Source organism: Beta vulgaris, chromosome 1, assembly GCF_026745355.1.
Source record: "Beta vulgaris subsp. vulgaris cultivar EL10 chromosome 1, EL10.2, whole genome shotgun sequence".
Lineage (NCBI taxonomy): Eukaryota > Viridiplantae > Streptophyta > Magnoliopsida > Caryophyllales > Amaranthaceae > Beta > Beta vulgaris.
In genome coordinates, this window is record NC_079202.1 from 56,896,396 (window position 1) to 56,968,484 (window position 72,089).

The window sequence follows — 72,089 nt, forward strand, 5'->3', positions numbered from 1 at the left end:
TCTTATATGCAACCCTAAAGGTTGCATGTAGCATAACCCTTAAACTAAATAAGCATTAACAAAGTAACTTGACACAATGAGAAAAATGGTTATTTAATTTTAAAAAATTACAAATTTAATTTGACTATAAGACATTGCATCCAAATGTTCATTACAATTTCTAAGCACTTTACATTAGTTTGTACTTTGTACAACAATAATTATAAATCATTGTTGGTGCAAAATCAGTTGGATGACTTTGCAAACAAGTCAACACACACCCAATAGTTAGATACTGAGCGCCACGGGATAGTCCTGACCGATTTTAATTAGATAAAACCTTGCTAACATACTTTGTTATAGCTTAATGTAATTAAACCACAACGCCTAATAAATTCAGGCAATAGGTATTAAATAAGACAATCAATGCAATAATTAATCTATTAATTAAAGCTGAATATTCCCACTTATATCACAAACTTCTAGAAATATTCTTTTATAACACACATGAAGATAAACAAGGCTGGACAATTAGAAGGAAAGCACGAAGATGGATACCTCCATGAGTTCCGGCCATAACTGGAGTTTGAACGAACGTATCACTTAGTACATGCTCTAGACCTAGGCTAAGAACTAACTATAACCCTAGAAAGTGGTTGGCTAATCTAGGTTAAAGCTATGCTAAAAAGAAAGTAAATTTGCACGTTGTTGTGTGTTGTGTTTGTTGTCTTGTTATGATCTTCCTCCTTGTATTTATACTGCGTAACTTCCTTGCCTCTTTGGAGGGAAATGATTTGAATCAATTATGATTCAAATCACAACTCCTATCTTCTGGCGCAATAGTGGTCATGTCCCATTACCCATGTTCTTGCATGCTCCATAATCACATTAACTACCACCCACATTCTTGTCTATGATTTTGGCGTCGTTTGACTTCCATCTCTTGACCACTCTTGACTATTGAGCTTTTTTTCATGGGTTACTAGTTGTTGACTATTTATCATGGGCTTCTTAATATGATTGGGCCTTCACATTTACATAAACATCAAACATTAAATCCTTTGGGGCTTGATGCAATGTATCATAATAAATGTTAGCTAAACATAAAAATGGTGGTAACAAATTGCCCCCCTGATTTGTGAGATGATGTGCCCATAACCCACAAATTATAAGCATAGGAATATGCTCAATAGTTATACCCAATTTGTTTTAATAGCATCCTAAAAGTAGCTTCTTCCATTATTCTAAGGTGATCGACAAATCTCTTTTTAGGATGGCTAAATTTGGTTGAGAAGAATACTATATCATGTATTCCTTCTTTTTTTATTCTAACCAATGTGAAATCCATTAAGAAAGTTTGTCTAGCACATAATTCCATGGGATAATTTTGTAACATCCAATAGGAATCTACACCAAGGACCATAAAACTATGCCATATTTGGCATGTACATATATACTGTATTACATCTCTTGAAGATGATCCATTCACCATTCGAAAGACCTTTATACTACTCTTCGTGTTTCCTTTAGCAAAAAGTTTTCTTAGATATCTCTAAGGCATATCTGGTTGTCAAATCTCTTCCATTATGGCTTTGCCCCATGATTTGCACACCGATAAGGAAATAACTTGATCATTTGTATCAAGTTTTGGAAATATTCATTCTTGCATTAAATCTAAATCTGATCCTATTTGAAAGGCCTTAGATTTGTTTACATGTTTTGGATCCTTTTGTATAATAGGATTTTCGCTAAAACATTTACTAATTGTAGCATTCCACTTAATGGATCTTGCTTTATGAATTCATTCTTATCTCCAGAAAAAGTACATGAGTCGGGTTCCTTATGCTAGTGTAGTAGGGAGCTTGATGTATGCTATGGTTTGCATTAGGCCCGATCTTGCACATGCAGTTAATGTCGTTAGTAGGTTCATGGGTAACACTGTTAAGGAGCACCGGCAAGCAATCAAGATGATTTTTTGTTACCTTAGAGGTACGTCTGATATTGGTCTTATTTATGGGAATAATAGTCAGTGTTTAGTCATTGGTTATTCTGATTCTGATTATGCTGGAGATGTTGACGGTAGGAGGTCCATGATTAGTTATGTATTTACTCTTGGTGGTTCTGTTGTTAATTGGAAGGCAACTTCGCAGGCTACAATTACTTTGTCTTAGAGGTGATCATTTTGGGCCGGCCCGGCCCGGCCCGTTTTTGGGCAGAATTTTTCGGCCCGCCCATATTTTTTTTTGGCTTTGGGCGGGCTTTGGGCAAGCTAAAAACGACTTTTTAGTCTATTTTTTGGCCCGACCCGTTTTGGCCCGCAAAAGCCCGCTAATTTAGGCCCGGCCCGACCCATGATCACCTCTACTTTGTCTACTACTCAAGTAGAGTACATGGCGCTGACATAAGCTGTTAAAGAGAGGATACGGTGAAAAGGGCTAGTTAGTGATCTTGGTTTACATCACGATCAGGCTATTGTGTATTGTGATAGTTTGAGTGTAATATGTTTAGCCAAGGATCAAGTCCATTATGAGAGGACTAAGCATATTGATGTGAGATATCATTTTTTGAGGAGTAAGACAAGAATTAAGGTGAATAAGGTAGGAACTACTGACAATCCTATTGATATGTTCGCCAAGCCGGTTCCGCAGAGTAAGTTTCAACCTCATTTGAAGTTACTCAATATTCGTGATTGTTAGTTGCCCCTGTGGGCAATTCTGACGTCGTTAGGGACTAATCTGGTCTGGTTGTCTTTTGGGACAAATTTGTTTGTAGGGAGATTCTGGGCATTGTGATCAATGCATCTGTGTTATGGTTTATTATGAGAGGATTCAAGTTAAGGTGGAGATTCGTAAGATTAATTCTTTGAATGTGTTTGACAAAATGCGTCAAAAGCTTTAGGAGTAGCGCCCGATCGGACCCGAGACGTTTTTTTTTTGCAAGCAAACTGTTTTGGGAAGCCGCCCGATGGCATCGGACATGTTCACCCGATCGGGTGTAGTCAGTGAACTACGACAGGGCGAGTTCGCCTGATCGGGCCCGTAACAATCTGGACTAGGAAATGTTTCGCCCGATCGGGCGGATGTCGTCCGACCCGACAACGCGTTTTTGACGCGGAGTATAAATAGGTTATTTTACCCAGTGATTTTGGACTACGAATTTAGTCTAATTCTCTCTGTAATATGGTTTTCCACATATAATAAAATATTCTCTCTCTCTACTTGTGAATATAGCCAAATTGGTGAACCACGTAAATCTATTGTCTGTTTTATTGTTTCATTCGATTATTTGTTTTTTTTCCACGTTCTTTGTAACACCTACACTTGTGAATGTGAATGTGAATGTGAATGTGAATGTGAATGTGAATATGAATAAATTGAAAAAGGCTTTGCTAAACACCGCCCTGATTTTTCCTATTTACGCCCTGTATTTTAGTACAAAAATACATGGTATTTTTTTTTAATACATGACATCCTTTCCTCTTTCCCTTTCTCCTTTCCTCTTTCCCTTTCTTTATTTAAACCCCCACATTTCCCATGTTTTCCACACATTTCACTTTCACTTTCCAAACTTTGTTTATTGGCTTTCTTTTTCAAGAAATTTCCGGCATTGACCAAGGTGTTTGGCGGCGTTGACCAACATTGACCGGCGTTGACCAACATTGAGCAGCGTTGACCAATCAAGAAGAATTTCCTCCGGCGTCATGGCAAACAATGTGAGTTTTTTAGACCACGAAACTGGTCAGGCGCCTAATTTAGGCGTCTTACCATATGGTCAGGCGTCTTACCATATGGTCAGGCGCCTAATTTAAGCGTCCCACCATATGGTCAGGCGTCTAACTTAGGCGTCCAACCATGTGGCAAGGCGCCTAAGTTAGGCGTCCAACGGTATGGTGAGGCGCCTAATTTAGACGCCCAACCATATGGTGAGGCGCCAAATTTAGACGCCTGACCTTATGGTTAGACGCCTAAATTAGGCGCTTCACCAGTCCATATGGGTTGACAATTTTAGGCGCCTGACTTGTTTTAGAGTTAAGTCAAAGCATGATGTAGAATTTACATATGCTTAAAATATCCGTTTAGAATATGTAAAACAATAATATCTTTACATGGTAGAATATTTGTAAAAATTTACTATGTTTTTGAGCTTAAATGTAGAATTTACATGAATATATGTAGATTTTTAGCATATTATAATACTTATACTTATATTTTCACATGTATCACATGTAGATGTCTTATATGTAGATTTTTAGCATATATTAGAGTAGTTATATTTAAATTTTTAACATAATAAATGTTCAATTACATTTAGATTTATACCTATAATAATAGTTATATATAATTTTTAACATATTAGATGTAGAATTTACATAAAGTGATATATGTAGAATTAAATAATATTATAATAGTTATATTTTATTTTTAACATGTTAGAGTAGTTATAATATAGTAGACATAAATTATTTAAATTATAATATTTTGCATATTATACTAGGTTATAAGTTCATCCTAAATTATAAAAAACATGAAATATGAAGCAGTATTTTTTTTGGCTATGAATTGCTTACAGGCGTCCTAATTAGGCGCCTGTACCAAAGGTGAGGCGTCTAAGCAAGGCGCCTGCACCATTGGTCAAGCGTCTACACTAGGCGCCTGCACCAATGGTGAGACGTCTAATCGAGGCGCCTGCACCAATGGTCAGACGCCTCGTTTAGACGCCTGACGTATGGTGCAGGCGCCTTGATTAGACGACTCACCTTTGGTACAGGCGCCTTGATGAGACGCCTCACCTTTGGTGCAGACGCCTTTATTGGACGCCTCTCATCTGGTTCAGGCGCCTAATCACCACTGCTGACTTGTATTTAGATATGTAATTTAACTATGTGATTTAGATATATAATTTATTAAATAGTTTCTATTACTTCTATGGTATTTACTAGGTTCCATATTCGAGCAATGATGGGGACGGGGTTAATTATCACGGTAGATTTCAGATAACTGATGCATTCTCAACGGTTAATGATGCGGTTAACCATCTTAATGAAATTGCAATTTCCATAGGGTTCGAATTGGTTATTGATTCGTATAAGCAGAATCCGACTGGTCCACTGCGTTGCTATTTGAAATGTTTTAGGGGGTCGAGATACTCGGGAAATAAGGTAGATCCGAATATTATGGTGCGACCTAATACATCGACAAAGTTTTGTGGATGTAATTTTATGATTAGGTTGGTTTTGGGGGACAAATGGCATGTGTCTATTCCGAATAGTGATTATGCTTTCCACAACCACGCATTCATAGTATATGCGGAGGGTCACAGACGGACTAGTGGGCTCAATGATGATGCTAGGCGGATGGTTAGACAGATGACTGATGCCGAGACCGCACCCAGAAACATTCAAGCTGCTGTAAATGAGGCATTCCCCCATCTTCACCAAACGATAAAGCATATATACAACGAGAGGTATTTTTACAAGATGGAAGGGCGTGAAGAACGGACTTCAGCTGAAAATTTTCTGTACCTTGCTCGTTCGAAAAACTATGTGTATTGGTCATTACGGGATGATGATGGAGTGATCACTCATGCATTCATGTCTCATCCTGGTGGTACGAACGCATTTCGTACCTATCCATGGGTAGTTGGCATCGATTCAACATATAAAACGAATCGCTATGGTATGCCTTGCATTGAGATGATAGGGGTGGCACCGACAAATATGAACTTCCTTATCGCCTATGCCATAGTGAGGGATGAGAGTGCATACAGTTACCAGTGGGTGTTGCAGTGTCTGCGTATTCTAATTGGCGATGATGTGAGCCCGAGTGTCATATTTACAGATCGAGAATTGGGTTTGATTAGACCTATTAGGGAAGTTTTTCCAGCTGCTACTCATCTTCTTTGTACATGGCATATTAACAAAGATGTGGAGGCACGAGTTAGTAGATTATGTGGGGGGGCGGAATTTGGAGAGCGATTTCGTGTTGGTCATTGGTGGAGTGTAGTAAATGCAAACACAGAACATAATTATGAGGTTGCATTGGGAAATTTGAAGTCTGCTTGGGCATGGAAGCCCTCCGTTATTAATTATGTTGAGACAACGTGGTTGAATCCACATAAGACCAAGTTTGCTAAAGCATGGACCAACAACGTGCTTCATTTTGGGAACACAACCACATGTAGGGTGGAGAGTGCACATGCAGCTCTGAAAGCGTGGCTACAAACTTCCACTTGTGCCTTGGATACGCTCTTCGCACGTGTTAATTTGTTCATAGATAGCCAGATGATCAAGATCAGGGATAGCTTAGAGAAATCTAGGTGCAGAATTGGAAGACAACATATGATAGATCCTTTTCGTCATTTGGTTGGTCATGTCTCCCATTACTGTCTCAATATGCTGAAAATGGAAAACACTAAACGCCTAACCATGGGTAGGGAAGTGTTTGATTATTGTGGTTGTGTGCTTGTGTCTTCTTTTGGTATCCCATGTGCATGTGCCATACAACTTGCTATTAACGAAAACGGGGGATTGTATCTTGATGATATTCATCTTTTCTTCAAGAGTTTGGTGATCGGAGATGGTGTAAATGCATCGGATTACGCTTGTGATCAGGATGTTGAATATCTTCAGGGATTACTTGATGAACTTTCTGAGGTTGATCCTGCGATTAGGAGGGGTATAGCAGCCCTTATTCGTCGGCAGTTACACCCAGAGGACGAGGGAGTTCAAGAGCCTCATGTAGTTACTTCTACGAGAGGTAGGCCTCCTGGTTCAACATCTACTAGACGTGACCCGAGTGGTTTCGAACATGCCCAGCACGAATTCCGGGATAGATCAAGGTCTCGTAGTCGTACTCGTACAACTACGACGACCCGATCTACTAGAGATGGAGGTACACATATTTACTGCAATTAACTTCTTTGATGACTTATTTAATACGTTTTAATCAATCATATTTACTGTGTTAATTGTCTAACTCGTATTTATATAACAGATTCAAGTGCAGCAAATCCATCGACTCGTACTAGTGGAGATAGAGGTACACATATATGAACTGATTTGTTATGTTATTTATCAATTTGATATACAAAAATACTCGTAACTCTTATTTATGTAACAGATTCAAATGCGACAAGAACATTTGAACCGGAGAGATTTGAAAGAAGAGCAGATCCATTTCCTTACGCAGATAACGTACCCGATATCATCATCCCTTTTATAGTTGGGTGGAATGACGTCTTAGGTTGATGGGAACTGCGGATTCAGGTGTGTTGCTGATGCTTTCAATGGTGGAGAAGATCGTTGGCCACACGCTCGTCAACACCTTTACAACGAAATTTCAATGAAAAAAATTTACGAGGATGTTTATGGAGGACGAGAGTACGTCGATAGAGCGAGAATTCGTATCATGCACACCAGAGGTCCTGCTCGTCGGGCACATTGGATGGAGTCTATTGCTGATTTGTATGCTGTTGCTACCTTGTACAATTGCTGTGATGTACTTTACAGTGGGGGAATCAGGTACTTTGTGGGGTTGCTGCACTATTCTACCATTGACTGCACCAGTCGAGGTCACACGACCATGTTATGAGTTTGTTATGGTACACCTTGGAGCACGTAATCAACACTACATCCGCTTATTCATGGCTCCTAATTTCCCGATGCCTCCAATTGCAGTACAATGGTTTGATTTGAGAGATGAAACTGTAGTTGGATGGGAGACTTATTATGCTAGCCGGATTAATTTATGGAATGTTCATCATAGCAATTAAAGTCGTTATTATTGTAATTGAATATTAGAGTTAGTTCTAATGTAATTGTTATTGAATATATATTAGAGTTAGTTGTAATCATATTATTGTAATTAACATTGTACATACCTACTATTAAATGAAAGGACAGTTCATTAAAATTAACATTGTACATACCTAATTTAAGCGCCTGTTCCACTGGTGGATCGACTAATCAAGGCGCCTGCACCATTAGATGGGGCGCCTAAATTAGGCGCCTCTACCATTTACCAGGCGCCCAAATCAGGCGCTTGCTCCATTGGTTAGGCGCCTCTACCAAAGATCAGGCGCCCAAATAAGGCGCTTGCTCCATTGGTTAGGCGCCTAAATTAGGCGCCTAACCTATGGTGCAAGCGCCTTAATTAGGCGCTCCTCTAGTGGTGCAAGCGCCTTAATTAGGCGCTCCAATAGTTGTGCAGGCGATTTAAATTGACATTGATATATTATACACATTCTAAATGAAAAGGATTGCATTTTTAATTAATTAAAGTTATCTGTTGATATAGCTAGAACTAAGCATTTTGTCAGTTACACTTTGAATTTCTTTGATATATCATGATATACATGCTTTTTTGGTATAACATGTTTATCATTAGCTGCATTATTCTTCATTATTCATGACCTTTAATTTTAAAAAATCATGTTTGAGATTATTTTGCGTAGAAGTAAATAGATTTTAATCATAAACAAATTATACACAGTTATAATTAAACAATATTATTTTAAAAGTCATGTTAGTATATAAAAATTGTACAAATAATAGATAATTATATTGATATAAGATGCAAATGAAGCACTAAGTAGTTACATGAAATATCATAAAGTCATGAAATTACATTCAAATGGATAGAAACAATATATATAAAAAAAATATACACTAGAGGTCAAAATAGATTTAGAATAAAAGACGTCAACCTCATACAATAAGATTACTAATCATTGTTAAAATACATATAAAAAAATAATCACTTAAAATTTATAGTTAGTATTAGATAGAAATATAAATAAATATTCATACATGGTAATCATATTGATATAAAATCCAATAAGGTTACTAATGATTGTTAATAGTTCAATTGATTAGAATAAAGTTATTAAGCTTTAAAAACTGTAGTTAGAACTAGGTATAGTTATATATTTTATGTGATTTCGCACACACATAGCGTGCATATAAAGCTAGTACTATTAAATGAAAGGACAGTTCATTATAACAAAAAATACTCAAATATGTTTTCAATTAACTCGCAGAAAAACAATAAACACTCATATAAAATCGTTACACTATAGCCGAAAAACAATAAGTTCAAATAAAAATACAAATCTCATTAAATCGATAATTAGTTCAAATAAAAATACAAAATATGACTACGTTCTCCGACGTCGATCCACACCACGGGTAAGGTTCCATGCCTCATACCATCCAAACAGTCCATCAAATAATGCTCGAAAATCATCGGGCAGATCACTGGTGTCCCGTTCAATAAACGGGTCCATCATACCGAACATCGAAGCTAATACCTGCATATAGTAGTATATAACAAAGTTAGTATTCAAAATATAATTTTATTAACACTTAATTTTAATAAGTAATACATTAAAAGATACCTGATCTGGAACCAAACCCTCAACATAATTTGATCCGGCTCCACCATCTGGCAACTCAGTCGGGTTAATGATGAAACGATGGGAGTACGCATCATACCACTGCATGTAAGCATCTGTCGCCATCGAAGGAAGTGGGGCCTTATGCAGACCACCCAACATAAGCTGTGAAGCACGTGGAAATAAATCCCATGTCTGTCGCTGTGCTATAAATGAGAAGTCTACCCTGTACCTATCCCAGCAGAAGGCCTATAGCAAGACTCCGGCTCCAAAATATGATGGGGAACCTCCTGAATGAATCCAAGCTGGCGTAAAGTACGATCTGGCATATACGGCTCAACGATATCCAAGTATCGCAGCCACCCGTAGTACGTGCTACGAGGATAAGCAGATACCGGACATATACCATAAGGTAACCAATCAGGCTGCATGTCGTTCGTCTGATCCAATGCCTGTCGAATACTCAGTAGTCGGTCAATCCCCCTGTTCTCATGCCGAACCTCCCAACTCAGTGCCGAAGCAGATCCTATAGGTCTCATCCTCCTAGTGCGGTTAGGCCGAAACATGGGAAAATACTCGTAAATCCATGCCTGCAATAGCGTGAGGCAACCACAAATCTGGGCTGAATCAGCACGACTAGCTATGCCAAGCTGCCTGTATAAATAGGCTAGTGTAGCCGCACCCAAGAATACCGGCTCACATCCTGTGGGCTACAAGACAAAAACGACAGTGGCCAAGGACGGACTCGGTTACCACTCTTATCAACGAATAGAGTGGCACCAAGGAGGGTAACATATATCCTCGAAACTGGTGGGTCGGACTCCGATCCGGAGCAGAACATCTCTCTATCAAAGAATCAATGAATACACCACCACCGGACCAATGCGCCTTCAAAAAGGCGCTTCTCTCCATCCCAAATAGCTCTGCACATGAACTCTTCACGTCATCCCATGAACCAAAGTCACCTGTAATCCATCCATCTGATGGGATATGGAGGATAGAACTGACATCGTGTAGCAAGATACTAATCTCTCCAAAAGGGAGGTGGAAAGAGTTCGTATCGGGCTGCCACCTCTCGACAAACGCACAGATCAACGGCTGATCCAAATGCCAAACATGATCTCAGGCAAGTGCCTCAATCCAGTAGCATCTACCATCCCCTGAACCTCGGGTGTCATGCTAGCGTACCACGCCTGAAGCTTACTGCACGTCCTCTCCCGGTTATGACACTTCAACATAGTCCTCTCATCCTCCCCAGCCCAAACGCGTGCCGCTATGTGGCCTCCAAAACTAGGTATGACACTACCGTCCAACGGCCCACCTGGCCTAGCGTCACGTACTAGCCATGAAGTGTCCTCCTCCGCCCCTTCCTCTTGCCCGGCCTACTACTCCCGGATCCCGGAGCATTGCACGATGCTCCATCTGAAGAACGTGCAAAACGACCACGAGAGGTACGTGGTTTGCATCCCCGAGACGGACGACCTTCCTCTGCGTCCGTTGATGGATGCTCCGGCTGACTATCGTAATAAGCACCCGCCTCCTGATCGCCCCCCGCCATCGGGTTGCCTCTCCATGGTGAGTGAGGTCTCCACGGCTCAATGTCCATAATATAGTAGGCAATGCAACAGACAAAGGAAGAATCTCTGGTACTTCCTCCGTTTCTGCACCTGATGAAGACTGAGTGCTCCTGAAAAGCAACTCTCTAGCCTTCCTCGATGAGATTGTCACCCCTCTATCATGAGGATGACGATGACCCGAATCTGTAGGCAAACACTTTGCTTTGCCTTTGTCTCGCCCACTCATCTTTGATTAAACGTATAAATTTAATTAAAATATGAATAATCAATTACATTCAATAATTAAAATTGTTCTCATATAAATATATTTCTACGCTTCATTAACTATATTTTCTATTATTTAATTCATTTTTCGCAATAATACATTTTTCGCAATAATACATTTTCCAATTTTAATACACCATAATTAATATAATTTTGTAATTATTTTCTATAAAAAAAATTAAAATTAACAGCAATTCGGGCCCCTAAATTAAACTCCCAACCAGTGGTACAGGCGCCTAAATTAGGCGCCTGCGCCATTGGTGGGGCGCCTAAATTAGGCGCCTGTACCAATGGTGGGGCGCCTAATTGAGGCGCCTACACCAATGGTGGGGCGCCTAAATAAGGCGCCTGTACCACTAATCAGGCGCCCAACAAAGGCGCTTCCTCCATTGGTTAGACGCCTAAATTAGGCGCCCACCAAAGGTGCAAGCGCCTTAATTAGGCGCCTTTCCAGTGGTTCAGGCGCCTATTCAAGGCGCCAGCCTCAATTTTACCAGATTTCATACATTTTCGATGATTTCAAGCCTCTAAATACTCTAAACTACCAAGAAATTATCAAATACTGGAAGATTTTAATCAAACACCAAGAAATTTTAATCCTCTAAACTACCATACTTTCAATTTTAAAGGGTTTCAAACACATGCGATATATCAAATTCTACAAATACGATTTTTTTAAAAAAATTAAAATTTCAAATTAACTAACCTTTATGTCGCCGGAAATTCGAAGTTTTGTTGCCGGAGGATCTTGTCGCCGCCGCAACCTCGCCGGAAGTCTGCTCGCCTAGCCGGAAATTTGCTCGCCTAGCCGGAAATCTGCTCGCCGCCCCGCAATAGTCCTCGCCGGAAATTTCTCTTCTCGCCGGAAAAACTCGCCGGATATACTGCCCGGATGTTTTCTTCTTGGTGTTGATGAGAGAGATGGAGTAAGAGAGTGGAGAGAGAGTGAGAAGTGAGGGAGGGTCAAGAGAGTGAGAAGGTGAGAGTGGGAGAGTGGGAGAGTGGGAGAGAAGTTACTCAAATACATACATTTTTTTTTTATACAGGGCGTAAATATGAAAATTTAGGGCGGTGTTTAGCAAATGAGATTGAAAATCATTCAACGCTACTTAAATTATTTAGTGGCAGCCTAGGACATCATTTGTTTTTCTTTTTCTTTTTCTTTTTCTTTTTTTATTTTGTAAAAGAGGGGTAAGCCCGTACAAATCAAACAATGAAAAGAAAACTAGAAAAGCCTAGGACATAATTTGTCCCACTTCTTAGTTTTTTTTGTTGAAAACGTGATAGAGAATTGGCATCATAATGTCAATGACAGTAACCAATCAAAATTCAAATATATAATGGGCTGAGCCGCCTAGAAAACTTCTCTCATTTGATCACATGATCATTCCATGGCGACGGCTAGGCGGCTGCAGTGCGATAAGACAAATTCCAATATCTATGTTGCTCATGATTTGTTTGGTAGTTGTTAATAAATGATGGTAATGAGAATGAATTTTAACAGTAATGTGATAAAAAAAAGGACTAACAGCTCGTTTGGTAAGAGACCGTAAATGGTGGAAATGGTAATGCATTATAGTATAAGTTTGTACTAAAAATCCAATGTTATTACCTATGATAATGCTATTTCATCCAAAGATGTTCAGTTTATTCCTAAAATCTCATTACTATCCATTACCACTTGAAAATGTGATATTGGGTGCCGTGGTAATGAAAATTTATAAATGGAAACTCATATTCTGTGATAAAGTTTCATTCCCATGGTCATTGACATGAGAAATTCTCTACAAATTTACACTAGATTCCATTACTATTACCACTATATATAACCACTAACAAAACGGGTCGTAAGCTCCATGTTTGTATTTTTCTCCATTGGGATACAATCTCACTTCTAAGCTTGTGTTTTTTTCTCCAAGAAAAACAATTTTATTACTACTCATTACCTTCTACAAAGTGGTATTGCATAAGATTTGAAATTCAACAAAAAAAAAAATACACTTTAGGATAAATTAGTATTACTATGGGAATGAACAATTATTTTCTTGACAAATTTACATACAAATTCATTTTCATTACCATTATTTATAACCAATTATCAGACCGACAGTAAATTACAATGTAACAAAAATCTTAAAACATACACAGTTGCACTCCTCAGTTTAGCAAGATTTTTCTTTGGACTTCGGTTTATACCGTTGCTTTTGCCCAGCCACAAGCTCGTTGATGCTTACTTTATAGAGATGGCCAACAGTGCAGGCCAATCCAGCCCATTCAGCCCAGCCCACCTCGTGGGCCGTGTGGGTCGGGCTAGCAAAAAGTTGGGTCCAACCCAGCTCGAACCGTGAAATTGGTGGGTGTGTCGTGGGCCAGATTTTTTGAACCCAGCCCACTAAAGCCCACTACTAAATCGCCCAGCCCGGACCATGAAACCGATCCAACCCGACCCATGAACCACACCAGCCCAATTCAAGTAAATATTGAACCAAATTGTGAATACTTTAATCAAATTGTATATATTCTAATCAAATTGCATATATTATAATTCAATCAAATTTAAAAATAATGAAATTATTCATTAATATTAATATTTGTATATGTTTTTAATTCATTTTAAAGATTTTATGTAACAATAATGAATAATTTTAATGATTAAATAATTTTGAAAAAAAAATTCTCATGCCGGCCCGTCAGCCCGATCCAGCCCACCAAACACACGAACCGTGAAAACCACTACAAGAAAATAGGTTTTGGGCAACAAAAATATTCGTCGCCCAATGGGACAAGTTCGTTGCACAACCCATGAATTTCACGGTCCAGTCTTGGGCCGTGAAATCTCAGCTCAGCCCACTATGGCCCACGGTCCGGCCCGCCCAGCCCGCACCAGTGGCCATCACTACTACTTTATATTGCAGAACCGCATTGTCCTCAATCTCTATTTATGTACAATTTTTTTGTTGTTGGATGTAATCTAGTTCCGTTAACAAAATGTTCAACAAGTCTTGGATGGATCAGACTCAAAATAATGTATTGTGAACCCAAACTTACTGTATATGACACAAAATAAGAATTGTTCGTGGGTTAGATTGTTCCGGTTTGAGATATAACACAATTTGACATTTTTCCAAACCAAATCTCATCTGTGATATGAGTTTTGCAATCTAAAAATTAAGATATTTGTATAATGTTTGTGGACTATTGTAAAGTTACTATAAACTTGTTGTTAGAAAATAGCTAATTAGCTACAAATAGTTGGAAAGGTAACTCATAAATGACTTATAAAACATTTAGGAAAAAGTTCTTGAAAATCCAATGCATAGTTCATCTAAATAGTTTTGCGATTTATGTGCGAGTTGAATTTACAATGATTCAAACCAAACCCAAACCGCTAACCACGATTTGCTTGAAATGACAAACCAAACCCAAAATTTTGAAACAGCAAACCAAACCAAAACACGGAAAAACGGGTTGGGTTGGGTTGCGGTTTGGTGCAATCCAGGCCATACTTTGAACAACCCTACAGTCCTACACTAACTTACTATATTATCATCAAAACTAACCATTGCTCCATCTTCTTCAACTTATTTTTTGTCGAACTTAACTTATTTTTTCTGACTTTAAGTTATTGTTATTGAGCTTAACTTATTTTTGTTTAATTTAACTCATATTTTTTTGTGAATTTAAACTAGTTTTGCTGAAGTAAACTCATTACTAAAACTTATTTTAATAAATTGAGGAGAATAAAGCCTATATATAAAATTAACTATACTATACAAAAAGTAATTAACTATATCAAATAAAAACTGACTATAATATATGGTTCGCATTAAGTTAATGTGCTCTAGGTGTACCAAGTAAGTGTTGGCCCAGTGGTGATGGGGATTGACTTTGGTAGGACGGACCCGTGTTCGAATCCCCGCAACACCCTTGGGAGAGGAATGGAACCTAACCACCCCGAACTTGGCCTCAATCCGGATGTCACCCGAAGGGTGAACCGGGTGCAAACACCAAAAAAAAAAGTGCTCTAGGTGTATTCAAGATTCTTTTTTACAAAGTCTTATAAAAGTGATGCCTAAAATTTTAGATCAAATTCAATCTACAACATTGTACTTTAAATTTAGTCACTTTCGTTCTATCATTGGATGAAATCTTCTCGCATGAATCACTAAACAAACTGAATCAAGCTATTGTCTTTTGCCATATTATTAGAAGGCTTATCCTCCACCTTGGGGATTAGTGGATGTCGGATTAATTGATCGGAATATACTTTAATTTGCTTACCAATAATGCATATGTCTGAAACTCTGAACCATCAATAAAGTCATGTCAATAAACCTAGAGAAAAAAAAAACCCTTTTATCAAATCGCTCTAAAATACAATGCTCTCTTGCTTTCCCCAAAAAAGAAAAAGAAATGTCTATTCGCCTATGTTTCTACTATTTTCACTATATTCATCCGCACATTTGAAATTTCATGCTTCATTCTAAAAGTGTAGGCAGAAAAATATTTCCCTCGTGGGATTTCCTTCCAAAGAAAAAGAAAAGAAAAGAAAAGAAAAAACTATGCATGTAACTCTATTCAGATAATATCAGTTAGATACTCTATTACGGAAATCATGAATTTGAAAAGTACTTCACGTCGAAAATTAGAAAAACTCAGTCGTGCGGTTTTGAATTTCCTATTCTTGAAGTGCCAAACGGCCAACACAATTCTATGGAAATTCCTACTTCAGTTTTTTCTAAATTTTACTCACTTCTATTTTCCACGATCTTTAATGCATAACTTTGATACTTACTACTCACTTTCAGTGGCGGATTTTAACTAACTACTAGTTATTAGGCCCGGGCTATGCTTCGGGTAAGAAAAAATTTCATTTATTAATATAATACTTTATGATAATAATACTAAATACAACTTAGCCTAGTGGTTGGAACTTTAGTATATGTAATTGAGGTCTTGGGATCAAATCCTATACTATGCAATTTCTTAATTTTTTTATTGTACATGGATTACATGAACTAAAACTCCCTAGGGAGAGCGACACGTGGCATATTTTCTTGTTTTCGCACGCCTTTTAATATATTAGTATAGATTTAACAGGGATCGAGTTGATAATAAAAATTTTAGGGTAAGATTTTAGATGATGAGTAAAAACATTAATACACACCAAAATATTAATATACTATTATTAATGGCTACAAAGAGCTTGTAGCTAATGTAACTAGCCTTCATATGCACGCGATGCGTGCGTTAATTTCAAAATTTGTTATTCTATTAGATACTCCATTCGTACTTTATTTATGATTAAACTTAAATATGAAAAATTCAACAGTTAGATGAATTTAGATATATTAATTCGCTAATGTAAAAAAATAAAAAAGGTTGTGAGTGATTGTTAACATTAATTTTTTGTGAATGAATATTGAACATAAAGAACAAAAATAACAAGTTGGTTTAACTGAATTAAAGAGTATCAAAAGTAGTGAATGTTCAGACTTTTCATATGCACGTTATGTATGCCATCATTTTTTATAAAGTATAAATATTTTGTCCATTTAATTTTTGATTGAAGTATTTGATGCATATACCATTTTAAACTTGTTTTAAATGGCAAGTTGGAATGAGAATTCTTAAATGATTTGCTTTTGTAATTTTTTTCATTCCATTAATTAGATCATTAAGGGTATTTTAGTCACTTCAAAAGAGGACACCACACCTCCTCCCTTGGCTTATATAATAGAGATAAATCAAAATCTCAAAGGTGCAAATTTTACGAAATTGTTTAAATTTATTTGCTTGACCATTATGAACTGTTCAAGAAATTGAGTAATTTTTTAAGAAATTGAAGGTATAGTTCATTAGCAACTAAATAAATTACTCCAGTAAAAAAAAACTAAATAAATTACCAAATTGCTTTCTTAAGTCACAAAGAAAGAGATAAACTTATATTTTATGATTGTTAGGAATGAGTTTGAGGAAATAAGAAGTATTATTATAGCTAAATAAAAAAAGTTTTTAGAGAAGAAGAATAAAAGATAGTAAAATCAATGGAAAATATTTTTTTTTAAAATTAGGCAAATTGATATAAACCAAAGATAAAGGGGAAGAAGAAAGAAAGAAGTAAAAAGGAAAGAAGGAAAAGAAAAAAAAAAGGAAAAAAAAAGAAAAAAAGAGAAGCATTTTAAAATGAAGAAAAACAAAAAAAGTCCAAATGTGTTGATGCAAGGTTTGAACTTGCAACCTCTAGGGCTCAAATTTCCTTTTACACCTTGCTTCAAGGCCATTATGCCACATTTTATTTTGTAACATAAATTACAATTTACTTAATTTATCTTATACAGTTATGGGGGCAAGCCCCCACCGCCCCCAACAATAATCTGCCCCTGCTCTCTCTGTATTTTTTTTTATTATCTTTCTCACTTAGAATCTTGATACTATTCATAGTTAGAGGGAATCTTTTAGATTTTTTTCAATACATAAAAAAAATATAATCATGGGAGGTCTTGTTTGATTCGTCTCAATGAGTACTTTATTATTATTCAATTATTATATTTTTTACTGATATGTAATGAAAGATATTTAATGTAGAATAAGTGCATTGGCAAACATGGAAAGCCAAAGTAGGAAAGATAAAATAATATAGAGGGAGTATCTTTTATTCCATCTTTTCTGAAATTAGTAAAATACTTCTCTATTTTATGTGAAATCTTTTTAAAAGAATTGTTTTTACTGATATAATATTATAAAAATTTAATTTTATGAAAAAACACATTAAACTGAACCTAACAAGCTAGTCAGATATTGATGTTTTTTTTATATAAACTACTTCCTTCGTAATCGTATCCAATTAAACGCAACAATTCAATGGACACGGATTTCTAGGCAAAATTTCTTAGGGTGAGATTAGGAAAAGGTGAGGGTATGTAATTAAGTTTAACTGTTTAATTAGAGAGAGGAGGTGGGACCAAGCACCACCTAGTGTCGCCACTACCAGTACCTAGTGCCACCACTACCGTCGGGTACCACCAGTACCACTACTTACTGCCACCACCACTGCTGGAGCACCATTGAAACGCCACCACCATCAAAACACCTTCCTGCTGCCTAAATCAATCAAAAAACCCAAATCAAAACACACACCCAAAATTCGAAGCCCAAAACTACCTTCCTATTGACCCCACCACCCAAAACCCATTCCACCTCCACAACACCACCGAAACAAGAGAAAGTGATCGAAGAGAGAGAGAAAGATGCAGGAGAGAGAACGAAGGAGGATGGAGGTAAGAGAACGATGAGATCGAAGGTGGTAGGGTGGTTGTGTGGTTAGAGAAAGAGATCGAATCTGGAGGATGTCGGTGATTTTGGACTGGTGGGGGAGGAGATCGAAGGTGGAGTATGAAAGTCACCGGCGAGAATGGTGATGATGGTGGTGGTGGGTGGGGGACAGAAATTGGTGATGGAGGATGGTGGTGGTGGAGGATGGTGATGATTATGGTGGTGGTGGAGGACAAAAAATGGTGATGGAGGATGGTGGTGGTAGATAATGATGGAGGATGGTGATAATGATGGTGGTGGTGAAGCAAAAAAAGTTCGGGTGGTGCTGTGGTGGTGTAAGCAGGGATGGAGAAAATGATGATGGAAGGATGGAGGAGAGAGAAATGGTGGTGAGTTGTGGGTGGTGGGTAGATTAATTTTGATTAGGTTTGTAATTAATTTGATTTGGGTAGTATAATATGTGTTCTAGTTTTTTGATAAGCACATTTTGGTAATTTCGGAGGTAAAAATCATACCAAAAATAGAAAGAAGGAAAGTGTTGCATTTAATTTGAAACATCCATTTTTAGAAACCGTTGCATTTAATTTGATATGGAGGAAGCAAATATAAAAGATGGTCAAAGTTAATATTTAGTTCGATCACTATGGATAGATTTTAGGAAAACGGAGGGTGTACATCTTTATTATGAAAAAATATATTATATACCACGACTTAAAGTGCTTTCTTTTCACCTTTAAAAAGGGTTTTTCTTTAAGTATGAGCAGGTTCAGTCAAATGTAAATATAAGATAAAATTAGGACTAATCAGGTCTAACTATACAAATTAAATATTGTTTAGATAAATTCAGTTGAAGAAAACATATCCCTAATTAATTGCTAAAGCTATTAAAAGGTCAATCTCTCTACATCTGCGACGAAATATCGTTTAAATTATAATCTTTTATAGCGTTCTGTATATATTAAAAGGAGTTAATCAATTTAACAATAAATTACTTCTATATTGCTAAATTATACTACACAGATAAACTTCCGCATCAATCACATAACATCAACACAGGATTAGAATTGCATCCTCCTTTAAATGTTTCAATTTTTGGTTTGTTCAATATTTCTTTAATTAGAAATTTTAATGAGTATTAGGTACCATTATCATTAGGGTTAAAGTTCAGTATACGGTTTGGACGTAGGCCTTGTCCAATCTAATCGGAATTAAAATATGAATTATAATTTTCCAATCCAAATCCAGACCAATCAGAGTTTGAATCGAAATCAATCTAATCCGAATTTTTAGATTGGATCAAATTCGAAATCTCCAAATTTTAAACTCGTTTTTTTGTTGAAATAATTTTGGCACGAGTGTTAGATAATAAAAGTACTTCATATAATCCCATAAAAATCCATTTTTAAAAGCTGATAATGCATACAAACCCATAAATCTAATTTATAAAAAAATTTATGCTCAATCCCAAATATACAAACACACAACACATGGATTATAAATATTCAATTATTTTGGATTATTGAATCCAATCATGAACAATCCAAACCAATTCGAAAATTCAATTTTTCAAAAAACTCGATTCGAGTTCAATTTGAACATAGTTCGAGTTCAACTCGTATTATTAATTTGGTCTGCATTGGATTGAGTCTCGATTTTTATCCAAATAACTTTTACTCGTAATTATAATTTATTATTAAATTTTTTGATTCTACTACAAGTTAAATGGAGAATGTAAAAGAGTAACATTGCCTTGTCACCAAGTGGTTTTAATGCCAACCAGGCCCGGCCATAAGGGTGTGCAACCAGCCCGATGGCACAGGGCCTCGAAATTTTGGGGGCCCCAAAGTTTGGAGCTCAACTGTTTTTTTTTTTTTTGAAATCAACTAATAAGGGCCTGTTCTCCCCAGCTTATTTTCAGTTCAGTTCAGTTCAGTTCAGTTCAGTTCAGCTCTAATAAGTTCAGTTCAGTTCAGTTCAGCTCCAATAAGTTCAGTTCAGTTCAGTTCAGCTCCAATAAGTTCAGTTCAGTTCAGTTCAGTTCAGTTCAGATCAGTTCAGTTCAGTTCAGTTCAGCTCTATTCTTTTATAACCATTTTGTTAAATTATTATTATTATGTTGATATAATTTATTTTACTAATTACTATTATTATTATTATTTAAATAATATCATTACTATTAAGTATTATATTATTATTATTGTTTCTATATATTTTTTTTATTGTAGCTTTACTAATTATTATTACTATTATTATTAGGAGGAACATGGTTTAGGTCAAAGCACAAATAAACCCACTTTTTTAGCCCATAAACCAATCAAATCGCGTCAAGACGGTTTATTGTATAATTTTCGCGGTCCAACGCAATCATTATTTTATTACTAAATATTTTTAAGTTATTAAATATAATTATTAAAATAGTAATATTAATTTACTTCTTAGATATTATTGTTATTATATATCATCGTCAAGTATTAATATATTAATACAAATAATATAAAATAATTATTATTAATTATCATTACTATCATTAATTATTATTATTATTAATTTATGATTATTAATATTATTTATTTATAACTATCATTTAAAATATTCAAAATACAACTATTATTATTATTCATTATTATTACTTATCATTATAATTATTATTTAATATTCATATTATTATTGTTTAAAATATTATTTATATATTTATTACATTCAATTTATTTCAATGTAATATAATTCAATTCAATTCAATTCAATTCAATTCAGTTCAGTTCAGTTCAGTTCAGTTCAGTTCAGTTCAGTTCAGTTCAGTTCAGCTCTGATAAGTTCAGTTCAGTTCAGTTCAGCTCCGATAAGTTCAGTTCAGTTCAGTTCAGCTTTGATAAGTTCAGTTCAGTTCAGTTCAGTTCAGCTGTTTTATGCCGAAGAGAACAGGCCCTAAGTTTCTTAGCAAAACTTTCCGTAAGATTGCAAATCTTCATTACTTCCATGTTTAATTCTTTCTCAGATTCTCTCTCTCTCAACTTTCCTTAATTATTCTATAACCTTTCATTTTCCATTCCTCTAATCTCTCATCAACTTTCTTGTTTCTATCAAAACTTCATTAAACATCCATTTTCCACGCTTAGACCGAAATGAATGAACATTTTCACCATTTTTTCCTCAACCATACTACTTAATTTTTTGTGTGTCAAATGGCCGAAAAATGTTCACAAAATTAATACTATCTCATCTCAACAATTTCTTCAACCATCTTAATTTTCCAATCTTTTTTATAGAGGAAAAAAAATTAGATCTTCACGTTGGAGCTTTCAGTTGAGTATAACTACAATCTTTGGCCATTAGTTTACAATTCAATTTTGTTGTTAGTTGTGGATGTCTTGTTTTACTTGAGTTTCTTTTATTTTAGTTGGTTTCTTGTGCTTTTTATTTTTATTGTAGTTGTTGGATTTTCCCGTCCTTTGCATTAACAGATAAACTGGACTTCGAGGATTGGATTCATTTAGCTGTTTGTAAATTTATTCTTATAAATTTCTTTCTGTTTCGTTTCTTTCATTCTATGAATTTATTTGAGATAGAAAGACATCATTTTATTTGAATACTAATATTATTTGGAGTTGTAATGTATTTTTTTTTTTAGAAAAAGTTGTAAGGATTGTTGGTAAACAAGATGAACTAGAGTAGTTCAGTAGTTTTCAATTTTATTTCCTTTAATTTTTTATCGAACAATCTATATATGATTATTAATACTACCTAATACAAACACTATCATATATAATATATTGTTTAATTAGTCTCAATATGTATTTTCAAAATATTAATGTTTTATAAGTTTTACTAATTGATAATATTTTATTTTGGTGCTTTTCATATAATGGTTAGAGGTCAACAAAATTTTAAAAGTAAGGGCCAATTTAAAAACTAGCACAGGGCCTCTATATTGTTTGAGACGGCCTTGATGCCAACACCGTACTTTTTTTTAGCAGTAACGTATACCCTTAGCATTCTTTATAGATCCTAATTGGTACAAGAAAGTTCTTGTCAATCAATCAAGTGTATGCAATAGTGTTAAATTTTGTCTCAATTTGAGGATTTTAAATATTACTTTAGTTTTTCTTATATTCAATAGAAATATTATTGTTTAAAGGAGCATGTTGGAGTATCTGAAAAATAAATAGTGTAAAAAAAAATAGAGGAAGTATGAGAAATTTTCTCTAATAATAAACCTTATGAAGTCCCTTGATTCATCCTGTCAAGGTCAAACTCTATGAAATATCAACTCCACGTACACATGTTGGAAGGAAGTATCTCCAACCTCAATTTTTCGTGCTTTCTTATCCAATCAATTTATTCCTATGTGTGGAATTCATACGTCAAGGGTCAGCTGGTGCGTGCTATGAGATGACTTTTTATTTTCATTGATTAATAACTGCGCCGGCTGTTGTCTATAAAAAGGCGATTACGTACGTTAATGTTATAACCTCAAAGTGAAAAAAAAAGATCAACAACATACTCCTATAGTCCTATCTAAAGCAAATCATAAAAAGTTGTAGTTTTACCTACTTGTTACTTACGTCAAATTAATGGAGAATGATAATCATGCAATCTTGGCTACTTTAGCTTTGTGCACGGTCTTTGCAATGAGCTTTACTTCTCATATTTACGTGGCTTCGGCCTCTGATCCTGGTCTCCTACAGGATTTTTGTGTGGGTGTAAATGACCCTGATTCAGCAGGTTCATAATTCTTCTCTTTTCACATTTTGATCCTTTTTTTTGGATGATCTATTAGTATATATTTTTGTAAATATATTAATATCTTTCCTATGAAAATTTTTACAATCTTTTGCACTTTCCATTTCCATGAGCTCTGTGAAAATTTGGGAGGATGTCAAATACTATATCCAAAGGACCAAACTGTAGGTTGAACATCGTAAAGTGTCAACCATTTATTCACTCTTTTAAAACCATAGGGACCAAGGTTTGGGGTGCTCTTACCGCATAAGTTCCTTCTGACATATCACCTACTTCTTCGGTTTCTATTTGGAATATCTTTGAGAGAGAAAAAAAAGGGTTAAAGTAGAAAAAACAAATAGGAACGAAGTGAGTATAACTAGTTAGATACTCCTGTTGTATTTTTTTGCTTACTAACTTTTGCACAGTCCCCAATGCACATATTTAGTTGTTAATATTTGTATAACTAAATTATTTCATATATAATAATCATCACTAAATATGGCCATAGTTTTCTAACTTTGATAAAAATATTCAAGAGTGAGCAAGATAAAATTTTTTACAGAGAGAGTATTACATACTTCTGTATACTCGTGCTAACTTTGTACTAAAGATTACTCTTTTTTGCATTTTTTTTTGGGTTCAATCACGATATAAATTAGAGCTTGTTGACCTAAATATGATGTTTATCACAAAAAGTAAGGCTCGTTTTTGGAGTTGACAATAGAAAAAAAAGGTTATATTCTCTTAATTTCAAAATTAGTATGTCTAAGTAAATATGATGTTTATCACCTTGCGAGTTATGACTATTATATATATTTTTGAAGGGGCTAATACATACACTTAAAACCACGATAATGAATAATTTTTTCTTATCTCGAACGCTAGATTCTAGCCAAGTCCGGCCCTTAGCATGTCCAAAGTGGGGATATGGTTTGAACAGGGCCTCAATTTTAAAGGGGCCTTCAAATTGAAAAAAAAAAAAAAATTGAACGCAAAAGACTTGAAGCTGATGGTCAAAATGTCTGTAAATTTGTTGAATTAAACTCTTCTTGTATTGTATCAAAATATTTTGAAGAGAAAAACTTAGTTTGATGCATGTTTGTTATTTGTTTCACTTGCATATTTTTGTTGTTTCTTTTATTTTTTTTCATACAGGGGCCTATTTCTTAATATATTTTTTAATATTAGCACATGTCTCCATATTGTTCGAGTCGGCGCTGATTCTAGCAATTAATAGTGCATAGAAACAACTTTATATAGTTCATTGGTTAGCTGTTTCTGGTAGCTTATTTTGATATCATGTCTAACAATATAAGCAATAAATTTTCTTCAGCTTACTTTTTATGCAACTCTTATAAAACCATATGAATCAAATCCTAACTCAAATATCTAAACTTTTTTCGCAGTGTTTGTAAATGGAAAATTCTGCAAGAACCCAAAAGACGTGACAATCGACGATTTCTTATACAAAGGGTTTAATATTCCCTCAGACACAAACAACACTCAAAGAGCAGAAGCCACACTAGTAGATGTCAATCGATTTCCAGCACTTAACACATTAGGTGTAGCCATGGCTCGTGTAGACTTTGCGTCCTTTGGCCTAAACACACCTCATTTGCACCCTCGTGGTTCTGAGATATTCGCGGTGCTAGAGGGGACTTTATATGCCGGCATTGTCACCACCGATTACAAGCTTTTCGACACGGTGTTGAGAAAGGGTGACATGATTGTTTTCCCTCAAGGCTTAATCCACTTCCAGCTTAATCTTGGCAAGACAGATGCTCTTGCTATTGCCTCTTTTGGGAGCCAATTTCCTGGACGAGTTAATGTTGCTAATGGTGTCTTTGGAACTACGCCACAAATTTTGGATGATGTACTTACCCAAGCGTTTCAGGTAGATGAGATGGTGATTCAGCAACTTCGATCTCAGTTTTCAGGTCAAAACATATCAATCAACACTGGAAGATCTATTCTTAAACTCTTAACTGATGTTGCTTGATTAATTTGGCTTACATATGTTGAAGAGTACCATGTGCGTGGCAAGTATCACCAAAATCCCTACACACACACACACACACATATATATATCGTACCATGTCATGATAATTTTACTTATAGCTTTAATTACCTTTGTGTGAATTGGCTCTCAATTATGTACTATTCGCTTGATATCCTAAGCTTGTATAAATGGTTTGAATAAAAGGATTACAATGTTTTTCTGATTTGTGTTAATTACTTCTGTCTCAGTGTTGTATATAATGTGTTCTGTAAATGAACTGGATTTAGCTCGCATAAAATTTGGATTACCTAATGAGTATTATATAAGTGAAGGAGGTGGAAGATGGTGTCCACTCACAAAATATCAGATATATCATTAATAAATTTAAATTATCATATATATAATATAATTTTTTCTTTTTCCTACTTGCCATACATATTGAACAAGTTAACAATGAAATTAAATTTGAAATTTTATTTAAATATTAAATTAAGGAGAATGATTTTTTCTTCTTACATATGTGTGGAAAAACTAGGATCAAAAATTAAATTGACCATATAACTTGATTGACACAATCATAAAGAAAAAATAAAAACATAAATTTCATCCTAATAGTTATCCTTATAATATTTTAAAACTTGAATGTTGATAATTGTTTAGTAATATCTATTATATAAATCAAACTCTTCCACCTTATTAATATTCAACAATTAAACTAGTGAACCTGATACAGAAATTCTTCATGCACCTTTGAATTTTATGATATGGATAATAAATCTAGCAAAAATTATTAAAAGAGACGGTCTAATTTTAATATAAAAGTAGACCTAGTTACTAAATGAATTAAACTAGTCACCAAATGAAATTAACCTACTCACTATTGGGCTAATTCTCTTTTTAATTTTGGGCTTACCATTACCTAATTTTAATTTAAAAGTAGGCGGTCTCTTACAAGACAAACTCTAAATCTAGTAATTGAGAATCTTTTGAAAATATTAATTATTTAATCTTTTCAAGATATTATTCATGCATCTTTGAATTTTATGATATGGTTAATAAATCTAGTAATTGAGAATCTTTATTTTATAAAAAAGATTTTCTATTATTAGATGCAAAGTTGTTGAGTGTTGTATAGGTTGAATACAACATGGCTAAAAATGTGGGAAGCAGCGCATGAAAATCGCCAACAACCTACGAGATATTTCCATTAACTATAGTGGGGTAAATAATTGTTGCTAAGATCGTGGGTTATATGGCGCAAGATCATGGATCAAGAGTGCCTACATTGTAGCTGAAGAATACGTGGATTTCCAGCTGAAGAATTATAACCGTTGCATCAGCTATTTATAGAGGAAGACTTGTTCAAAGAATTAACGACTTTTTTTTGTATTTTGTTCTTCACTTACAAGACATACATTGTAATATTTATAGTGTTTGGATGAGAGAAATCTCTGAGAATATTCTTGTAATCAAGAGAGAGAAAAGAGAAGACTTCGAGTGAAGTCAAGTGAGTGCCATCAGTTGAAGGGGAACTGAGTGACTAGAACAAGTTCCTAGAGAAACAGAGAAGGGTCCAATAATAGGTTGTAAAGAGAGTCTTTTGGTCTATTACATTGAGAGAAGTATTGAGTCAAAATCCCTTGGGGTCAAGGTTCTTCTTCCTATTGGGCCTAGGAAGTTTTCCTTGTAATGATCTTGTGTGCATTTTCTCTTTCATTATAACTTATTTATATTCTGCAATTTAATTAAATTCCAAAATTTTCCCTGAACTACAATTCACCCCCTCCCCTCTTGTATTTGGTCTAGTGTTCATACTAGAATAACACCAATCTTTTTAGCCCATTACTAAATAAGATATTCTAAAAAACTTTCATATTTAAACAAGGGAGATACTTGCTTTTTCTTCCATCTAGAACAATGAATTTTCTCTTACTTTTTCCTCTCTTACTTTGCAAGAATATTGGATTGAGAATTGTTGAACTTCCGACATATATAAAGTAAAATTTATAAACTATAATATCACATTTATAAACTAATCTATATAACATAATCACTAGCTTACTAATATGTGCGTCCGTAGCACTAAGCTTGCTTGGTGGAGGTGGTGGAGAACTCACCTTGTAACTTTAAGGTCATAAGTTTGAGCCCCACTACCTACTTGTGCTTGGGTATAGGGATTTCCTTAATTTTCTTACTCTCAAGCATCACTACAAAAAAAAATCGTTTTAGCAACGGACAGAATCCGTCGCTAAATAGGCAAAATCCGTCGCTAAATTGAATTAGCGACGGATTTAGGGACGGATTATGTCCGTCCCTAGAACCTTCGTCGCTAAATCAATTTAGCGACGGAACTTTGTATTCCGTCCCTAAATTAGGGACGGAATTTAAATCTGTCCCTAAATTAGGGACGGAAAATAAAAATCCGTAGCTAAATTTAGGGACGGAAATAAAAATTCGTAGTTAAATTTAGCTACGGATTTTGAAATCCGTAGCTAATTTAGCTACGGAAATGAATATCCGTAGCTAAATTTAGCTACGGATTTTCATTTCTGTCCCTAAATTTAACTGTAATCACCAATTTCTAGCGACGGATTTAACTGTTATTCGTCCCTACTCGTAATCGAACTGGATGCGCTCTTCCCCGGAATCGAACTCGTAACCTCAAAGTCATAAGCTAAAGGTCCAACCAGTTACTCTGCATACGAACTTGTTAATATGTATCGGTAAAATCTGTTTATATGTACTGGAAGAATTAGCGACGGATTCTAAAATCCGTAGCTAAATTAGGGACGGATTTGACAATCCGTCGCTAATTCAGGGACGGATTTCAAAATCAAATTGTTTTGTGAAAGTTCGTAGAAAGTCCCTAAAATTGCTAAATTAGCTACGGATTTTGATTTCCGTAGCTAAATTAGCTACGGTTTTTCATTTCCGTAGCTATATTAGCTACGGTTTTTCATTTCCGTCCCTAATTTTTCCCATTAAAGGCAATTGTTTTCCCTAAGGTTTAAGGAACTAATTGTTTAGGGACGGATTGTAAAATCCGTCCCTAACTTAGGGACGGATTTCTGGATCCGTCCCTAAATTTAGGGACGGATTTTAGGATCCGTCGCTAGTTAGGGATGGCTTTGTGTATCCGTCCCTAATTAGAGACGGATCCTACAATCCGTCCCTAATTTAGGGACGGATTTTAATCCGTCCCTAACTTTTCGTTGCTATACGAGCTTTGTTTTGTAGTGCATTAACCTGTATAATTAGACTGAATGACTTGCGATAACTATTGGTCTAGTAAAAATCTTTTATCTTACCAAGAGGTTCTCAATTGGGTGGAGGGGGGGGGGTGTGCATCTGCTTAATACACCGGTTTGAGATTTTGCATTTTCAAGCAGAGCCCCCACTAAGGCTATGTTCAGTTCACCTAAAATTTTCTGATCTGAACTTATCTGATCTGAACTTATTTTTTCTTATCTGATCTACAAGATCTTATCATTTATAAAATATATTATTACTATTATATTATTACTTTGTAATTCATTATTATGCAATACATTATATATAAGATCTTCTTTATAGTATTACTATTATTATCATTTTATTTCTATTATAACTTTTTATTATTAATAATAATAATTATTATTATCATTATTATAAGAACAACAATAATAATTATAATCATAATAATAATAATTATTACTAAAAATAATTATATAACTCAAGTCATTAATTTATAAGAGCACTTAATTATACAATGTTTCACACTTTCCCTTAAAAAAATGTTTCACACTTGAGAAGTCGGCAGACTCAACTCTTTTTTTTCATATAAAATAAAATAAGATATACAAACAACTATAACTTGCGCAAAAAAGAAATAAATAGCATGCAACTTCAAATAGTTAGAGAGATTTGGAATCGGTAGGAAGAGGTATACCAATCCAAATTTATATTGTGTATCTCACACTTAGCTTATTTTGAAATGTAATCCGAACTTAGTAGTTTCGTTTTCATGAATTTGAGCTATCATATTTTATGTATTTCTTATCTTTGCGTCAATCTTATGTTCTTAACACGTGGCTTTTAATTTTCTATTATTTAATAACAGCAAAATAACTTAATATAATGATAACAATGACATTTATAATGGTAACAACAAGATTAATACTAATTACCAATATTAATAATTAATAAGTACAACAACAATAATAATAATCCTTTTGAACAAATGTACTAGTAAATAATAATACTCCCTTTGTATCTTTTTATATTTCTCACTTAGAATCTTGACACTATTCACAATTAGAGAGAATCTTTTAGATTTTCTCAATATATAAGAAAAATATAGTCATGTGGGGTCTTGTTAGATTCGTCTCAAATGAGTACTTTATTAATATTCAATTATTATAATTTTTACTAATATGTAATGAAAGATATTTAATAGTAATAATGAGTTTTTAAATATAAGCATGATTTGATCTGATCTGATCTGATCTAGTCTGATCTAATCTGACCTGATCTGATCTTATTTTTTCTGCTCTGATCTAAACTTATTTTTTCTGATCCGATCTGATTAAATCTGAAATAAGCAAAAATAAGGTGAACTGACCATAGCCTAAATCAAGCTATGCTTGACATGAGTGACATACTATGACGTGTGATAAAAAATCACGACTTTCTCATTGAGAGTTAATTAATGTGCCAACTCCAAATCTCCAATAAATCTAGTGGATCGGAGGTCCCCTCTTAAAACGACATACAAGTGATCGATATTGAACACACAAACTGTATGGTTCATGATTAATATGCATTGCCGATTTTTATCTATAAAAAGGACATTTTTTCCCTCTCATGCCGTCACATTTAAAATACAACCAAAAAAAAGTTCGTTAAAAGTGTATTAGCTACTCAAATCTTAACTAGTCTTCAATGGAGAAGACTGATAGAGCTGGCAATACTGCAATCTGGGTCACTGCGGCTTTATGCATTGCCTTTGCAATGAGTTTTGCGACTGATTTTCCCGTCGCTAACGCCTCTCCCCTACAAGATTTTGTGTCGGTGTAGATGACCCTAAACTGCAGGTTCACTTGTCCATCTCTTTTTTATTTTTTTTTAAAGTTTAATACATTAATTTGAGGGAGTGACTCAAACTGTTACCTCCGTTTTCTACAACCAAAAATTGACCTAAGAATATAAAAATTTAAATTTTAGGGGTTCATTCATCATATGTCCTTTTGTACCATGTGTTGGAATAAAAGATTCGCAAAGGCAGAAATTGAGCTTTCATAAACTGTGCCGTGATAGGAGATCACTGACTTGAAAGCAATTACGGCCCGACAATGGTGGTTATCGATCTTGGCCGGAATGCTCCCCAAGGTTTACACAGTAGCTAAGAATGCCACCACTAGCAAACTGAGCTTTAGAGAATAGCACGAAAACCCAGGAACTAAGAGAGAAGAGAAGGGAGAAGAGTGTTTTTTTTTTTGTGTGTCTGACTGAACAGAAGGCACTGAATTTATAGGGAAAAAATCAGGCCAAAAACGGGCAACAATCAAGACAGAATTAATTGGGCGGATAATTAGGGATTGCCATGAATTATGTAACGGTCAAAACGTTACAGAATTCCAACAGCCACACACGCATAGCTCCCGGGTCCAAAACTTTAGTTAAGTTAATTCCCCAAAGCCCAAAGCCCAAAGCCCAAGGCCCAAGGCCCATGGCCCTGGCCCGGTCCGGGCGGGCGGCGCGCGCGCGTGTGTGATGGCAAGCCCAAACCAAACATATCATCCAACCACAAAAGCATCTCTAGTCACAACTCAATAGATGGAAGGAGGGAGGAAGTATATAAACATGAAGAAATTCCCTCCACAAGCAATGTGGGACAAACAAGAAAATGAGCCAAGGCTTTTCCAAGCCTTAACTCCAACAATCCCCCACAAAGGCTCAGAAAAGCAAAAGAAATTCCTGGGTAAGGAAAGGAAAGTACTTAAGCACCAATATCTTTCGATTTGAATTGATGCATAGTGAAATGAGGCAACAACTTACTATCTAGTGAGTGAATTACTCTTGAACTCACCAGAGTTTCCGTTGAGACCCCCACAACACATACCTACCTTAAGATCGTGCAATCTCCGCGATACATCACAAGCGCTTTATAGCCATGCGAATCCTTGGGTCTAATAAGTGCTCTAGAAAGACAGCCCAGTCTTTCATAGAAGGCGGCTTAACCTCCACACTTACGTAGGTAGTCCATCAAGTGTTTCTCAATAACACCACCCCGGAGGGATATGGAACTATTAAGAGCAAAATGCTCAACCTCTCAATGTATATCCATCAAGTGCGTCTCAGAAGCACCACCAATAGGCTATGGATAAAAGCACTACCATGTGTCATAGGGATGGGAAATGTAGTGCAAGTTAAGATTTCATGGCTTCGTTTGACCACAAACGGGTATCCACCATAAGATCTCAACTAATGGGCTTTAGCCCCATCCCCCTCGACGACTCTAGGACAACTCTCCTAGATAACCCCTTAGTAAAGGGGTCTGCAAGATTTCTTTCGGACCTCACATAGTCCAAAGAAATCACCCCATTTTTCAGGAGTTGTTTGACGACTCCATGTCTGATCCGTATGTGTCTCTTCTTACCATTGTAGACACTGTTCTTAGCAACACCAATGGCTGCTTGAGAATCACATGAAGAGAGACAGGTGCACCCTGTCCTCCCCCTAAAGGAACATCAGACAACAAGTTTCTCAACCATTCAGCTTCTTGCCCTGCCAACTCGAGGGCAATGAACTCAGACTCCATGGTGGAACGTGCTATACAAGTCTGTTTCGAAGACTTCCACGATATAGCACCACCACCAAGGGTAAACACATAGCCACTAGTTGAACTAATCTCATCATTACCAGATACCCAGTTTGCATCACAAAATCCTTCAAGAACAGCAGGAAATTTAGAATAGTGCAAACAAAAATCAACAGTTCCTTTTAGGTATCTGAGAAGACGATGAAGAGCACTCCAGTGTTCATTACTAGGGTTATGTGTATATCTACTAAGTCTACTCACTGCATAAGCTATGTCAGGTCGAGTACAGTTCATGAGGTACATCAAACTACCTATGATTTTCGCATATTCACTTTGAGAGACACTTTCACCTAAGTTCTTGGTCAAATGAATACTAGAATCATAGGGAGAACTCACTGGAACAACATCAAAGGAATTAAACTTTTTAAGCACCTTTTCCACATAATGAGACTGGCTAAGGGAAATGCGACCGGAGACTCTCTTAAGTCTGACTCCTAAAATCACATCAGCTTCCCCAAATTTTTCATCTCAAATTTTGAAGACAGAAAAGTTTAGTATCATTAACCACCTTTAAGTTGTTACCAAAAATCAGCATGTCATCCACATAAAGACATATAATCACACAATCTGATCCTATCAATTTTGAATAAACACAAGAATCAGAGTTGTTTACAATGAAACCATTTGACACCACAGTACTATCAAATTTTTCATACCATTGTTTTGGTGCTTGTTTGAGACCATATAAGGACTTCCTCAATTTGCACACTTTATCTTCTTGACCTAACACCACGAAACCCTCAGGTTGAGACATGTAAATCTCCTCCTCTAAGTCACCATTCAGGAAAGCAGTCTTAACATCCATCTGATGTATAACTAAGTCATGAATAGCAGCAAGAGCAAGCAGGGTCCTAATAGTGGCTATCTTAGTCACAGGAGAATAAGTGTCAAAGTAATCTAGTCCTTTCCTCTGAGTAAAGCCCCTGATGACAAGCCTAGCTTTAAACCTCTCAATAGTTCCATCAGGTCTCAACTTCTTTTTAAAGATCCATTTACTATCTATGGTCTTCGATCCCTTAGGTAAGTCAGTCAACTCCCAAGTAGAGTTAGACACTATGGAATCTAACTCGCTCTTAATGGCCTCTTTCCAAAAACTGGCATCCACAGATCTCATTGCCTCATCAAAGGTCTTTGGGTCCTCTTCTATCATGAAAGCATAAACTAGTTCATCACTCAACAAGTCAACACAAGAACTTTCAGATAGAAAAGCAGTAACAAAATCAGAACCGAAGTCTTTTGCTACTCTAGGTCTCTTACTTCTCCTAGGCTCATCTACGACAGAAGAACTACTAGCATGCATGTCAACTGAACTACTACTCAAAGTCAAATCAGCAGGAGTATCACAAGTAGGTAGAACATCATGCGTAGAACAAGTAGATAAATCAACAGCAGGAGAAGAACAAGAAGGCACAGATGCAACATCACCTTTTTTCAAAGGAAAAACATGTTCAAAAAACTCAGCATCTCTGTACTCACAGAATAGACCTATCACTCAAAGACATGAATCTATATGCAGCATGAGCATAACCAATGAATACAGCATCAAAAGTCTTAGGTCCTATGTTTGACCTTTTATAGTCAGGAAGCCCAACTTTGGCTAGACACCCCCACACTCTCAGAAAACTCAAGTTTGGAGGATAACCCTTCCATAGCTCATAAGGGGTCTTATCTAATCTTTTGTGAGGAACTCGGTTAAGAACATGACAAGCTGAAAGAACAGCTTCCCCCACATTTCATCAGGCAACCCAGAACTTACAAGCATAGCATTCATCATATTTTTCAAGGACCTATTTTTCCTTTCAGCTATACCATTTTGTTGGGGTACATAAGGAGCACTAAGTTCATGAATGATTCCCAATTTCTCACAATGGTCATTCCAAGAGAAGTTCTCATATTCTCTACCCCTATCAGACCTAACCCTCTTGATTTTCCTATCAAGTTGGTTTTCTACCTCGGCCTTATACTTCAAAAAAGCTTCCCCTGCCTCACTTTTGGTCTTAAGAAGGTATAACTTAGTGAACCTCGAGTAATCATCAACAAAGGAAATATACCAGAATTTTCCTCCTCTACTTCTAGTGTTCTGAAAGTCAGCTAAGTCTGTATGAACCAATTCTAGAAGTTGGGTGGTCCTTTGAGTCACGGTTTTGCAAGGTTTCTTGGTAAATTTTGCTTCAACACAAACAGGACACTTAGAAAACTCGGTTGAGGACAGATTAGGAATCAATTCTAAGGTCCTTAGTCTCTTAATAGAAGCAACATTCACATGTCCTAATCTACCATGCCATAAATTTAAAGACTCAGCAATATAAGCAGAACCACAAACAGTTTTATTAATAGCAGATACAGAAGAGCAACATTTAAAATAAACAAACCCCCACTCAGATACCCTTTCCCCACAAATTCCCCACACGAGTCATTACAACCTTGTCAGCCTCAAAAACAATTTTCAAACCAGCTTTGTTTAACAAGGCACCAGACACTAGGTTACGACGCATAGTAGGAACATACAAGACATTTGAAAGGGAGAGGGTTTTTCCAGAGGTAAGTTTTAGAGTGACCTTTCCATGTCCAAGCACTCCAGCAGTTGCTGCTTCCCCATGTAGACGCACTCACCTTCTGTTGCATCCTGGAAGTCATGGAGCAGCTCCTTGTTCGAACAGAAATGCCTTGAAGCCCCGGTGTCCAGAATCCAGTCAGAACGATTTTCGACCAGATTTGCTTCAACAACCACAGCAGCAATAACTTCATCCGAAACAGCAAGGTTAGCTTGAGGAGTTTCTTTTTGGACAGAACCTTGGCGTTGAGGCATTGGTAAGCCTTATGATCAGGCTTTCCACACACATAGCATACAAAAGTCTTCTTTTGAATCTTACCACTTGGTTTGTTCACTTTTCCTTGCTTCTTACCCTTGTTGAACACCTTCTTACCCTTACCCTTGAACTTGTCAGAACCTGGCGCAGCAGCAGATTCCACCAGATTGCTTTGGTAACATTGACAAGAACCGAGTCCTGATTATCCTTGATTCGGTTGGCCTCTTCGATCCTCATATGACTGATTAGATTCCTGAAGAGACAAGGAACTCTTTCCTATGTTTCAGATTGTTACGGAACTCCCTCCAGGAAGGAGGAAACTTTTCCAGCAGAACATTGCCTGGAAAACCTCACAAATTTTCATGTCCTCATTTAAACATCAGCACACAGTATTCTCTAGACATGAACTTGGTCCATGACAGGTTTGTCATCAACCATTTGGAAAGCAGCCACTTTCCTACAACTATTTCTGTTTCCCAGCATCATCAGCCCCATATTTTTTCTCAAGGGCCTCCCAAATCAGTTTAGATGACTTATGAACCATAACAAATCAAACAAATTATTAGTCATCAGATTAAGGAGATGGAAACGAACTGTTTTATTATCTTTTTCATATTTCAGAATTTTATCCTCATTCTGCTTAATGACAGCAGCAGAAGGAGAAGATGAATCAGCAGAAGCCGTAATGGCAGTGGGACAGTCATGAACAAGACATAGTCAATATCCAGTTGCTCGAAAAACATAAGAAGTTTTTGAGCCCAGCGTTTGTAGTTATTTCCATCAAGGGACTCAAGTTTGGACAGTGAGCCATTGATTTGGTTGAACTTTCTGCCATTGCAAATATTAGTAATTGCTTTCAAATTGTTGGAATAAAGATTCGCAAAGGCAGAAATAGCTTTCAAAACTGTGCCGTGATAGGAGATCACTGACTTGAAAGCAATTACGGCCCGACAATGGTGGTTATCGATCTTGGCCGGAATGCTCCCCAAGGTTTACACAGTAGCTAAGAATGCCACCACTAGCAAACTGAGCTTTAGAGAATAGCACGAAAACCCAGGAATAAGAGAGAAGAGAAGGAGGAGAAGAGTGTTTTTTTTTTGTGTTGTCTGACTGAACAGAAGGCACTGATTTTATAGGGAAAAATCAGCCAAAAACGGGCAACAATCAAGACAGAATAATGGGCGGATAATTAGGGATTGCCATGAAGTATGTAACGGTCAAAACGTTACAGAATTCCAACAGCCACACACGCATAGCTCCCGGGTCCAAAACTTTAGTTAAGTTAAGTTTATTCCCCAAAGCCCAAAGCCCAAGGCCCTGGCCCGGTCCGGGCGGGCAGCGCGCGCGCGTGTGTGATGGCAAGCCGAAACCAAACATATCATCCAACCACAAAAGCATCTCTAGTCACAACTCAATAGATGGAAGGAGGGAGGAAGTATATAAACATGAAGAAATTCCCTCCCACAAGCAATGTGGGACAAACAAGAAAATGAGCCAAGGCTTTTCCAAGCCTTAACTCCAACACCATGTGTATAGTATATTCAAGATAAATTTTCTTCATTTGTTCATTGACTTTCTTTTTTTGTACATTTTGCTCATTTGCATAATTTCAAATGAGCAATGAGGAAAAAAAAAATCTTGGGTGTACCATGGTCACGAATATACAGAAGTGTATGCTAAAATTTTTGGATTCTAAATTGTCATTCCGTTCGTTTCTTATAGAATTGTCATATTTCTTCCATTCTATTTTTAATGAAACGCATTGGGTTGAAAAAGAGAGAGATAGAGAAAACAAAATTGAGGGACCCATATTATATCACAACAACAATCCGCGTCTTTAGCGTCTGACCTTAGCGTCCGTCTAACAAAACAGACGATATCCGCGGAAATAGCGTCCGAAATAAAGTCAGACGGTAACTAGCGTCCGAAATAGCGTCCGATATTCTCGCAGACGCAAAATACCGTCCGCTACGTCCAGTCAGCGTCTGATTTTTAGACAGACGCTAAATAGCGTCCGTCTGGCGGACGGTAAATTCAAAAAGCGGACGCTATTTCGGCGGATAAACCAAACACCCAACGAACCCTTACCAGAAATTTTCGACCGCACTTAGAAATTTTCGAAAACTGCTTTCTCTCTCTCTTTCATTTTCGCCACTGATTTCTCTCTCTCTTCGCCGGCGACTGGACACTTTGCCGGCGACGCGCGACTTTGCCGGCGACTCTCTCTCTTCTAGCGACTTTCTCTCTCTCTTCGCGTGGCTCTCTCTTCACGTGGCGCCGCATCTCTTCACGTGATTTGCCGCAGCCGAGCCGCCGCCGAGCTGCTGCCGAACCGCCGCCGAGCCGTCACCGAGCCGCCGCCGTGCCGCCGCTTCTTTTCTCTCCCTTCTACAGTTGTTTAAGGTATGGATTTATACTTTAATTTTGTTGATTTTTTGCTTGAATTTCTTGTTGTTAATTAGGGTTTTGGGTATAGTTGTTGTTCATAGTTGTTATTCATAGTTGATAGTTGTTGTTGTTGTGTGTGATGATTGTTGTTGTTTTTAATTGTATTGTTGTTGTTGTTTGATGAATTTGATGTTGTTTTTAATTGTATTGTTGTTGTTTAGTGAATTTGTTGTTGTTTTTAATTGTATTGTTTTGTTGTTTAGTGAATTTATTGTTGATAATTGAACATGTTAAGTGTTGTTGTTGTTGATAATTAAATATGTTAAGTGTTGTTGTTGATAATTGAATATGTTAAGTGTTGTTGATAAAAGAACATGTTTAGTATTGGTGTTGTTCATCAACTTGTTTAATTTATTCATAATAATTAGTGAATTAATGTTATTAATGTTACATGCTTTAGATAAATTGAGTGATTAGTTTATTACACTTATATTTAGTTGTATCGAATTGAATTGATTGTTTAGTATAATAAACTTAGTGTATATTTAGTATACGTACTTCCATTAACAAGTAGTGAATATAGTGAATTGATACTTGCTAGTTGTATGTAGAGTTTTAAATTATGAAAAGGAAGGAACGTAGCTGGATGTATGAAAGACTTGATGGGCGTGCCCTTAGAACTGAGTATGTGAAAGGAGTTGATAAGTTCATTGAGTTTTGTTTACAACATCCTCATTTAAATGACGGTGATAAGATAAAATGTCCATGCATAAGGTGTAATAACTTGCGTTATTTGGATGTGGACACGGTCAAAGTACATTTGTACAATAAGGGTTTTAAACCGAATTACTTTGAGTGGTTATGTCATGGTGAACGTGCTACGGGGTCCTCCTCATCTTCTGCTCAGTCAAATCCATATGTGGATATGGTTGTGGATGCTTTAGGGAATACTGAAGATCATGCCATGCTTGCCGGTTCAAACTCAGTTGAAGAAGAACCAAATGGTGAAGCAAAGAAGTTTTTTGACCTTCTTAAGGCGGCCGAGAATCCCTTGTATGAAGGGAGCAAGATGTCCGTGCTGGAGATGGCTTCTAGAATCACAAGTTTAAAGTGTGAGTATAACCTACCACACAGGTGTGTTGATGGTTTTCTTAGTTTATTGAATGAGGTGATACCCCAGAACAACAACATGGGAAGAACTTTCTACGACACAAAGAAAGTTCTAAAGGGTTTGGAGCTTCCTCATGAGAGGATACATGCATGTCCTAAAGGTTGTATGTTGTTTTGGAAGGGCGATGCTCACTTAGAGAAATGTAGTGTATGCGGTAGTGATCGGTACAAGAAAACTTCTAAGGGCAAACTTATTCCTGCAAAAGTGTTAATGTACTTTCCAATCACACCGAGGTTGCAGAGGTTGTTTGCAACTAAGAATATCTCTGAGAAAATGACATGGCATGCCGACAATCCTCGAATGCAGGGTACCTTAGCACATCCAAGTGACAGTGAAGCATGGAAACACTTTGATAGAACCTTTCCCGATTTCGCCGCCGAGGCTCGAAATGTTAGACTCGGGCTGTGCACCGATGGATTTTCTCCATATGGTAAGTTTGGAGGGCAATATTCATGCTGGCCAGTTATCCTCACACCATACAATTTGCCTCCATCCATGTGCATGAAGAAACCATTCATGTTTCTTTCTTTGCTCGTTCCGGGACCTAAAAATCCCAAAGGAAACTTGGATGTGTTTATGCAGCCTCTAGTTGAAGAGTTGAAGCAGTTGTGGCATATTGGGGCTACGACCTATGATGTTTCAAGGAAGCAAAATTTCAACCTTCGAGCATCGTTGCTTTGGACAATTAGTGACTTTCCTGCGTATGGTATGTTGTCCGGATGGTCTACTGCTGGAAAGAAGGCATGTCCTTATTGCATGGAGAAAAGCAAGGCATTCTGGCTTGAACATGGGGGTAAAGTGACATGGTTCGATTGTCATCGACAATTTCTTCATTCTGACCACCCATTTCGAAGGAATAAGACTGCTTTTTGTAAGAATAAGGTTGAGAATGGCGTAGCTCCTCACATAATGTCTGGAGAGGAACTGTGGCAGTGCGTGAAGGACTTACCTAAAGCAACTGATGGTCCCGAGGCGCTGAACCGATTGAAGAAGGATAAAAAAGGTTGGTTGAAACAGAATATTTTGTGGGAGCTTCCATATTGGAAAGATTTGATTATCCGTCACAACTTAGATGTCATGCATGTTGAGAAGAATTTTTTCGACCAACTCATTAACACTGTGATGGATGTGAAGGGTCAAACTTCAGACACCCTTAGTGCAAGAAAGGATATGGCTAATGTTTGCAAACGTCGGGAACTGGAGCTTGTTGATGATGGTGTGGGGAATTTGGCCAAGCCTAAAGCACCTTACACACTCGACAAGGCTCAGAAAAAGGTATTTTGAGAGTGGGTACGTGATTTGAAGTTTCCAGATGGCTTTGCATCGAACTTGAGTAGATGCGTGGATCTTAGTTGCAGTAAATTGCAAGGATTGAAGAGCCATGACTGTCATGTATTCATGGAGAGGCTGTTGCCGGTTGGTCTAAAAGAATTGCTTCCTTTGCATGTTTGGAAGGCGATAACCGAAATAAGTCAATTCTTTCGAGACTTGTGTGCGTCCACAATCAAAGTCAGTGAGATGAAGCGCTTAGAGAACAACATCGCTGAGATCTTATGCAAGTTGGAAAAAATCTTTCCTCCATCATTTTTTAATTCAATGGAGCACTTGCCGGTTCACTTGCCTTATGAAGCAAAAGTTGGTATAACTTTCATACACAGGAATATGGCAAGAATAAGTCAACTATGAACTATGGTGTATGTGTACAAGCTGCTGATAGAGCTGATTACTTTGGCATTTTGGAGGAGGTTATTGAACTGGTGTACCATGGTAATTTGGCTGTTTATAAGACAATTTTGTTCAAGTGCAATTGGATGGACTCGGACAAGGGTATGAACATTCATGAACAATACAAACTTGTGGAAGTCAATCACACCAAGAAATACCCAAAATATGATCCATTTGTATTGTCGTACCAAGTTAGCCAAGTATACTACGCGCCGTATCCCAGTCTTAGGAGGGATAAACTGCAATGGTGGGCTGTGTTTAAAACGAAGGCAAGGTCCGAAGTTGATGCCCGGTTGATTTGGATGTTCTCCAGGAGGAAAGAGTTGATACCGCTGCAGTTCTTTGTGCTCCAGATGAGATACCAGATTATGATGCTGGTGACGACAACAATAATGATGAGATCATGGAATTTGAGGCGCCGAATGAACAAGGAGAACCAAGTGATTATGAAAGCAGCGACGAGGCTGGTGATTTGAGTGACGAGGATGATGACGAGGATGATTTGTTTGATGACGTTTAGTGTATTTTGTTACCTTATGTAGTTTGCTTTTGTTGTAAGACAATATGTTTGTCTTTATCGCTAGTGCAGATCTCTATGTGTAAGACATATTATTTATTTTTATTATATGTGTTTTAGTCATTTAATATGTTTTTAATTTGAAGCTTTTTCCAAATTGATTAATTATGTGATTTTCAATATTTTGTACTACGGTTTTATAATATGTTTATGATTAATTTCATAGTTTATTGATTATAATATGTGATTACTTTCAAGCTTTTGCAGATGTCATCAGGTACCGGATCCGGAGGTGGTCCTCGTGATGGGGGTAGTGAGCCTCAGCCTGAGCGTGATGGCGAGTTGGAGAGAGACAAGGATAATCATGAGGCTGGGGTAGGTGACAACAAAAAGGAGTTGGATCCCAATGGACTTTGGTAAGTTATATTATGAGCGTAATACTTTATTACTTTTAATAGATTTTATTGGTGTTATTCACTTGGTTTTAATTGCTTTTGATCAGGTTTGAGACAATGGAGTCATTCGCAACATGACTAAATGCTTCAAGCAACATTTCCATCATCCATGGAGGAACTATTCGCAGGTTGATGACGATACAAAAAACCTTTGGTTCTCAATTTTCAAGGTGAAATCATCTTTGTTAAGTTTATAATATGTAAAAATATTAACTCGTTGTGCTTAGTTTTCTTATATATGTAAACTATATCTTTATACTTAAGTTTATAATATGTAAAGTAACTCTTTATGATTGGTTTCTTATATCCATGTAGGGCTCATATAAATGGAGGGAGGAACTTCAATCCCAAGTGAGATCTACATACGACAGGAAAATGGCGAAACGATTGAAAGATAATCACCACTCGATAGTAAAGAAGAAGGGTGGTGTTTGTCCGACATGGTTGTCTCTGAGCATTCACGAGCAGATGATGAAGAATGCTCAAGACAAGGATTTCAAAGCACGATCTCAGAAGGCTAGCAAGAACCGGCGAGGAGGTGACTTGACCAGCAGCGTACCTCCTTCTCATGTCCAGGGTTCTATTTCCTCAGCAGAGCGCGCCAAGAGATTGGTAAGTGTAACTTGTTTGAATACATTTAATACAAAAACTTGATTTAATTAATGTCTTTGAACGTGTAGGCCGCACAGCGTGGAGGGATGCTGCCTTCCGCTGTGGACTTGTTCATGGATACACACATGAAGGATGAGTCTGGAAAGAAGGTTCCGATCAACGACAAAGTCCAAAAAATCAAGGTAAGTGTCTTAAACTTGGAATAGGCATAGAGGTAGGATTATAGGAACATGAAACCCAAAAAAGGCTCGAAATAGCTTAGTTTTTCTCATATTGATTGGCTAAGTGTATTAAACTTGCTTAGAATCATACAACCAAGTAGTAGAAAGTTTAAATGAGTATTCTAGGACTTGCATAAGCAATAAGAACTTGGAATAGGCATAGAGGTAGGATTATAGGAACATGAAACCCAAAAAAAGCTCGAAATAGCTTAGTTTTTCTCATATTGATTGGCTAAGTGTCTTAAACTTGCTTAGAATCATACAACCAAGTAGTAGAAAGTTTAAATGAGTATTCTAGGACTTGCATAAGCAATAAGAACTTGGAATAGGCATAGAGGTAGGATTATAGGAACATGAAACCCAAAAAGGGCTCGAAATAGCTTAGTTTCTATCATTTTCATTGGCTAAGTGTATTAAACTTGCTTAGAATCATACAACCAAGTAGTAGAAAGTTTAAATGAGTATTCTAGGACTTGCATAAGCAATAGAACTTGGAATAGGTATTGAGGTAGGATTATAGGAACATGAAACCAAAAAGGCTCGAAATAGCTTAGTTTTTCTATATTGATTGGCTAAGTGTCTTAAACTTGCTTAGAATCATACAACCAAGTAGTAGAAAGTTTAAATGAGTATTCTAGGACTTGCATAAGCAATAAGAACTTGGAATAGGCATAGAGGTAGGATTATAGGAACATGAAACCCAAAAAAGGGCTCGAAATGGCTTAGTTTCTATCATTTTCATTGGCTAAGTGTATTAAACTTGCTTAGAATCATACAACCAAGTAGTAGAAAGTTTAAATGAGTATTCTAGGACTTGCATAAGCAATAAGAACTTGGAATAGGCATAGAGGTAGAATTATAGGAACATGAAACCCAAAAAAGGGCTCGAAATAGCTTAGTTTCTATCATTTTCATTGGCTAAGTGTCTTAAACTTGCTTAGAATCATACAACCAAGTAGTAGAAAGTTTAAATGAGTATTCTAGGACTTGCATAAGCAATAAGAACTTGGAAAGGCATAGAGGTAGAATTATAGGAACATGAAACCCAAAAAAGGGCTCGAAATAGCTTAGTTTTCTATCATTTTCATTGGCTAAGTGTCTTAAACTTGCTTAGAATCATACAACCAAGTAGTAGAAAGTTTAAATGAGTATTCTAGGACTTGCATAAGCAATAAGAACTTGGAATAGGCATAGAGGTAGGATTATAGGAACATGAAACCCAAAAAAAGCTCGAAATAATTAGTTTTTCTCATATTGATTGGCTAAGTGTCTTAAACTTGCTTAGAATCATACAACCAAGTAGTAGAAAGTTTAAATGAGTATTCTAGGACTTGCATAAGCAATAGAACTTGGAATAGGCATAGAGGTAGGATTATAGGAACATGAAACCCAAAAATGGCTCGAAATGGCTTAGTTTCTCTCATTTTCATTGGATAAGTGTATTAAACTTGCTTAATCCATTCTTGCAGGAAAGTTATGACAAAACTCTTGCTCAATGTGAAGAAAGAGGTGAAACCAAGGCCCGAACCAGATTTTCTTTGAGACTGTTGGTGGCAGAAAGAAAGGGTGGGTTCCTGGTTTGGGGACGAGTGCAGACCTCTATTTTGAGAGGTCTTCGAGGGGAGGAGGTAGTTCGTCCTCCAGTTGCACTCCTTCCATGTATTCTCAGTTGTCTTCGAAGTTTGAGGAAGAGAGAGCCGAGATGCAAAGAGAAGTGAGCGGATGCAGAAGGTGATAGAAGAGGAACGCATCGCAGGCAAAGGGAGAGAGAGGAGGATCGCAGGGTGTATGTGAGTACCTGACGCAGATGAGGGCCACTATGGAGACATACAGCCAGATGATGAGCCAGTGTGGTGGTTCTTTCCCCCTCCCGGGCCTCGAGACCCCCCACCGGCGGTGGTGATGCGTGTGCGACTTAGGATCCTACATTAGCTTGCACTATCTTGTTTATATTTCGGAACGTGAAAACATATAATTTAGTTAAAACCGTTAACTTATTTTATGTATGTATGAATTTATATTAGTGTATTTATGAAGTTATATTTAATGTAAACAGGTCATTAGTGCAGAATTTGGCGCATTAGCGGACAGCTTGAATATATATTTGATTGGAAAACGAAACAGGTTAAAAACTATTAAATTACAATTATTTAAAAAAAAAAAAAAAGGAATTAGCGTCCGCCATTTGGAGATTAACGTCCGCAAAAACTTATTGGACCAACTAGCGTCCGCCTCTGGCAGAGGACGTAATTTACCGTCCGCTGAAGCCGACGCTAACTAGCGTCCGCTTCTGGAAACGGACGCTAAATACCGTCCGCCGGGAAAGACGGACGCTAGTTGGCGTCAGCAGCAAAATCGGACGCTAGTTGTCGAAAAGCGGTCGGTATATTTTAGCGTCCGTTTATCGGACGCTAATCTTGCCATTAGCGACCAGGTGTTTTGCATCAGCTGTTTAGCGTCCGTTATCGGACGCTAATATGTTTAGCGTCCGATTCCGCATTTTTACCGTCCGATTTTGTCGGACGCTAAACCCTAACATTCTTGTTGTGTATGGAGAGAAATAGAAAGAAGAGAAAACCAAATAAAATCACGTTTTATTAATTTAAAACGACCTAAAATGATAATTTTTCATTTCTTTTAGAGCAGAAAAGTATGTGACTTTTAATTTCAAGTAATACTTTAATCATTACTATTTTTATTATATTTGTATAAGATATTTATATGTTGATGAGAATTTAATTTATAAAAAATTGACCTGAGATATCAAAAAATAATTATTTGAGGGAGGGAGTACATTATTCATGTATTTACTATGGTGTAGTACATAACAAAATTATTAGAGGTCATTAGGTTTAATGTATGAGTAATAAGTTGGCTATGTTTAGCAATATTAGATGAAAATAAATTAAAATTGATAAGTTAACTGAAACTAATAAGATAAAGTTGAACTGACAAGGTATCGGAACTATAAGGTAGCTAGTGAGTTTATTTGTTCGGCAAAATTAGTTGCTTAAGTTAATAAATATTTTGACAAAATTAGTTGTTATCAAAATTTTAAGAAGATTATCAAAATTCCAGCCAGTCACTTTTTAAAAAGGTAAAAATTTAACTTATCATCTAAGTCATTTTAACCACTTGAAATTTTATTTAAGTTACTCACCAGGACACTACTATTCATTTAACACCTAAATATGTTAGCAACTTATCATTTAAGGTAACTAAAATGCTTCCTCAAACAAAGCTGTTAATAACACTATAACTAGTTATTAGGCCCAGGCTATGCCCCGGGTAAGAAAAATTTCATTTATTAATATTGTACTTTGATATGATAGCACTAAATACAACTTGGTCTAGTGGTTAAAACTTTAGTACATGAACTTGAGGTCACAAGATCAAAACCTATACTATGCAGTTTCTATTTTTTTTTTATTGTACATGGATTACGTGAACTAAAACTCCCTATGGAGAGCGCCACGTGTCACCGTTCCTGATTTACGCACGCCTTTTGATATATTAGTATAGATACCCTTAAAAAAAATTATCACCATAGTATTTTTGTTGTATATACCTATCCTTATGCTAAGTGATTCCCTTTTCTATTACAACATTCACTAATGGAAAATTTTGCAAGGATCCAAAGTACGTGACAATAAATGATTTCTTGTACAAAGGGTTTAACATACCCGGAGACACAAACAACACTCAAGGAGCAAATGCCACACTAGTCGACATCAACCTATGCCCCGCAGTAAACACACTAGGGGTTTCCATCGCTCGTGTAGACTTCGGACCCTTTGGTCTTAACACTCCGCATTTTCATCCTCTAGGTTCGGAGATGTTCGCGGTGTTAGAGGGCACCCTATATCCGGATTTGTGACCATAAAAACAAGCTCTACGACACCATTGTTAAGAAGGGCGATGTAATCGTCTTCCACAAGTTTAATCCACTTTCAACTCAATCTGGGAGACAATGCTGTGGCAATTGCCTCATTTGGCAGCCAAAATCCTGGACGAGTAAATGTTGCTAATAGTATTTTTGGAAGTACACCACCTATTTTTGATGATGTTCTTACCAAGGCATTTCAAGTGAATGAGAACGCAATTGAGCAATTTCGAGCTCAGTATTCGAAAGATAACGTAACCGATGCCAAGAGGACGGTTCTAAGGTTGTTATCTCAGTTTACTTCATAAAGCTAATTCAATTCTTTGGATGGTGTAGTTGGAGCAAATTAAGTGGTAATGAAGAATTAATATGTTGTTTACGGTACTATTATCTTAATTTAGTGAGCCTTAAGATTTTTTTTAAGGCTATGCTATTGTTATTGGTGATGGCAATTTTTGTTGGAGTTGTATATCACCTATATAAGTTACCATGACTTTAATAAATAATAACATTTTATACTTATTATAGATCTTAATGTTGTATGGTGATTCTTTAGCATATGATGATCATTTCTTAATGTTCTTAGATGATGATATAGATTCTTTAGCATACTTATTATAGATTTTTTGTTGGAGTTGTGATGTACATGTATTAATCCATAACCACTTATCAGTAATAATGAATTAGTTTTCAGATATTGCTTATTCTCTAAAATAATAAATGGATTTTTCGTGTATGGGTGCGCGTGTGCATGCGCATGTGCATGTGTGTGTCGGTGGATTTGGGGTGGGTGGATGGGTGGGGTTTAAGTTCATATGATCAGAAGCACCCTTATGGTGAGAATTGTGAGAGCCGCTTAATCGTCCTCACTTTACGAAGATTTCGCTCATTTCATAATGTTTTTGCTCATTTTATGTTTTTGCTTATTTAACATTTTTATGCTCATTTCACAACTTTTTTTGCTTATTTTATGTGTTTCTCATTTTACGCTTTTGCTCATAACTTTTTTATGCTTATTTTACGTTTTTCCCATTTTACAATTTTGTGCTCATTTTACGTTTTTACACATTTCATGTTTTCTACACATTTTAAACTTTTATTTGCACATTTATTATTTTTTTTTGCTCGGTTTAGAACACTAGTAGAATAAATGCTATTTGCTGCGGTTAAAAATTGCTATATTGCTGCGGTTTTGGGCGCGCAGCAATTAAAGGGGCAGCAATAGGTATTAATAATATTGCTGTAGTTTTAAACCGCAGCAATATCTACAAATATTGCTGCGTTTTTAGGCCAAACCGCAACAATATTTTTATGTATTACATATTTAACAGAGTATTGTTGCGATTTTGGGCCAAAATCGCAGCAATATGTCAAACTATTGCTGCAGTTTTGGGCCCAAACCGCAGCAATAGGTCCTGGTAACCAAAAAAAAAAATTTTTTTTTTCATTTTGCAATCACATTTGAAAAATAAAAATCCGGTAACAAAAAAATCCACTATCCACAAAATTTGCATATGAATTGAAAATGAAATGACATATAAATAATATCAATATATAACGATAAAAAAAACTAGTTACATAAATAATACAATAAATTTAAAAGTAAAATGAAAAAAAAAAACACTTACAACTAAAACTGAAAAATTGACAAATTGTACATAATTACAGTAGAAATTCGAAAACAACCAACAAATTGGAGGAACACAACCAACGGCGACCCAAAACGAGTACTTGAATCTGGCGAACTGTTGAGCAACGAACGAAAACCGAACGGTCGACGACGACCTTATGAATCTGGCGAGCAAATAGCAATAAACGGTCGACCTTGCGAATCTTATGAAATCAAATAGCAAATAGCAATCTGGCGACCTTATGAACGAATACCGAACGAAAACAATGAACGGTCGACCTCGTCGAAAGACCTTGCGAGTTTGGCGAGGGACTTGCGAATTCGTCGAAATCAACGCCAACCTCGTTGAAAGACCTTGCGATTTTGGCGAGGGACTTTTCGAAATCAACGTCGAACTTGCGAGTTTTGCGATTTCGAAAGACGACGTTGATTTCGAAGGACGTCCGGCGTGATTGAGAGGGTTAGAGGAGAGAGAGAAGATGAGGGGAGAAGAGAGAGAAGATGAGAGGAGGCGTGGCGTAACTGAGAGGGTTAGAGGAGAGAGAGAAGTGAGAGAAGATGAGAGGAGGCGTGAAAAAGATGGGAGGAAGAGAGGAGGAGAGAGAGAGGGGATACCCTACTTGGGCCGTTTTGTTATTATATTAAAATCATATTACTGCGGTTTTTTTAGGAACCGCAGCAATAGGTTAAAATAATATTTTTTAATATTATTTTAATATATTGTATGCGGTTCTTTCTAGAAACCGCAGCAATATATTTGGTCAAATAGTCAAAAAGTTTCAAAAAAAAATCCGTTGAAAATATATTGTTGCGGTTTTCGGCCGAAACCGCAGCAATATGGTTATTTTTTGTTTTTTCTTTTCTTTTTACGTGATATATTACTGCGTATGGGTAAAACCGCAGCAATACCACTGCAGCAAATAGCATTTATTCTACTAGTGGAAGTTTTTGCTGATTTTTAGTGAATCTCACCATAAAAGGGTTCTCAATAGAATCCAACCCGTATATGTATAACTAGAATTTTTTGCACGCGATGTGTGCTTGAATATTTTTTGAAACAGGAACTCGATTTTCTTCGGCATAAGAGTCAAAATTTGAACATTAGACATACAAAGTATAATTGTTTTTAGTTGCAAAATTTGATTGGTTTAGTTTCTGTCACTTAAGTCTCTCATCATTTTTTTTGTTTTTTTTTTTACTTTTCAAAGTTAAATTCTATGAACAAAATAGAAATTTTATTGAATTTATTTATGATTTCTAATATTATAATTTTTTAGTTGATTTTTGAATTAAGTATAGTACTTCATAAGTTGTAAAGAAAGTGGACACTTTGATTTCAAGTCAATTTTTTCATAGATTGTAATTTGTAATTGAATTTTTAAGTTTTTATAAAGTTTCCTCATTTTAGTGATTTGCATAACGTAAATTATGCAATTTTATGATTTTAGTTGACTTGTGAGTGTTCGTTATAATTATATTTTTGGTATTTTTGTTTGAAGCCCCCTTTAATTTGTATGTGAATTTGTAATTTAGAATGGGAAGGGGGGGTAAAATAGGTATTTCAAAAGATGACACCATTGCTCCCCCCTTCTCTTATATAATAGAGATAAATAAAACACTTACCATTTTAGATCATTTCAAAATAAATAAACTGTTACTTTATTTAATTTGGTATTCACTTCTCTCATCACACGAGTCCATCTTTTTCTTTCTTTCTATCTCCCTCATCTTCTAAATCCTATATCATGACCCTACGTTTTATTTAAAACAGAACGGAGGAAATATATACTTTAGCAAGTAAATTCATACATAAACTTGCTGAAAACTCTATAATGGTATAAGAAATGGTGGAGTGTTTTATTAATATTGATTAAAGGACTTTTCAAACATATGTCACAAGGCATAGATTAAAATTTTCAAGATATCATTATCAACGAAAATTATTCAACAAGATTCTATCTAGTGATAATAAATATAAATAAATACTAAAAATATAGTGATAATCGGGTAAAAACTATAATTTGTTTGGATTTTGAAATGGAAACTTTTTTGTATAATAATATATTATATAGAAATTTTGATACTCTTAACATATGCCTTGTGGTGTAGCTTAAAAAAATCTTCATTAAAAAAGAACATATTTAAATCTTCAGTCCAACTTTTTATGTTTAAAATGTTTGCTAGTCTTTCTTAGTGCTTGGTTCATGGCGTCATGCAACTAGCTACCAAGAGTGCAAGACCTTACACTTATTTTTAAATATTAAAAAAAAATAAAGCAAATTAAATTAATTGGTATAGAATTGGTACACAAAGAATAAAACAATCACGCAAGAAGGAAAAGGCTGGTTATTGGATTGAATATCCTTGATTAGTAAGATTTGGAAGACTAGTTATTTTTTCTATCTTAATATATGAGCACGTACGATACATGGTAGTTGAGAATTGAGATATTTGTTTTTACTAGACATTAGAAAATGATGAATATTAGTAGTATATATTCCATATTGATTTTTAGGATTTTGATTATTATGAGTAGGATCTATTATGGAAGTACTGTAAGGCTTCGTTTTTTTAGATTGAGAGAATTTGATTTGAATTGAACTAAAATAATAAAAATAATAATAATAATTTTAATTTTAATGAATATAATAATTATTAATATTAATATTAAAAATAAATATAATATAATATAATACTCTCTTCGTTGTCTTTTATTGTGTCTGTATTCACCATTAAAAAATTTAAATATATTGTTACTACTTTGAATCTTTCTATAAATAATATAATTTATCAATTAAATTTTCAATTACTTTTATGTTGCAATAAATGTGTCTATACTATTTAGTACTCCATCTGTATCGTTTTATCTTTCTCACGTAGAATCTTGACACAATTCATAATCAGAGAGGTTTTTTTAGATTTTTCTCATTATATAAGAAAAAAGTATAGTCATGTATGGGGTCTTGTTTGATTCATCTCAATAAGTATTTTATTATTACTATTCAATTATTATAATTTTTACTAATATGAAATGAAAGATATTTAATGTAGAATAAGTGCATTGACAAACGTGCAAAGTCAAAGTAGGAAAGATAAAAAAAAAATACAAAGGGAGCACTCATTTTTTACCTTTTAACCCCTCAATTTTTTGACTGGTTGGTTCTCTATAAAGTAACTCAAAGAGCAATAAATGTATTCACACTAGTTTGCAGTTACTTTACTCTTTTATCCCTCAAACTTTTTATATCATTGGTTGCCTAATAGGCTAACATAGAATAACTCAAAGGGTAACAATCTTTATTTTGTGACATAAATTACAATTTACTCAATTTATCTTATACATTTATGGGGGGCCAAGTCCCCACCCGCCCCAACAATAATCCGCCCCTGCTCCCTCTGTAATTTTTATTTTTTTTTTTATCTTTCTCACTTAGAATCTTGACATTATTCACAGTTAGAGGGAATCTTTTAGATTTTTTTCAATATATAAGAAAAAATATAGTCATGTGGGGGGGGATGTCTTGTTTGATTCGTCTCAATGAGTACTTTATTATTATTTATAAATTTTACTAATATGTAATGAAAGATATTTAATGTAGAATAAGTGCATTGGCAAACGTGTAAAGTCAAAGTAGAAAAGATAAAATAATATAGAGGGAGTATCTTTTATTCCATCTTTTCTGAAATTAGTAAAATACTTCTCTATTTTATGTGAAATCTTTTTAAAAGAATTGTTTTTATTGATATAATATTATAAAATTTTAATTTTGTGAAAAAACACATTAAAGTGAGCCTAACAACCAAGCTAGTCAGATTTTGATATTTTTTTATATATAAACTACTTCCTCCGTATCAAATTAAACGCAACAATTCAATGGACACGGACTTTTAGGCAAAATTTCTTTGGGTGAGATTAGAAAAAGGTGAGGGCATGTAATTAAGTTTAATTGGAGATATGAGGTGGGACCAAGCAACACCTAATGCCGCCACTACCAGTACCTACTACCACCACTACCGTCGGCGTAGTACCACCAGTACCACTACTTACTGCCACCACCACCGCCGGAGCACCACTAGTATCACCAGTACCACCGAAACTTCACCACCACCGAAACGCCACCACCGAAACACCACCACCATTAAAACACCTTCCTGCTGCCTAAATCAACCAAAAACCCAAATCAAAACACACACCCAAAATTCAAAGCCCAAAACTACCTTCCGACTACCCCCACCACCCAAAACCCATTCCACCTCCACAACACCACCAAAACGAGATAAAAAGATCGAAGAGAGAGAGAGAACGAAGGAGGATGGAGGTAAGAGAACGACAATATCGAAGGTGGTAGGGTGGTTGTGTGGTTAGAGAAAGCGATCGAATCTAGAGGATGTCGATGGTTTTGGAATGGTGGGGAAGGAGATCGAAGGTGGAGTATGAAGGTCACCGACGAGAATGGTGATGATGGTGGTGGTGGGTGGAGGACAGAAAATGGTATTGGAGGATAATGGTGATGAATATGGTGGTGGTGGATAATGATGGAGGATGGTGATGGAGGATGGTGGTGGTGGATAATGATGGAGGATGGTGATGATGATGGTGGTGGTGAAGCAAAAAAAGTTTGAGTGGTGGTGTAAGTAGGGATGGAGAAAATGATGATGAGAGGATGGAGGAGAGAGAAATGGTGGTTAGTTGTGGGTGGTGGGTAGATTAATTTAGATAGTTTAATTTTGATTAGGTTTGTAATTAATTTGATTTGGGTAATATAATATGTGTTCTAGTTTTTTAATAAGGACATTTTGGTAATTTCGGGAGTAAAAATCATATCAAAAATAGAAAGAAGGAAAGTGTTGCATTTAATTTGAAACATCCATTTTTAGAAACTGTTGTATTTAATTTGATATGGAGGAAGTATAAAAGATGGTCAAAGTTAATATAAGTTCGATCACTATGGATAGATTTTAGGAAAACGGAGGGTGTATATCCTTATGAAAAAATATATTATGTACCACGACTTAAAGTGCGTTCTTTTCACCTTTAAAAAAGGTTCTTTTTTAAAGTATGAGCAGGTTCAGTCAAATGTAAATATAAGATAAAATTAGGACTAATCAGGTCTAACTATACAAATTAAGTCTCGTTTAGATAAATTCAGTTGAAGAAAACATATCCCTAATTAATTGCTAAAGCTATTAAAAGGTCAATCTCTCTACATCTGCGACGAAATATCGTTTAAATTATACTCTTTTATAGCGTTCTATATATATTAAAAGGAGTTAATTCAATTTAACGATAAATTAGTTCTATATTGCTAAATTATACTACCCAGATAAACTTCCGCATCAATCACATAATATCATCACATAGGATTAGTCCTTTTAAATGTTTCAATTTTTGGTTTGCTCAATATTTCTTTAATTAGAAATTTTAATGAGTACTAGGTACCATTATCATTAGGGTTAAAGTTCAGTGTACGGTTTGGACGTAGGCCTTGTCCAATCTAATCGGAATTAAAATATGGATTTCAATTTTCCAATCCAAATTCAGACGACCAATCAGAGTTTGAATCGAAATCAATCTAATCCGAATTTTTAGATTGGATCAAATTCAAAATCTCCAAATTTTAAACTCGTTTTTTTTGTTGAAATAATTTGGGCACGAGTATCAAAAAAAAAGTGTTAGATAATAAAAGTACTTCATACAATCCCATAAAAATTCATTTTTAAAAGCTGATAATGCATACAAACCCATAAATAATCTAATTTATAAAAAAATTTATGCTCAATCCAAATATACAAACACACAACACATGGATTATAAATATTCAATTATTTTGGATTATTGAATCCAATCATCAACAATCCAAACCAATTAGAAAATTCAATTTTTCAAAAAACTCGATCCGAGTTCAATTTGAACATAGTTCGAGTCGAACTCGTATTACTAATTTGGTTTACATTAGATTGAGTCTCGAATTTTATCCAAATAACTTTCACTCTTAATTATGTTAAAAATTTTTATTCTACTAGAAGTTAAATGGAGAATGTAAACTACCTTGTCACCAAGTGGTTTTAATGCCAATACCGTACTTTTTTTTAGCAGTAATGTAATACTCCCTCCGTCCCAATTTATCTGCTACAAGCACTTTTTCACAAAGACCAAGGAGGGAGTGGGGACCATTGACATAAATGGAATTAACAAAAAAGCAAATAGGTAAATTGTGGGACCTATGTATTATATATGGAAACATTTACAAAATCAAGAAGGGAGTGATGACAAATTTGTAAATAAAGTGTGGGACCTATGTATACTATATATGGAAATATTTGCAAATGTAGCAAATAAATTGAGATACCCCTAAATGACAAAATGTAGCAAATAAATTGGGACGGAGGGAGTATACTCTTAGCCGTCCCTTGATCCATCCTGTCAAGGTCAAACTCTATGAAATATCAACTCCACACATGTTGGAAGGAAGTATCTCCAATCTCAATTTTTCGTGCTTTCTTATCCAATCAATTTATTCCTATGTTAGGGTCAGCTGGTGCGTGCTATGAGATGACTTTTTATTTTCATTGATTAATAACTGCGCCGACTGTGGTCTATAAAAAGGCGATTGCGTTAATGTTCTAACCTCAAAGTGAAAAAAAAGAGATCGACAACATACTCCTATATAGTCCTATTTAAAGCAAATTAAATCATAAAAAGTTGTAGTTTTACCTACTTGTTACTTCGTCAAATTAATGGAGAACAATAATCATGCAATCTTGGCTACTTTAGCTTTGTGCATGGTCTTTGCAATGAGCTTTACTTCTCAAATTTACGTGGCTTCGGCCTCTGATCCTGGTCTCCTACAGGATTTTTGTGTGGGTGTAAATGACCCTGATTCAGCAGGTTCATAATTCTTCTCTTTTCACATTTTGATCCTTTTTTTGGATGATCTATTAGTATATATTTTTGTAAATATATTAATATCTTTCCTATGAAAATTTTTACAATCTTTTGCACTTTCCATTTCCATGAGCTCTGTGAAATTTTGGGAGGATGTCAAATACTATATCCAAAATATAGGTTGAACATCGTAAAGTGTCAACCATTTATTCACTCTTTTAAAATCATAGGGACCAAGGTTTGGGGTGCTCTTACCGCATAAGTTCCTTCTGAGATATCACGTACTTCTTCCGTCTCTATTTGGAATATCTTTGAGAGAGAAAAAAAAGGTTAAAGTAGAAAAAACAAATAGAAACGAAGTGAGTGTAACTAGTTAGGTACTCCTGTTGTATATTTTTGCTTACTCACTTTTGCACAGTCTCCAATGCACATATCTAGTCGTTAATATTTGTATAACTAAATTATTTCATATATAATAATCATCACTAAATATGGCCATTGTTTTCTAACTTTGATAAAAATATTCAAGAGTGAGCAAGATAAATTTTTTTACAGAGAGAGTATTACATACTTCTGTATACTCGTGCTAACTTTGTACTAAAGATTACTCTTTTTTGCATTTTTTTTGGGTTTAATCACGATATAAGTTAGAGCTTGTTGACCTAAATATGATGTTTATCACAAAAAGTAAGGCTCGTTTTTGGAGTTGACAATAGAAAAAAAAGGTTATATTCTCTTAATTTCAAAATTAGTATGTCTAAGTAAATATGATGTTTATCACCTTGCGAGTTATGACTATTATATATATTTTTGAAGGGGGCTAATACATACACTTAAAACCACGATAATGAATAATTTTTTTCTTATCTCGAACGCTAGATTCTAGCCAAGTCCGGCCCTTAGCATGTCCAAAGTGGGGATATGGTTTGAACAGGGCCTCAATTTTAAAGGGGCCTTCAAATTGAAAAAAAAAAAAAAATTGAACGCAAAAGACTTGAAGCTGATGGTCAAAATGTCTGTAAATTTGTTGAATTAAACTCTTCTTGTATTGTATCAAAATATTTTGAAGAGAAAAACTTAGTTTGATGCATGTTTGTTATTTGTTTCACTTGCATATTTTTGTTGTTTCTTTTATTTTTTTTCATACAGGGGCCTATTTCTTAATATATTTTTTAATATTAGCACATGTCTCCATATTGTTCGAGTCGGCGCTGATTCTAGCAATTAATAGTGCATAGAAACAACTTTATATAGTTCATTGGTTAGCTGTTTCTGGTAGCTTATTTTGATATCATGTCTAACAATATAAGCAATAAATTTTCTTCAGCTTACTTTTTATGCAACTCTTATAAAACCATATGAATCAAATCCTAACTCAAATATCTAAACTTTTTTCGCAGTGTTTGTAAATGGAAAATTCTGCAAGAACCCAAAAGACGTGACAATCGACGATTTCTTATACAAAGGGTTTAATATTCCCTCAGACACAAACAACACTCAAAGAGCAGAAGCCACACTAGTAGATGTCAATCGATTTCCAGCACTTAACACATTAGGTGTAGCCATGGCTCGTGTAGACTTTGCGTCCTTTGGCCTAAACACACCTCATTTGCACCCTCGTGGTTCTGAGATATTCGCGGTGCTAGAGGGGACTTTATATGCCGGCATTGTCACCACCGATTACAAGCTTTTCGACACGGTGTTGAGAAAGGGTGACATGATTGTTTTCCCTCAAGGCTTAATCCACTTCCAGCTTAATCTTGGCAAGACAGATGCTCTTGCTATTGCCTCTTTTGGGAGCCAATTTCCTGGACGAGTTAATGTTGCTAATGGTGTCTTTGGAACTACGCCACAAATTTTGGATGATGTACTTACCCAAGCGTTTCAGGTAGATGAGATGGTGATTCAGCAACTTCGATCTCAGTTTTCAGGTCAAAACATATCAATCAACACTGGAAGATCTATTCTTAAACTCTTAACTGATGTTGCTTGATTAATTTGGCTTACATATGTTGAAGAGTACCATGTGCGTGGCAAGTATCACCAAAATCCCTCACACACACACACACACACATATATATATCGTACCATGTCATGATAATTTTACTTATAGCTTTAATTACCTTTGTGTGAATTGGCTCTCAATTATGTACTATTCGCTTGATATCCTAAGCTTGTATAAATGGTTTGAATAAAAGGATTACAATGTTTTTCTGATTTGTGTTAATTACTTCTGTCTCAGTGTTGTATATAATGTGTTCTGTAAATGAACTGGATTTAGCTCGCATAAAATTTGGATTACCTAATGAGTATTATATAAGTGAAGGAGGTGGAAGATGGTGTCCACTCACAAAATATCAGATATATCATTAATAAATTTAAATTATCATATATAACATAATTTTTTCTTTTTCCTACTTGCCATACATATTGAACAAGTTAACAATGAAATTAAATTTGAAATTTTATTTAAATATTAAATTAAGGAGAATGATTTTTTCTTCTTACATATGTGTGGAAAAACTAGGATCAAAAATTAAATTGACCATATAACTTGATTGACACAATCATAAAGAAAAAATAAAAACATAAATTTCATCCTAATAGTTATCCTTATAATATTTTAAAACTTGAATGTTGATAATTGTTTAGTAATATCTATTATATAAATCAAACTCTTCCACCTTATTAATATTCAACAATTAAACTAGTGAACCTGATACAGAAATTCTTCATGCACCCTTGAATTTTATGATATGGATAATAAATCTAGCAAAAATTATTAAAAGAGACGGTCTAATTTTAATATAAAAGTAGACCTAGTTACTAAATGAATTAAACTAGTCACCAAATGAAATTAACCTACTCACTATTGGGCTAATTCTCTTCTTAATTTTGGGCTTACCATTACCTAATTTTAATTTAAAAGTAGGCGGTCTCTTACAAGACAAACTCTAAATCTAGTAATTGAGAATCTTTTGAAAATATTAATTATTTAATCTTTTCAAGATATTATTCATGCACCTTTGAATTTTATGATATGGTTAATAAATCTAGTAATTGAGAATCTTTATAAAAAAGAGTTTCTATTATTAGATGCAAAGTTGTTGAGTGTTGTATAGGTTGAATACAACATGGCTAAAAGTGTGGGAAGCAGCGCATGAAAATTGCCAACAACCTACGAGATATTTCCATTAACTATAGTGGGGTAAATAATTGTTGCTAAGATCGTGGGTTATATGGCGCAAGATCATGGATCAAGAGTGCCTACATTGTAGCTGAAGAATACGTGGATTTCCAGCTGAAGAATTATAACCGTTGCATCAGCTATTTATAGAGGAAGACTTGTTCAAAGAATTAACGACTTTTTTTTGTATTTTGTTCTTCACTTACAAGACATACATTGTAATATTCATAGTGTTTGGATGAGAGAAATCTCTGAGAATATTCTTGTAATCAAGAGAGAGAAAAGAGAAGACTTCGAGTGAAGTCAAGTGAGTGCCATCAGTTGAAGGAGAACTGAGTGACTAGAACAAGTTCCTAGAGGAACAGAGAAGGGTCCAATAATAGGTTGTAAAGAGAGTCTTTTGGTCTATTATATTGAGAGAAGTATTGAGTCAAAATCCCTTGGGGTCAAGGTTCTTCTTCCTATTGGGCCTAGGAAGTTTTCCTTGTAATGATCTTGTGTGCATTTTCTCTTTCATTATACTTTATTTATATTCTGCAATTTAATTAAATTCCAAAATTTTCCCTGAACTACAATTCACCCCCTCCCCTCTTGTATTTGGTCTAGTGTTCATACTAGAATAACACCAATCTTTTTAGCCCATTACTAAATAAGATATTCTAAAAAACTTTCATATTTAAACAAGGGAGATACTTGCTTTTTCTTCCATCTAGAACAATGAATTTTCTCTTACTTTTTCCTCTCTTACTTTGCAAGAATATTGGATTGAGAATTGTTGAACTTCCGACATATATAAAGTAAAATTTATAAACTATAATATCACATTTATAAACTAATCTATATAACATAATCACTAGCCTACTAATATGTGCGTCCGTAGCACTAAGCTTGCTTGGTGGAGGTGGTGGAAAACTCACCTTGTAACTTTGAGGTCACAAGTTTGAGCCCCACTACCTACTTGTGCTTGGGTATAGGGATTTCCTTAATTTTCTTACTCTCAAGCATCACTACAAAAAAAACTCGTTTTAGCAACGGACAGAATCCGTCGCTAAATAGGCAAAATCCGTCGCTAAATTGAATTAGCGACGGATTTAGGGACGGATTATGTCCGTCCCTAGAACCTTCGTCGCTAAATCAATTTAGCGACGGAACTTTGTATTCCGTCCCTAAATTAGGGACGGAATTTAAATCTGTCCCTAAATTAGGGACGGAAAATAAAATCCGTAGCTAAATTTAGGGACGGAAATAAAATCCGTAGTTAAATTTAGCTACGGATTTTGAAATCCGTAGCTAATTTAGCTACGGAAATGAAAATCCGTAGCTAAATTTAGCTACGGATTTTCATTTCCGTCCCTAAATTTAACTGTAATCACCAATTTCTAGCGACGGATTTAACTGTTATTCGTCCCTACTCGTAATCGAACTGGATGCGCTCTTCCCCGGAATCGAACTCGTAACCTCAAAGTCATAAGCTAAAGGTCCAACCAATTACTCTGCATACGAACTTGTTAAACTGTTTATATGTACTGGAAGAATTAGCGACGGATTCTAAAATCCGTAGCTAAATTAGGGACGGATTTGACAATCTGTCGCTAATTCAGGGACGGATTTCAAAATCAAATTGTTTTGTGAAAGTTCGTAGAAAGTCCTTAAAATTGCTAAATTAGCTACGGATTTTGATTTCCGTAGCTAAATTAGCTACGGATTTTCATTTCTGTAGCTAAATTAGCTACGGTTTTTCATTTCCGTAGCTATATTAGCTACGGTTTTTCATTTCCGTCCCTAATTTTTCCCATTAAAGGCAATTGTTTTCCCCTAAGTTTAAGGAACTAATTGTTTAGGGACGGATTTCTGGATCCGTCCCTAAATTTAGGGACGGATTTTAGGATCCGTCGCTAGTTAGGGATGGCTTTGTGTATCCGTCCCTAATTAGAGACGGATCCTACAATCCGTCCCTAATTTAGGGACGGATTTTAATCCGTCCCTAACTTTTTGTTGCTATACGAGCTTTGTTTTGTAGTGCATTAACCTGTATAATTAGACTGAATGACTTGCGATAACTATTGGTCTAGTAAAAATCTTTTATCTTACCAAGAGGTTCTCAATTGGGTGGAGGGGGGGGGGTGTGCATCTGCTTAATACACCGGTTTGAGATTTTGCATTTTCAAGCAGAGCCCCCACTAAGGCTATGTTCAGTTCACCTAAAATTTTCTGATCTGAACTTATCTGATCTGAACTTATTTTTCTTATCTGATCTACAAGATCTTATCATTTATAAAATATATTATTACTATTATATTATTACTTTGTAATTCATTATTATGCAATACATTATATATAAGATCTTCTTTATAGTATTACTATTATTATCATTTTATTTCTATTATAACTTTTATTATTAATAATAATAATTATTATTATCATTATTATAAGAACAACAATAATAATTATAATCATAAATAATAATTATTACTAAAAATAATTATATAACTCAAGTCATTAATTTATAAGAGCACTTAATTATACAATGTTTCACACTTTCCCTTAAAAAAATGTTTCACACTTGAGAAGTCGGCAGACTCAACTCTTTTTTTTCATATAAAATAAAATAAGATATACAAACAACTATAACTTGCGCAAAAAAGAAATAAATAGCATGCAACTTCAAATAGTTAGAGAGATTTGGAATCGGTAGGAAGAGGTATACCTAATCAAATTTATATTGTGTATCTCACACTTAGCTTATTTTGAAATGTAATCCGAACTTAGTAGTTTCGTTTCATGAATTTGAGCTATCATATTTTATGTATTTCTTATCTTTGCGTCAATCTTATGTTCTTAACACGTGGCTTTTAATTTTCTATTATTTAATAACAGCAAAATAACTTAATATAATGATAACAATGACATTTATAATGGTAACAACAAGATTAATACTAATTACCAATATTAATAATTAATAAGTACAACAACAATAATAATAATCCTTTTGAACAAATGTACTAGTAAATAATAATACTCCCTTTGTATCTTTTTATATTCTCACTTAGAATCTTGACACTATTCACAATTAGAGAGAATCTTTTAGATTTTCTCAATATATAAGAAAAAATATAGTCATGTGGGGTCTTTTTTGATTCGTCTCAATGAGTACTTTATTAATATTCAATTATTATAATTTTTACTAATATGTAATGAAAGATATTTAATAGTAATAATGAGTTTTTAAATATAAGCATGATTTGATCTGATCTGATCTGATCTAGTCTGATCTAATCTGACCTGATCTGATCTTATTTTTTCTGCTCTGATCTAAACTTATTTTTTCTGATCCGATCTGATTTCAAATGAGCAATGAGGAAAAAAAAAATCTTGGGTGTACCATGGTCACGAATATACAGAAGTGTATGCTAAAATTTTTGGATTCTAAATTGTCATTCCGTTCGTTTCTTATAGAATTGTCATATTTCTTCCATTTTATTTTTAATGAAACGTATTGGGTTGAAAAGGAGAGAGATAGAGAAAACGAAATTGAGGGACCCATATTATATGGAGAGATAGAGAAAACGAAATTGAGGGACCCACAAGTTTGAGCCCCACTACCTACTTGTGCTTGGGTATAGGGATTTCCTTAATTTTCTTACTCTCAAGCATCACTACAAAAAAAACTCGTTTTAGCAACGGACAGAATCCGTCGCTAAAATAGGCAAAATCCGTCGCTAAATTGAATTAGCGACGGATTTAGGGACGGATTATGTCCGTCCCTAGAACCTTCGTCGCTAAATCAATTTAGCGACGGAACTTTGTATTCCGTCCCTAAATTAGGGACGGAATTTAAATCTGTCCCTAAATTAGGGACGGAAAATAAAATCCGTAGCTAAATTTAGGGACGGAAATAAAAATCCGTAGTTAAATTTAGCTACGGATTTTGAAATCCGTAGCTAATTTAGCTACGGAAATGAAAATCCGTAGCTAAATTTAGCTACGGATTTTCATTTCCGTCCCTAAATTTAACTGTAATCACCAATTTCTAGCGACGGATTTAACTGTTATTCGTCCCTACTCGTAATCGAACTGGATGCGCTCTTCCCCGGAATCGAACTCGTAACCTCAAAGTCATAAGCTAAAGGTCCAACCAATTACTCTGCATACGAACTTGTTAAACTGTTTATATGTACTGGAAGAATTAGCGACGGATTCTAAAATCCGTAGCTAAATTAGGGACGGATTTGACAATCTGTCGCTAATTCAGGGACGGATTTCAAAATCAAATTGTTTTGTGAAAGTTCGTAGAAAGTCCTTAAAATTGCTAAATTAGCTACGGATTTTGATTTCCGTAGCTAAATTAGCTACGGATTTTCATTTCTGTAGCTAAATTAGCTACGGTTTTTCATTTCCGTAGCTATATTAGCTACGGTTTTTCATTTCCGTCCCTAATTTTTCCCATTAAAGGCAATTGTTTTCCCTAAGTTTAAGGAACTAATTGTTTAGGGACGGATTTCTGGATCCGTCCCTAAATTTAGGGACGGATTTTAGGATCCGTCGCTAGTTAGGGATGGCTTTGTGTATCCGTCCCTAATTAGAGACGGATCCTACAATCCGTCCCTAATTTAGGGACGGATTTTAATCCGTCCCTAACTTTTTGTTGCTATACGAGCTTTGTTTTGTAGTGCATTAACCTGTATAATTAGACTGAATGACTTGCGATAACTATTGGTCTAGTAAAAATCTTTTATCTTACCAAGAGGTTCTCAATTGGGTGGAGGGGGGGGGGGTGTGCATCTGCTTAATACACCGGTTTGAGATTTTGCATTTTCAAGCAGAGCCCCCACTAAGGCTATGTTCAGTTCACCTAAAATTTTCTGATCTGAACTTATCTGATCTGAACTTATTTTTTCTTATCTGATCTACAAGATCTTATCATTTATAAAATATATTATTACTATTATATTATTACTTTGTAATTCATTATTATGCAATACATTATATATAAGATCTTCTTTATAGTATTACTATTATTATCATTTTATTTCTATTATAACTTTTATTATTAATAATAATAATTATTATTATCATTATTATAAGAACAACAATAATAATTATAATCATAATAATAATAATTATTACTAAAAATAATTATATAACTCAAGTCATTAATTTATAAGAGCACTTAATTATACAATGTTTCACACTTTCCCTTAAAAAAATGTTTCACACTTGAGAAGTCGGCAGACTCAACTCTTTTTTTTCATATAAAATAAAATAAGATATACAAACAACTATAACTTGCGCAAAAAAGAAATAAATAGCATGCAACTTCAAATAGTTAGAGAGATTTGGAATCGGTAGGAAGAGGTATACCTAATCCAAATTTATATTGTTATCTCACACTTAGCTTATTTTGAAATGTAATCCGAACTTAGTAGTTTCGTTTTCATGAATTTGAGCTATCTATTTTATGTATTTCTTATCTTTGCGTCAATCTTATGTTCTTAACACGTGGCTTTTAATTTTCTATTATTTAATAACAGCAAAATAACTTAATATAATGATAACAATGACATTTATAATGGTAACAACAAGATTAATACTAATTACCAATATTAATAATTAATAAGTACAACAACAATAATAATAATCCTTTTGAACAAATGTACTAGTAAATAATAATACTCCCTTTGTATCTTTTTATATTTCTCACTTATAATCTTGACACTATTCACAATTAGAGAGAATCTTTTAGATTTTCTCAATATATAAGAAAAAATATAGTCATGTGGGGTCTTGTTAGATTCGTCTCAAATGAGTACTTTATTAATATTCAATTATTATAATTTTTACTAATATGTAATGAAAGATATTTAATAGTAATAATGAGTTTTTAAATATAAGCATGATTTGATCTGATCTGATCTGATCTAGTCTGATCTAATCTGACCTGATCTGATCTTATTTTTTCTGCTCTGATCTAAACTTATTTTTTCTGATCCGATCTGATTTCAAATGAGCAATGAGGAAAAAAAAATCTTGGGTGTACCATGGTCACGAATATACAGAAGTGTATGCTAAAATTTTTGGATTCTAAATTGTCATTCCGTTCGTTTCTTATAGAATTGTCATATTTCTTCCATTTTATTTTTAATGAAACGTATTGGGTTGAAAAGGAGAGAGATAGAGAAAACGAAATTGAGGGACCCATATTATATGGAGAGATAGAGAAAACGAAATTGAGGGACCCACAAGTTTGAGCCCACTACCTACTTGTGCTTGGGTATAGGGATTTCCTTAATTTTCTTACTCTCAAGCATCACTACAAAAAAAACTCGTTTTAGCAACGGACAGAATCCGTCGCTAAATAGGCAAAATCCGTCGCTAAATTGAATTAGCGACGGATTTAGGGACGGATTATGTCCGTCCCTAGAACCTTCGTCGCTAAATCAATTTAGCGACGGAACTTTGTATTCCGCCCTAAATTAGGGACGGAATTTAAATCTGTCCCTAAATTAGGGACGGAAAATAAAATCCGTAGCTAAATTTAGGGACGGAAATAAAAATCCGTAGTTAAATTTAGCTACGGATTTTGAAATCCGTAGCTAATTTAGCTACGGAAATGAAAATCCGTAGCTAAATTTAGCTACGGATTTTCATTTCCGTCCCTAAATTTAACTGTAATCACCAATTTCTAGCGACGGATTTAACTGTTATTCGTCCCTACTCGTAATCGAACTGGATGCGCTCTTCCCCGGAATCGAACTCGTAACCTCAAAGTCATAAGCTAAAGGTCCAACCAATTACTCTGCATACGAACTTGTTAAACTGTTTATATGTACTGGAAGAATTAGCGACGGATTCTAAAATCCGTAGCTAAATTAGGGACGGATTTGACAATCTGTCGCTAATTCAGGGACGGATTTCAAAATCAAATTGTTTTGTGAAAGTTCGTAGAAAGTCCTTAAAATTGCTAAATTAGCTACGGATTTTGATTTCCGTAGCTAAATTAGCTACGGATTTTCATTTCTGTAGCTAAATTAGCTACGGTTTTTCATTTCCGTAGCTATATTAGCTACGGTTTTTCATTTCCGTCCCTAATTTTTCCCATTAAAGGCAATTGTTTTCCCTAAGTTTAAGGAACTAATTGTTTAGGGACGGATTTCTGGATCCGTCCCTAAATTTAGGGACGGATTTTAGGATCCGTCGCTAGTTAGGGATGGCTTTGTGTATCCGTCCCTAATTAGAGACGGATCCTACAATCCGTCCCTAATTTAGGGACGGATTTTAATCCGTCCCTAACTTTTTGTTGCTATACGAGCTTTGTTTTGTAGTGCATTAACCTGTATAATTAGACTGAATGACTTGCGATAACTATTGGTCTAGTAAAAATCTTTTATCTTACCAAGAGGTTCTCAATTGGGTGGAGGGGGGGGGTGTGCATCTGCTTAATACACCGGTTTGAGATTTTGCATTTTCAAGCAGAGCCCCCACTAAGGCTATGTTCAGTTCACCTAAAATTTTCTGATCTGAACTTATCTGATCTGAACTTATTTTTTCTTATCTGATCTACAAGATCTTATCATTTATAAAATATATTATTACTATTATATTATTACTTTGTAATTCATTATTATGCAATACATTATATATAAGATCTTCTTTATAGTATTACTATTATTATCATTTTATTTCTATTATAACTTTTATTATTAATAATAATAATTATTATTATCATTATTATAAGAACAACAATAATAATTATAATCAATAATAATATTATTACTAAAAATAATTATATAACTCAAGTCATTAATTTATAAGAGCACTTATTATACAATGTTTCACACTTTCCCTTAAAAAAATGTTTCACACTTGAGAAGTCGGCAGACTCAACTCTTTTTTTTCATAGAAAATAAAATAAGATATACAAACAACTATACTTGCGCAAAAAAGAAATAAATAGCATGCAACTTCAAATATTAGAGAGATTTGGAATCGGTAGGAAGAGGTATACCTAATCAAATTTATATTGTGTATCTCACACTTAGCTTATTTTGAAATGTAATCCGAACTTAGTAGTTTCGTTTTCATGAATTTGAGCTATCATATTTTATTATTTCTTATCTTTGCGTCAATCTTATGTTCTTAACACGTGGCTTTTAATTTTCTATTATTTAATAACAGCAAAATAACTTAATATAATGATAACAATGACATTTATAATGGTAACAACAAGATTAATACTAATTACCAATATTAATAATTAATAAGTACAACAACAATAATAATAATCCTTTTGAACAAATGTACTAGTAAATAATAATACTCCCTTTGTATTTTTATATTTTCTCACTTAGAATCTTGACACTATTCACAATTAGAGAGAATCTTTTAGATTTTTCTCAATATATAAGAAAAAATATAGTCATGTGGGTCTTGTTGATTCGTCTCAAATGAGTACTTTATTAATATTCAATTATTATAATTTTTACTAATATGTAATGAAAGATATTTAATAGTAATAATGAGTTTTTAAATATAAGCATGATTTTCATTTCCGTCCCTAAATTTAACTGTAATCACCAATTTCTAGCGACGGATTTAACTGTTATTCGTCCCTACTCGTAATCGAACTGGATGCGCTCTTCCCCGGAATCGAACTCGTAACCTCAAAGTCATAAGCTAAAGGTCCAACCAATTACTCTGCATACGAACTTGTTAAACTGTTTATATGTACTGGAAGAATTAGCGACGGATTCTAAAATCCGTAGCTAAATTAGGGACGGATTTGACAATCTGTCGCTAATTCAGGGACGGATTTCAAAATCAAATTGTTTTGTGAAAGTTCGTAGAAAGTCCTTAAAATTGCTAAATTAGCTACGGATTTTGATTTCCGTAGCTAAATTAGCTACGGATTTTCATTTCTGTAGCTAAATTAGCTACGGTTTTTCATTTCCGTAGCTATATTAGCTACGGTTTTTCATTTCCGTCCCTAATTTTTCCCATTAAAGGCAATTGTTTTCCCTAAGTTTAAGGAACTAATTGTTTAGGGACGGATTTCTGGATCCGTCCCTAAATTTAGGGACGGATTTTAGGATCCGTCGCTAGTTGGGATGGCTTTGTGTATCCGTCCCTAATTAGAGACGGATCCTACAATCCGTCCCTAATTTAGGGACGGATTTTAATCCGTCCCTAACTTTTTGTTGCTATACGAGCTTTGTTTTGTAGTGCATTAACCTGTATAATTAGACTGAATGACTTGCGATAACTATTGGTCTAAAAAATCTTTTATCTTACCAAGAGGTTCTCAATTGGGTGGAGGGGGGGGGGTATGCATCTGCTTAATACACCGGTTTGAGATTTTGCATTTTCAAGCAGAGCCCCACTAAGGCTATGTTCAGTTCACCTAAAATTTTCTTGATTAACTTATCTGATCTGAACTTATTTTTCTTATCTGATCTACAAGATCTTATCATTTATAAATATATTATTACTATTGTATTATTACTTTGTAATTCATTATTATGCAATACATTATATATAAGATCTTCTTTATAGTATTACTATTATTATCATTTTATTTCTATTATAACTTTTATTATTAATAATAATAATTATTATTATCATTATTATAAGAACAACAATAATAATTATAATCATAATAATAATAATTATTACTAAAAAAACTATATAACCCAAGCCATTAGTTTATAAGAGCACTTATGTTTCACACTTTCCCTTAAAAAAATGTTTGACACTTGAGAAGTCGGCAGACTCAACTCTTTTTTTTCATATAAAATAAAATAAGATATACAAACAACTAAACTTGCGCAAAAAAGAAATAAATAGCATGCAACTTCAAATAGTTAGAGAGATTTGGAAATCGGTAGGAAGAGTATACCTAATCCAAATTTATATTGTGTATCTCACACTTAGCTTATTTTGAAATGTAATCCGAACTTAGTAGTTTCGTTTTCATGAATTTGAGCTATCATATTTTATGTATTTCTTATTCTTTGCGTCAATCTTATGTTCTTAACACGTGGCTTTTAATTTTCTATTATTTAATAACAGCAAAATAACTTAATATAATGATAACAATGACATTTATAATGGTAACAACAAGATTAATACTAATTACCAATATTAATAATTAATAAGTACAAACAACAATAATAATAATCCTTTTGAACAAATGTACTAGTAAATAATAATACTCCCTTTGTATCTTTTTATATTTCTCACTTAGAATCTTGACACTATTCACAATTAGAGAGAATCTTTTAGATTTTCTCAATATATAAGAAAAAATATAGTCATGTGGGGTCTTGTTAGATTCGTCTCAAATGAGTACTTTATTAATATTCAATTATTATAATTTTTACTAATATGTAATGAAAGATATTTAATAGTAATAATGAGTTTTTAAATATAAGCATGATTTTCATTTCCGTCCCTAAATTTAACTGTAATCACCAATTTCTAGCGACGGATTTAACTGTTATTCGTCCCTACTCGTAATCGAACTGGATGCGCTCTTCCCCGGAATCGAACTCGTAACCTCAAAGTCATAAGCTAAAGGTCCAACCAATTACTCTGCATACGAACTTGTTAAACTGTTTATATGTACTGGAAGAATTAGCGACGGATTCTAAAATCCGTAGCTAAATTAGGGACGGATTTGACAATCTGTCGCTAATTCAGGGACGGATTTCAAAATCAAATTGTTTTGTGAAAGTTCGTAGAAAGTCCTTAAAATTGCTAAATTAGCTACGGATTTTGATTTCCGTAGCTAAATTAGCTACGGATTTTCATTTCTGTAGCTAAATTAGCTACGGTTTTTCATTTCCGTAGCTATATTAGCTACGGTTTTTCATTTCCGTCCCTAATTTTTCCCAAAAGGCAATTGTTTTCCCTAAGTTTAAGGAACTAATTGTTTAGGGACGGATTTCTGGATCCGTCCCTAAATTTAGGGACGGATTTTAGGATCCGTCGCTAGTTTAGGGATGGCTTTGTGTATCCGTCCTAATTAGAGACGGATCCTACAATCCGTCCCTAATTTAGGGACGGATTTTAATCCGTCCCTAACTTTTTGTTGCTATACGAGCTTTGTTTTGTAGTGCATTAACCTGTATAATTAGACTGAATGACTTGCGATAACTATTGTCTAGTAAAAATCTTTTATCTTACCAAGAGGTTCTCAATGGGTGGAGGGGGGGGGGTGTGCATCTGCTTAATACACCGGTTTGAGATTTTGCATTTCAAGCAGAGCCCCACTAAGGCTATGTTCAGTTCACCTAAAATTTTCTGATCTGAACTTATCTGATCTGAACTTATTTTTCTTATCTGATCTACAAGATCTTATCATTTATAAAATATATTATTACTATTTATTATTACTTTGTAATTCATTATTATGCAATACATTATATATAAGATCTTCTTTATAGTATTTACTATTATTATCATTTTATTTCTATTATAACTTTTATTATTAATAATAATAATTATTATTATCATTATTATAAGAACAACAATAATAATTATAATCATAATAATAATAATTATTACTAAAAATAATTATATAACTCAAGTCATTAATTTATAAGAGCACTTAATTATACAATGTTTCACACTTTCCCTTAAAAAAATGTTTCACACTTGAGAAGTCGGCAGACTCAACTCTTTTTTTTTCATATAAAATAAAATAAGATATACAAACAACTATAACTTGCGCAAAAAAGAAATAAATAGCATGCAACTTCAAATAGTTAGAGAGATTTGGAATCGGTAGGAAGAGGTATACCTAATCCAAATTTATATTGTGTATCTCACACTTAGCTTATTTTGAAATGTAATCCGAACTTAGTAGTTTCGTTTTCATGAATTTGAGCTATCATATTTTATGTATTTCTTATCTTTGCGTCAATCTTATGTTCTTAACACGTGGCTTTTAATTTTCTATTATTTAATAACAGCAAAATAACTTAATATAATGATAACAATGACATTTATAATGGTAACAACAAGATTAATACTAATTACCAATATTAATAATTAATAAGTACAACAACAATAATAATAATCCTTTTGAACAAATGTACTAGTAAATAATAATACTCCCTTTGTATCTTTTATATTTCTCACTTAGAATCTTGACACTATTCACAATTAGAGAGAATCTTTTAGATTTTCTCAATATATAAGAAAAAATATAGTCATGTGGGGTCTTGTTAGATTCGTCTCAAATGAGTACTTTATTAATATTCAATTATTATAATTTTTACTAATATGTAATGAAAGATATTTAATAGTAATAATGATTTTTAAATATAAGCATGATTTGATCTGATCTGATCTGATCTAGTCTGATCTAATCTGACCTGATCTGATCTTATTTTTTCTGCTCTGATCTAAACTTATTTTTTCTGATCCGATCTGATTTCAATATGAGCAATGAGGAAAAAAAAAATCTTGGGTGTACCATGGTCACGAATATACAGAAGTGTATGCTAAAATTTTTGGATTCTAATTTTCATTCCGTTCGTTTCTTATAGAATTGTCATATTTCTTCCATTTTATTTTTAATGAAACGCATTGGGTTGAAAAGGAGAGAGATAGAGAAAACGAAATTGAGGGACCCATATTATATGGAGAGATAGAGAAAACGAAATTGAGGGACCCACAAGTTTGAGCCCCACTACCTACTTGTGCTTGGGTATAGGGATTTCCTTAATTTTCTTACTCTCAAGCATCACTACAAAAAAAACTCGTTTTAGCAACGGACAGAAATCCGTCGCTAAATAGGCAAAATCCGTCGCTAAATTGAATTAGCGACGGATTTAGGGACGGATTATGTCCGTCCCTAGAACCTTCGTCGCTAAATCAATTTAGCGACGGAACTTTGTATTCCGTCCCTAAATTAGGGACGGAATTTAAATCTGTCCCTAAATTAGGGACGGAAAATAAAATCCGTAGCTAAATTTAGGGACGGAAATAAAAATCCGTAGTTAAATTTAGCTACGGATTTTGAAATCCGTAGCTAATTTAGCTACGGAAATGAAAATCCGTAGCTAAATTTAGCTACGGATTTTCATTTCCGTCCCTAAATTTAACTGTAATCACCAATTTCTAGCGACGGATTTAACTGTTATTCGTCCCTACTCGTAATCGAACTGGATGCGCTCTTCCCCGGAATCGAACTCGTAACCTCAAAGTCATAAGCTAAAGGTCCAACCAATTACTCTGCATACGAACTTGTTAAACTGTTTATATGTACTGGAAGAATTAGCGACGGATTCTAAAATCCGTAGCTAAATTAGGGACGGATTTGACAATCTGTCGCTAATTCAGGGACGGATTTCAAAATCAAATTGTTTTGTGAAAGTTCGTAGAAAGTCCTTAAAATTGCTAAATTAGCTACGGATTTTGATTTCCGTAGCTAAATTAGCTACGGATTTTCATTTCTGTAGCTAAATTAGCTACGGTTTTTCATTTCCGTAGCTATATTAGCTACGGTTTTTCATTTCCGTCCCTAATTTTTCCCATTAAAGGCAATTGTTTTCCCTAAGTTTAAGGAACTAATTGTTTAGGGACGGATTTCTGGATCCGTCCCTAAATTTAGGGACGGATTTTAGGATCCGTCGCTAGTTAGGGATGGCTTTGTGTATCCGTCCCTAATTAGAGACGGATCCTACAATCCGTCCCTAATTTAGGGACGGATTTTAATCCGTCCCTAACTTTTTGTTGCTATACGAGCTTTGTTTTGTAGTGCATTAACCTGTATAATTAGACTGAATGACTTGCGATAACTATTGGTCTAGTAAAAATCTTTTATCTTACCAAGAGGTTCTAATTGGGTGGAGGGGGGGGGTGTGCATCTGCTTAATACACCGGTTTGAGATTTTGCATTTTCAAGCAGAGCCCCCACTAAGGCTATGTTCAGTTCACCTAAAATTTTCTGATCTGAACTTATCTGATCTGAACTTATTTTTCTTATCTGATCTACAAGATCTTATCATTTATAAAATATATTATTACTATTATATTATTACTTTGTAATTCATTATTATGCAATACATATATATAAGATCTTCTTTATAGTATTACTATTATTATCATTTTATTTCTATTATAACTTTATTATTAATAATAATAATTATTATTATCATTATTATAAGAACAACAATAATAATTATAATCATAATATATAATTATTACTAAAAATAATTATATAACTCAAGTCATTAATTTATAAGAGCACTTAATTATACAATGTTTCACACTTTCCCTTAAAAAAATGTTTCACACTTGAGAAGTCGGCAGACTCAACTCTTTTTTTTCATATAAAATAAAATAAGATATACAAACAACTATAACTTGCGCAAAAAAAAATAAATAGCAGTGCAACTTCAAATAGTTAGAGAGATTTGGAATCGGTAGGAAGAGGTATACCTAATCCAAATTTATATTGTGTATCTCACACTTAGCTTATTTTGAAATGTAATCCGAACTTAGTAGTTTCGTTTCATGAATTTGAGCTATCATA

The 72,089-nt window shown here is 34.7% G+C and overlaps 3 protein-coding genes and 1 pseudogene across 3 annotated transcripts; 3 read left to right on the plus strand and 1 right to left on the minus strand.

Annotated features, from left to right (window-relative positions):
• Positions 1–8,949: 8,949 nt before the first annotated feature.
• LOC104890878 (uncharacterized) lies at positions 8,950–10,047 on the minus strand. The gene is made up of 2 exons (XM_057390710.1): positions 9,373–10,047; positions 8,950–9,285 (listed from the first exon to the last, which is right to left on the minus strand). Exons 1-2 carry the CDS (start codon positions 9,529–9,531, stop codon positions 9,133–9,135), a joined length of 312 nt encoding a protein of 103 aa, XP_057246693.1. The 5' UTR covers positions 9,532–10,047; the 3' UTR covers positions 8,950–9,132.
• Positions 10,048–22,940: 12,893 nt separating this feature from the next.
• LOC125495029 (putative germin-like protein 2-1) lies at positions 22,941–25,439 on the plus strand. The gene is made up of 2 exons (XM_048639359.2): positions 22,941–23,207; positions 24,614–25,439. The coding sequence occupies exons 1-2, from the start codon at positions 23,057–23,059 to the stop codon at positions 25,204–25,206; spliced, it is 744 nt and encodes a 247-aa protein (XP_048495316.1). The 5' UTR covers positions 22,941–23,056; the 3' UTR covers positions 25,207–25,439.
• Positions 25,440–41,450: 16,011 nt separating this feature from the next.
• On the plus strand, positions 41,451–46,374 carry LOC125499471 (germin-like protein 4-1; annotated as a pseudogene).
• Positions 46,375–54,104: 7,730 nt separating this feature from the next.
• LOC104889130 (putative germin-like protein 2-1) lies at positions 54,105–56,590 on the plus strand. The gene is made up of 2 exons (XM_010674276.4): positions 54,105–54,366; positions 55,764–56,590. Exons 1-2 carry the CDS (start codon positions 54,216–54,218, stop codon positions 56,354–56,356), a joined length of 744 nt encoding a protein of 247 aa, XP_010672578.2. The 5' UTR covers positions 54,105–54,215; the 3' UTR covers positions 56,357–56,590.
• The last annotated feature ends 15,499 nt before the right edge of the window (positions 56,591–72,089 follow it).

What these genes read in the sequence shown, in the direction of transcription:
- LOC104889130 (XM_010674276.4), top strand. Translation starts at nt 54,216, where the DNA reads ATGGAGAACAATAATCATGCAATCTTGGCTACTTTAGCTTTGTGCATG. An exon ending in AAATGACCCTGATTCAGCAG is followed by an intron (nt 54,367 to 55,763) that starts GTTCATAATTCT and finishes CTTTTTTCGCAG; the next exon opens with TGTTTGTAAATGGAAAATTC.
- LOC125495029 (XM_048639359.2), top strand. Translation starts at nt 23,057, where the DNA reads ATGGAGAATGATAATCATGCAATCTTGGCTACTTTAGCTTTGTGCACG. An exon ending in AAATGACCCTGATTCAGCAG is followed by an intron (nt 23,208 to 24,613) that starts GTTCATAATTCT and finishes CTTTTTTCGCAG; the next exon opens with TGTTTGTAAATGGAAAATTC.
- LOC104890878 (XM_057390710.1), bottom strand. Translation starts at nt 9,531, where the DNA reads ATGTTGGGTGGTCTGCATAAGGCCCCACTTCCTTCGATGGCGACAGAT. An exon ending in AGGGTTTGGTTCCAGATCAG is followed by an intron (nt 9,286 to 9,372) that starts GTATCTTTTAAT and finishes TACTATATGCAG; the next exon opens with GTATTAGCTTCGATGTTCGG.